The sequence below is a fragment of the Vicia villosa genome, linkage group LG4 (genome assembly GCF_029867415.1).
Source record: "Vicia villosa cultivar HV-30 ecotype Madison, WI linkage group LG4, Vvil1.0, whole genome shotgun sequence".
Lineage (NCBI taxonomy): Eukaryota > Viridiplantae > Streptophyta > Magnoliopsida > Fabales > Fabaceae > Vicia > Vicia villosa.
In genome coordinates this window covers 133598158-133670246 of record NC_081183.1, presented here as the reverse complement: position 1 = coordinate 133670246, position 72089 = coordinate 133598158, and the positions used below count along the sequence as shown (strand labels likewise).

Here is a 72089-nt window from a genome sequence, read left to right as displayed (position 1 = left end):
ATCTGGAACAGCCCTGCTGGGGGATAAGATTTCTCGAATCACTTCGTTTGGAGAGAAAAATCTTATCGAGGAATTTGCTGAGAAATGCATTTCTCTTGGGGATTTTCTTCTGATGCTGGTTTCGGGATGATGTCCAAATGATTGGGACATTACCTGAATGATGTTCCTGTTTTTCCTGGTAAACATCAATCATATTCAAATGCACATGTTCATTCAAAATTATCATTGGGACGTTTACGTATTCAAAACAGAAAAAAGTGAAAATGTTGATTTTGAGCCTAAGCTGCATTGATTTTTTGAAAAAGAGCCATGATAGGCGGATTAGTACAGGGAGATAACAATCCTAGTAGTAGGAAATTGTCATAAAGCTTTGAAAAATATTTATAAAGTGAAATAGCTATGTGAAAACAATCCAGTCAAGTTTCAATTCTGCTATTGCCAATCTGTCTTCGAGCATCTCATCCCTCACTTGTTGGAAGAAAGTAATTGGACTGATCGGTGTCTTTGATGTGTTGAATCTTGAAGGTGAATAGGCAGCTATATAGAACATAGTTGTACGCTTTATTCCCTAACTTTTGCCTAGGCTGCCTTTTCAGGTTTTCAGCCTACCGGGATAGTATTATTTAGTCTCTAATTTTTGCCTGGACCGCCCTTTCGGGTTTTCAATCCACCGAGACGCTTATTTTTTTGCCTAAGTTTCCCTTTCAGGTTTTCAACTTAGCGAGCTTTTCTTTTCAAGCGAAGTATTTTTTGACTATGTCCGCATTCACAGGGTGTGGGAAATCCTCGCCATCCATGGTGGTAAGCAACATGGCACCGCCGGAGAATATTTTCTTGATTACAAATGGTCCCTCATAAGTGGGAGTCCACTTGCCTCTGGGATCACCTTGTGGTAAGATGATGCGTTTGACAACCAAGCCGCCGGTTTGGTATGCCTGACTTTTGACTTTCTTGTTGAAGGCTTTGATCATACGCTTTTGGTACAACTGACCATGACAAATAGCTGCGAGCCTCTTCTCATCAATCAAGTTTATCTGGTCCAACCGGGTCTGAATCCAATCGTCTTCGTCTAGATCAGCTTCTTTCATAATCCTTAGGGAAGGAATCTGAATTTCAATTGGGAGAACTGCCTTCGTACCATAGACTAAGGAGAATGGAGTTGCCCCTGTTGAAGTACACGCAGATGTGCGATAACCATGAAGAGCAAAAGGTAACATCTCATGCCAGTCTTTGTAGGTTACTGTCATCTTTTGTATGATTTTCTTGATGTTTTTATTGGCAGCTTCCACTGCGCCATTCATCTTTGGTCGATATGGAGAAGAATTATGATGTTTGATCTTGAACTGTGTGCAAAGTTCAGTAATCATTCTGTTGTTTAGATTTGTGCCATTGTCTGTGATGATCCGTTCAGGGATGCCATACCGACAAATGAGATTGTGCTTGATAAACCGGGCCACAACATTCTTGGTGACAGAAGCAAATGAAGCTGCTTCTACCTATTTTGTGAAGTAGTCAATGGCAACCAGGATAAAACGATGTCCGTTGGAGGCAGTGGGCTTGATTTCTCCAATCATATCAATACCCCACATTGCAAAAGGCCAAGGAGCTGTCAGGACGTTTAACGGGATTGGAGGTACATGTACCTTGTCTGCATATATCTGACATTTGTGACAGGTTCGGGAATGATGATGACAGTCCGTCTCCATGGTAGACCAGTAATAACCTGCTCTGAGGATCTTTTTAGCCATTGTATGTCCACTTGAATGAGTACCAAAGGCACCATCGTATATGTCTTCCATAATCTGTTCTGCTTCCTTCTTGTTTACACAATGAAGTAAAGTCGAGCCATGGTTGCGTTTGTATAGGGTTCCATTACTTAGAAAGAATTTGGCGGCAAACCTCCTTAGAAACTTTCTGTCGTTGATGGACGCCCCTTCAGGGTACTCTTGAGTTTCGAGATATCTTTTTACTTCATGGAACCATGGTTTTTCTCCCGTTCCTTCGGCATTGATCTCATTGCAGTAGGATGGTTCATCTTGTCTGTAAATGGTGATCGTCGGCGCCTCATTGTCCCACCTGACTTTGAACATGGATGACATGGTAGCCAAGGCATCAGCTAGTTGATTTTCCTCGCGTGGGATGTGTTCAAAAGTGATTTCTTCGAAATAAGGAATCAGACTCAGCACATATTCTTGGTAAGGAATTAGATTCGGGTGCTTCGTGTCCCATTCCTCTTTGACTTGGTAAATTACCAAGGCCGAGTCTCCGTAGACCTTCAGGAACTTGAATTTTAGATCGATTGCAGCTTTGAGACCCAGAATACATGCTTCGTACTCGGCTATATTGTTAGTGCAGTTGAAGCATAATCTGGCAGTGAATGGTGTATAACCTCCTGCAGGAGAAATGATCACAGCTCCGACGCCATTGCCAAGTGCGTTAGAAGCTCCGTCAAAAACCATAGTCCACCGGGATCCTGGCTCGGGTCCTTCTTCTGGTCCTGGTTGTTTGTAGTCATTGACTAGCATAATGTCCTCGTCTGGGAAGTCAAAGTTCAATGCTTGATAATCATCCACTGCTTGATGAGCCAGATGATCAGCTACCACACTTCCTTTGATTGCTTTTTGTGAAGTGTATTGAATGTCATATTCTGTTAGGATCATTTTCCATCTTGCCATTCTTCCAGAGAGAGCAGGTTTTTCGAACACGTACTTGATAGGATCCATTTTGGAGATTAGAAAAGTGGTGTGATTTAGCATATACTGTCTTAGTCGGCGAGCCGCCCATGCTAAGGCACAACAAGTTTTTTCGAGTAGTGAGTATCTTGTTTCACAATCGGTAAACTTTTTGCTAAGATAGTAGATTGCATGCTCCTTTCGGCCGGACTCGTCATGTTGCCCCAGTACACACCCCATTGAATCTTCTAACACAGTTAGGTACATTATCAGAGGTCTTTCTTCCACAGGTGGTAACAAGATTGGCGGTTTTTGGAGATACTCTTTGATTTTGTCAAAGGCTAACTGGCATTTGTCATTCCACCTTTCCACTTGATCTTTCTTCAACAGTTTGAAGATCGGCACACAAGTAGTAGTCATGTGGGCAATAAATCGGGCGATGTAATTCAGACGTCCCAAGAATCCTCTGACTTGTTTCTCGGTACGGGGTATAGGCATTTCTTGAATGGCTTTGACCTTGGCCGGATCAACCTCAATACCTTTGCTACTGACGATGAAACCTAAGAGTTTGCCGGATCTTGCTCCAAAGGTACACTTATTTGGATTCAGTCGCAACCTGTATTTCTTGAGTCTGTCAAACAGCTTGTGTAGATGACCCAGATGTTCTTCTTCGGTGTTGGACTTTGCAATCATATCATCGACATACACCTCTATCTCCTGATGAATCATATCATGAAATAGAGCTATCATTGCATGTTGATAGGTTGCTCCTGCGTTCTTTAAACCAAAGGGCATTACTTTGTAACAAAAGGTTCCCCAGGGTGTTGTGAAGGTTGTTTTTTCCATGTCTTCGGGTGCCATCTTGATTTGATTGTACCCTGAGAATCCATCCATAAAGGAGAATACCTTGCATTGTGCGGTATTATCAACCAGTGCATCGATGTGAGGTAAAGGGAAATCATCTTTGGGGCTTGCCCGGTTTAGATCTCTGTAGTCTACACACATTCTGACTTTCCCGTCTTTTTTAGGTACGGGCACGATGTTAGCTATCCAAGGAGGATAACTTACAACTTTCAGGAAGCCGGCATTGAATTGCTTTTCAACCTCGTCTTTGATCTTTTTTGACACATCAGGCCTACTCCTTCGTAGTTTCTGCTTGACTGGAGTGCTACCTTCTTTGATTGGCAGGCGATGAACCACAATGTCCGTGTCAAGGCCTGGCATATCTTCATAGGACCAGGCGAATATCTCGATGTAGTCTTGCAACATTTGAATCAGTCTTTACTTGACACTGTGTTCTAAATCAGCCCCTATTTTGACTTCTTTCTTTTCTTCGTTGCTGCCCAAGTTGATAACCTCAATTGGTTCCTCATGAGGCTGTATAGCCTTCTCTTCTTGTTCTAGCAGCCTTACAAGTTCTCTTGGTACTTCACAATCTTCCTCACTTTCGTCCTCAGTTTGGTAGATCGGATTTTCAAAGTCATGACGGGCAATAGCAGAATCGTTATCGACTGGATCCAACGTGAATGTGAATCTGCATTTTATTTATGTGAGTGTGTGTAAGAAAACATAGCTATTTGAAAAGAAAAGAAAGAAAAAGGATCACAAAATTTGAATATGCAAACGTCCCATGATTTTATTGAATGCACATGCTCATGATATGATAAACCCTTATAAAAGGACCAGTGTGCTTCGGGCAAGGCACACGGCTTTCAAGCTCATGGTTTGATAGTACAGGAACCATTTTTATATTTGCACAATATACACAAAGAAAACAGGAAATTGCATTTACTCCTGATCGAAGGAGATCACATCCTCAGTTTTCCAGTTGTTCAATCCATTGTTGTGAGCAGGGAGTATCCAGCTGTTCCAGTTGCAGTTGTCTTCTTCATCTCCCACAGCATTGATTTCATTGGTGGGGAAATGAGTCGGTGATCTTTCAGGATAAGTAGGATGATCTGTTGGATATGAGGATCCAGGTTGAGGTACCTCTGTTGGCTGAGCGAGATACTCGATAAGGCCATCCCATCAAATCGGGATGATGTCTTTGAGGGAGACTTGTGCAGTCTGCTGAGTATTGTACTGTGACAGAAAGTAACCCTCGTTATTTGTTGTTTCCTTGGTGTTTTCAGGAGTAAAATTATCATCATAATGTTCATCCCATCCAGTTGGGACAATGTCTTCCATGGCGATTTGTGAGCTCAGAGGAGCGGAATATTTCACCATAAAGTCATATTTGCCACTTGGCTCTCCTAGCGTGTCCCAAACTTCTTTAGGTGGATTTTGATATTGCTGAGTGCTGGGACTTGTGAGACTTTTGTCATTTTCAAATTGATCACCCCATCCAGTTGGGGTAATATCTTCCATAGCAATAAAAGAATTCTGAGGTGCGGTATATTGATAATTATATCCGCCGCTTGGATCTCCCAAAGTATCCCACATTCCCATGGAAATGGGTGGAATTTCATCTGGATATGGCTGAATGATATGGTTCAAGAACACTCCATCGTCTTCAATGGCGTTTACTCCTTGGCTGATGAAATGTGACATTAATCCTCCAGAACAAGGACTTTGATCATTCTTTTGATTTCCACTATCATAGCCCAGGCCTAGCTTGTCGGACTTGTAAGGTATATCGAGGAGCTGTCCCCATACTGTGCAATCACCTTTTTCGATCACAGCTTTGGCATCTTTGAGAGAAGCCATAGTTGTAGTTGGAGTAGCAGAAATATGCTTGGTAGTAGAGACATCTGGAGAGACCACCTCAAAAGATTGGCAGGGAGTTTCGATGAATTCGTCATCCAACTCGACATATTTGGAATTGCTCAGGTGACTAACCACATATTCCTCTTCGCCATAAACTGTGACAATCTTTCCTTTTACTGGATATTTCAACTTCTGATGCAGGGTAGAAGTTAACGCATTTGCCCGATGTATCCAAGGGCGTCCTAGTAAACAGGAATATGCTGGGTGAATTTCCATTACGTAAAAGGTAGAATCAAAGATCTGAGAGCCCACTCTGATTGGGAGATTCACCTTTCCGTACACTGTTCTTATTGACCCATCGAAGGCTCTTACCACAACATCGCTTGGTTGTAACACAACTCCTTCGAAGTCAAGCTTTTCCAGTACTGTTTTTGGTAACACGTTCAAAGAAGAACCGTTATCTACCAGCACATGAGATAGAGTGGTGCCATTACATTCAATGGAGATATGTAGGGCTTTATTGTGATTCTTTCCAGCAGGGGTTAGATCAACATCAGAGAAACCGAGGCCATTGGTCACTGTTAGATTGGCAACACAATTTTCAAATTGATCGACTGAAATCTCTTGAGGCACTTGCGCAGCTTTGAGGAACTTCATCAGAGCTTTGGCATGAGCTTCTGAATACTTTAACAGAGACAGCATTGAAATTTTTGAAGCAGTGTGCCCCAGTTGTTCAACAATATTGTAATCACTCTTGCAGATGATTTTTAATATTTCCTCCATTTCTTGCTTCGATGGATCTTCAACAAAGACCTCCACCGGTATTTGAACTGGCTCAACTTGTGGCTTTTTGCCTCGAGCGTCGATATCTTGATTAGGAACTGGGACCTGGACTGGACCAGTAGCAACATTTGGAGAAATTTCTAGTGAAAAGATCCTTCCACTTCTCGTGATCTTGCTGGTACCCACAATATTATCCACAGTTGGAGCAGTTAACTTCGTGGCCTCTTCAGTCGAGGTACCCTGCTTAACTCCATGGACATAAACATTAGTGTCGTAACCCCACGGGACAGATTTGTCTGAGGAGTATGGAAATGGAGTTGGACTATCAATGATTACTGATGCCACTTTGAGTGTAGCGGAAATTTTGAAAGGAGCCTTGGCAGAGATTTTGAATGGTAAGCTGGAGATCACTGAGACATCCTCTATTCTCATCCCGTTTGCAAAGACTTCGCATAAAACATCCATAGAAGGGAGCCTCTCAAACATAATGATACGGCGATCCATCCATTTTTGAATTCCCATTCTCAGATTTTCACAACCATTGGGCAGGTATGAGCAATAAAAGCAATCAGGGTCACAACCTGGAAAGTAACCAGCTTGGATTAGCTTTCCTTTGACTTCGAGGAGCGGAGTTGACAATTCGGTCACATCATAGATGTAAACAGTGTCTAGGATAGCGTTGACAGTTTTGTCATGCTTTGGCATGGGTGCTGTGATGACATTTGGAGTTTCTGGAGGATCAAACTCAATTTCCCCAGCATCTATCATGTCTTGTATTTTATTTTTCAGGGCCCAACAGTGATCTGCGTCATGTCCTGGACAGTTTGAGTGATACGCACACGCTGCATCGGGGCGATAACTCGGAGAGGAAGTGTTGACATTCTTTGGAGGATCTTTTAATGTGATCAGATCTGCTTTTAGCAAATGCTGCAACGCCTGAGAGATTGGCATATTGATTCTGGTGAAATTTCTTCTTGGCGCATCTGGTTGACGCGTATATTTTGGCTGTTGATCTTTTTGAGGTGCAGATGCGGAGATCAGAACTGCCCCCACAGATTGGTGCTGCTCACTTTTGCGACCTTTCAGACTGTGCATTGTGTTGACCTCGATTCTCCCACTGATGGGCCTTTTTGTAGTACCAGAGGAAGAGCCTATTTGAATTTTTCCATTTTGAATGCCGCTTTCGACATGTTCCCCAGTTAATATCAGGTCAGTGAAACCTGATGATGAGCTTCCCAGCAAATGACTATAGAAAGGGCCAGTTAAAGTGCCCATGAACATGTCGACCAGCTCGCGATCAGATAAGGGTGGTTGAACCCTTCCAGCCATATCTCTCCATTTTTGTGCATATCCTTTGAAACTTTCTTTTGGTGCCATGGACATGCCCCTTAGTTGAGTACGGGTTGGTGCAAGATCAGCATTGTATTGATACTGTTTGTAAAAAGCAGCATCTAAATCTTCCCAGGTATATACTTTGGTACTTTCCAGCTGGTAGTACCATTCGAGTTGTGTACCCGACAGACTTTCTTGGAAGAAGTGAATCCACAATTTGTTATCTGTTGTGTGAGGTTGTATCTTCCTTACATTGGACCTCAGATGTAGTTTTGGGCAAGAAACTCCATCATATTTCGCAAAGATAGGAACTTTGAACTTTGGAGGGATAACGACATCTGAGATGAGTCCCAGATCATTGAAATCTAAGCCAGATATTTTTTGTATCTCCATAGCTTTCATGCGTTCTTCCAACTGCTGATACTTGTCATCATCCTGTTTGTCTCCAGAATGATAATCTTCTTCATTAGAAGAGAGAGAGGGTTTGGCAGAACCCTGGTTGCTGTGATTGTCTCCTTGTTCACCATCACCGACTATTTCAGGGATCGGTGGCTTTTTGAACTTTTTGGCTAGGATTTTGATCTTTCTTTTCAGTTGGCTCAAGCCTACAGATCCTTTGGGCTTCTTTTTCTTCTTGATCATCAGGGCTTTCAGTTCTTGTTGCCCCTTTGCCAGTTTCAGAATTGCCACTTGAACTTGGGCGTTTTGTGCTTCAAGATTCTTGATGCTTGTTTCAGATTCCATCTCTTCTGACTGAAATAAACAGCGAGGAGATGAGAAATCCGTCATGTGAACCTGTTATGCAATGTATATGAATGAAATGTATATGCAATGAATGAAATGTATATGCAATGAATGAAATGTATATGCAATGTTTTCAAGGATCTTAGAGTTTAGATTTGTTAAAACAAAAGAAAAACAAACATTTGTTAGTCAAACAATTTATTATTATTTTTTCTTCTTTTTTTTTCTTTTTTGCCTCATTCGGGCTTACAAAACAGAAATAAATAAAGAAAATGAAGGATCCCTCAGGTCTCCCATGGACGCTTTCTCTTTGCACCCAGGAATGTGTTGATCTGCTGCTCTTCTTGGAGTAGTCCGGTGAGCTCCAATAATCTTCTCTCATAGTCTTGACAGTGTGCTTTGAAGGTATCTCTTTCCTCTTTTAGTTGAACCCAAGATTTTTGCAACTCTTCCAGGTCAGTTGGCATATCCGGATGTAGAATAACTTGAGGTTCGTCTCCTTCGGCTTCCGGCTCAATAGTCACAGGTAGAATAGCGGGATATGGCATGATGAGTTTCTGAGCATGAGCCCGAACCCATCTGAGGTAAGGTTCCATAGGAATAGAATTCCATTGTCCCAAAGTTTTGCTTTCTATTCTATAGACACTTCCCCACGCATGTATGAACCTTCGTCGATGTCTGTGGGAATCATCCTCGTAATCAAACACAATGCCACAGATAATCATGTCATGAGGACCGTTGCTCCGTGCATATCCGAATTAGCGTAAAGCTAAAGAGGGATTGTAAGTGATGCCCCCTTTGATGCCAAGTAGTGGCACATTAGGGTACTCTCCACAATGATCAATGATAGTAATGTCTCTTTGAAAGAAGTTGTTCCACCGGATATCTGAATGAGACAAAGACATAATCCTGCGAGACCATTGCATTCCTTGTTCATTTCTTAACACTGATCGGGGAAGATGAAATGTAAACCACCTAGCCAGCAGTGGTATACAGCACATGAGAGTTCCTCGTTTCTTCATGGTACGAGTGTGTAGAGAATGTAGAATGTCTCCCAGCAATGTTGGTACCGGGTTACGGGTTAGGAAAAGGTTGATGACGTGCACACTTATGAATTGGTCGGGATTAGGGAATAAAACCAACCCATAGATCAAAAGAGCCACAACCTCCTCAAAAGCTGGGTAACTTTTGTTTTCTAGTAGTAATCGAGCCTTTTCCATTAAGAACTTAGCAAACAAACCCTTAACTCCACTCTTTGTTTCCCAATTGGACTCGATTTCTGACTTTCGCAAATGTAAAGCAGCAGCAATGGTTTCAGGTTTTGGAATCCTTTCTAAACCATTGAAAGGTAATTGATTTCGAACAGGTAATCCAATTAGTTCAGAGAACTCTTCCAAAGTGGGTACTAATTGGTAATCAGAAAAGGTGAAGCAATGATGTCCGGGATCAAAGAACTGGAACAGGACCCGTATCATGTCTTCTTCAAATTTTGAGGTAACCAAATGGAGTAGGTGACCGTGCTTTTCGGTGAATTGAACATTCCTGGGGAATTCTGATACTAAGTTTTTCAGTTCAGATGGCACCGTTGAGATATTGATTCAGATGTAATCTCTGGTGGCGGGAGCCATTACCTGCAATAACAAAACAAAGGTAAACTCTTTGATCCTTGAAATGATTAGTGAAAAAATGATATGCTTATGGTGCTTATGATGTTATGATGTCAAACATGTGGCACGCACAAACAAATCAAACAAAAGCCTTAGGTTTAAAGGCTTGCATGAAGTCCATAGGTGATACCCTCCCCACTGAAGTTGAGTTGGTTAAAACCTGTCCTAGAATAGTATTCGGGTTCTATGATCCTTGGAGGTAACATCTCAATACGGCGCTCGGACGGCCGATCAAAATATTCCTCGAGGATAACTAACTTCGATCAACTTCAAAGCTAGCCACTTAATAGGCCACAAGTCAAGTTCAACTAAAAGGTTCTAAGACAAATTAGTGTTTAATGACATTTCGGAAGCCTAATATACTCCTTGATCGTTTTCAAGGGACATTAGTATAAACCAAAGTATCGCACTAACGGTGACTACCAGATCAACCGTATCGGTACATGCCGTACAGTTTCCTTGGTCTATTGTCACATACTTAAGGTATCTCGAGATTCGGGTTAGAATCTTTCACACAAGCAAAATACCCAAACAACCTTATGAAAAATAGAGCAATCAAGTCAAACAATTGAAAACATCGGAATGATCTATTCTCTAAAGGTAACCCCTTTTGAAAACATTTTGTTTTTAGAAAGTATCCCCAGCAGAGTCGCCAGTTCTGTCATGCACTCGGTTTTTTGCCATACCTCTCGTGGAGAGATACGCGAACTGACTCTTTTTTGTTTCTGCTTTTGTATTTTTGAAAATCAGAGAGTCGCCACCGACCTTTTATTTTATCCAATTAAGGAAAGGTTTATAAAAGAAACAGAAAAAAGACCTTTAAGAAATTCTGGGTAAGGGGGTAGGTTATACAAAGGGAATGTGTTAGCACCCTTTGTATCCATGGTTATCCATGGGCTCTTTAATTTGCTTAGCTCACTTGTTTTCAATTACTTTTCGATTGCCTTGAAATGCTCGTATGTGGTTCCAAATACCTTTGTAAATTGACTTTGTAATGATCCTTGTGCGGATGTATACAAAGTGTTTTTATCTTTCAAAAGATGTTTTTGAAAAAAGAACGTTAACTTCGTAATGATCCTTGTTTGGATATATACAAAGTATTGTCTTTTTGAAAGTTTTATTTTGAAAAACAATGATATATGAGAGATTTGTTTGTTTTGATTTGAGCAAGCAAATTAGGAGGTCTACCCTGAGTTATATGTAAGTATCAGATATGCCTAAGAGGGGGGGTGAATTAGGTACTTTATAAGTTTTTCGGTTTTATGGTGTAAAGTGATTATTTTTCTGGTTTATGGTGATGTTACTAAAAGATGTAAAGTGCAGAAAAATAAATGACACAAGGATATATCCTGGTTCCCCTCACAAACCGAGAGTACTCCAGTCCCCTTACGCAGTAAGAGATTTCAATATAGTTGGTATCTTGTACAAGTCTAACCAAACACCAAGAACAATCCTCTTGGATTTTACTAAGTACACTAAGAGAACAATCCTCTCTTAATGACTATCTTGTTTCCAACAATCCTGGAAAACAAGCACTATACTTATTTTTAACAATCCTAAAAATAAGTAATATACCCACACAATCTTAATTCCAACAATCCTGGAAAATAAGATGTTGATACAATATAGTGAATTTTGATAGAAATAAGTTTAATGAACTAAGTCCAATTATGTAGGACTTCTTCTCTTTCCAATATAAAAAATTCAGTATTATAAACTTTCTAAGTGCTCAATGATGCTTTTTAGAATGATATGAAAGTTTATCAAAAAAACATCTAACTCTGGAAAAAAAAAATTATTTGAAAGTAATACAGAGAGTTTGAATAATTTGAATGGAAGAGGTAACCGAAACAATTAATTTTGAAATCAATTTATAGAGGATAAAAAAATCTTGATAAAGCATGGCAATGGTTGGATAATAATTCTGAAAAGGAGTAAGTTTAAAATAAGGAGATGTCACGAAAAGGGGTCAATGACGGAGTGGATTCGTTACGGTATTTTTTTTTAAAAAACAATAGTGTCATTCGATTGCGCAGACCCTGCAATCGATTGCAAGGATTAAAAAGTGAACTTTTTTGAATTGATGCATCCGAATGCATGTTCCATTCAATCGATTGCATATGTTTAAACTTCGTTTTCAAAAGGACCTTTCAATCGATTGCATGGTAATTGCATCACATGCAAATATATTAAAAAAAAATATAAATAAAATAAAAATCATACACATGATTTGAACCCAAGACCTTTTAGTTCCTTAATATTTACCTTTTAACCAATTGAACTAACTCATTATTTGTTTAAAGTATGCATGATCAAAATTGAGCACTATTAGATTGTATATGATAAAGTTAAAGTTTTCTTATACCTTGATTGATGATCATAGTGCTAAGTCACTTTTCCTTCTTCTTTGATAATATGACTTGAGCTAATATTTTGTCTTCATCAAAATATGTTTATGGAATCTTGATTTTACATTATAAGGTCTTTATCCTATTTCCTTTAAAAATCTATCCTTTCACCGGATATAAACAAAAGTTCGATTTTGCGTTTGAAATAATAGAATTTGATTTTGATTTTGAAAAGAATGAGAAAGGGATTACCCTAAGAGGTGCAAGTGTGATTGTGTTTGGATTCAGATATTTTATCTTTGAAGTTAGCGATCTAACGATTCAATTTTATCTTTGGCATACACGCAGTTTATATGTGCTGGAATTTAAAATGCGGAAAGTAAATCTACGCTATTACATCGATTGTGCACGAAATGTAAACTACGCTATTTACATGAATTTGACAACCTATACATTTATCTAGGAATTTAAATTGCAAGAAAATAAAAGAATTTTTTTTGGTTTTTTATGATTGTTTTTAATTATAATTAATGCATGATTAATTACATTAAAATGAGGAAAAAAGATGAAAATAAATTTCAAACCTAAAAATTAAGTTCAAAATATGTTCAAAATGCTTGTTAATTAATTTTAAAACAAAACTAATTTTTTTGGGATTTTTGAAATTGATTTGAAATTTATTAAGTTAATTAACACATAATTATATAAATAATTACACAAATAATTAAAACTTAAAGAGAAAATTATTCTAAATATGTACAAAATTAGCCTATGATATATAAACAATATTTAATATAAAGAACAAATTTTTTATGATTTTTGATTGGTTGAAAATAATTAAAAGATAAATATATGCATATTATCTAATTAGTTATACAAAATATTTAAATTATGAAGAAAAATAAAATATTTTTATATCAGAAAATAAAATATTATTTTAGAAACTTAAAAATATTTTTTGTGTATTTTTTGGATATTTAAAACTATTTTTAATTAATTTTATAAAGAAATTAAAATAAAAATAGAAAATATAAAAAGATATGATCATGTGTGGTAATTAAATGAGGTCCATGACATGAGGCTCATTCTGATGCGTTGGATTCATTTTTAGTGGAGATCAATGGCCCAGATACGTGGATACATGGTTCACGTGATTAGAGGTGCCACATGTGAACATGCTGAATTCAAACATTCCAAGTGGGGTCCACGCTGGTTGACCAGCGAATGGGAAGAGGAGAATATGCCTCGCGTGCGGTCAAAGATTCAACCTCACTATTCATCATCTTCTTCCTTTTACCTGCAGAATTTCTTGCAGACTTACCTGCGGATTTTCCTGCGGATTTTGCTTTCAATTCTTCAACCTTTTGAATGACCTACAAAATGAAAATGGAAAAGAACAAAGGCCACCCAGATTACCTAAATGGACCCTTCTGAACATGATAGCGTCGTTAGTTTTTTCATTTGGAGCTTCTATCATGGAGAACGAAAGCTTCACATGTTTGAAGCTCAAAAATGGTGGAGCTTCAAAACCACGTTAAAGCTTGCATGTGATCACTCAAACCTACTCTATATCATGCCATGAGTCCATGCAAATGGTTAGATTTCATTTTAGTTAAGCATGCATACGAAAACGAAAGCTATGAGTGTATGTTCATGTAAAGCTTTATTGCATATTATGACTCTCATGGGACCAAACAAAAAGCTTATTCTTACTCTATATTACTTTAGGAGATGATTGGAAGTGTTTATTTGTATTGATAATGATTGGAATATGGAAAACGAAAATTTACAAAGTTATGAATTTTTTTTGAGAATTTTGTGAAGTTTCTTGCTCCCTCCTTTGCTATTTTCGTGTGTTTTTGTGTCTCCTCTATTTGATGGAGTATGCTAGCCTTTATATAAGCCATGGAGTGCTTTGTCTTGGTCGTGGGAGGCCCATTATATCATGGTAAACATGTTTGAACTATAAAAACTTGGCCCCATTTGGAAAAAATACATTTTTGAGCAATGTTGGTTTTATGCATTTTCCCAAAATTTAGCCAACTACAACAAGGTGTAAATCCCTCAATTTTTGTCATATGAAGGAGATCTTGCACTTTTTGGAAACCTCAAAGAGTCCTCTAACCAATGTCTTTGGTCTCATATCAAAATGATTTTCCATGCTCCTTGTGTGTCCTTTTGAAAAAAGTGACTTTTTGTTGACTTTGAAAATGACCTGTAATGTCTTGGTTCATATTTTTCAAATGGTGAATCTAATTTCCATGGGACCAATTGCATTTGAAATATAATTGAATTTCCTTCAAAATGAGCTTTGGTTTGAATTTTTTGGATGAAGGATGAGAGAGTTATGACCAGTCAAAGTTCAGTTGACTTTTTAGGAGAAAACCCTAATTTTGAATCTTAGGGTTTTGTTGATTTTCGATCTTTCCTTGATGAATTATGATCATCCAATGATCAAATGATGAATCCTTTGACCAAATATGGATGTTGACAAAAAATTTCATTTTTGACTGTCTGTTGACTTTTTGGTCAAACGGGTCGTCTGTTGACTGTTTGAGCTGCTGACGGTGCGTCTGAGTGAATTGAAGTTTGAAAATTTGTATGATGGTACTTTGAGATGTATGGAGGTCCATGAAATCCATTTGAGGTCTCAAAAACTTGTTTCTCCTGAAAAAACAATAAACCCTAATTAGGGACTGTTTGTGTAGGAGACAGTTAAGCGTACCTGATTTTTGTGCAGTGCTGAGTCTCTGCTAATCATGTGATATTCAGAAGACTTCTAGGACAAAAATCTTGGAATTTTGAAATGCAAAAGTTTGATTTGATTGATGGTACAAAACACAGAGAATTGTACTGTCAGCAGTTTGACTGTCAACTGACTATTCAGGCATGTAACAGCTAGAGTGAAAAATCAACAGTCAAAGTTAATTTTCTTTTTGTTGTTTTTGTTTTATGTGAAAGATGAAAGTTTATTTACATGACTTGTTAAAAAACACAGACATAATAAATAATTAATATTTACTGTACGCGAGCAAAATTACCGATAATAACCCTGAAAATCATTTAATGCACAGAAAAATAAATATTTGACTAGCAGAAAACACACAAAATATTATCTGAATAATTAAGCAACAATATGACAAATAGTACAACATTTAATACTGACAGTACAAACATTACATACTATAATGAACAGTACGACGAATAAACGGTACATTTAAGAAAATAAGAGATACGGCAAACTTTAAGAATGCCGATTAATAACCCATGCTATGACCAACAGAAAATAGATGATCGGGAGTGTAACCATCGCAGGTCCACATTTTTCAGGACTATGCAGACAGAAGAAGGACATGATCACCGTAGCAATGGTGATGACCATAAGAAAACATGTTTCCATCCGCTTCGCCATTTTGCCGGGGAGGAAGAGAGAATGGATATGAAGTAGAAATTTGAGAAATGATTTAGAATTTGATGTGAGATTTTATGAAAAAAATGAGAGGTATTTATAGAATGAAAAGAAGGATAGAGACGTTGGGGAATGAAGTGATTCCGTACAAAAGGAAAATTTGAGTGGAAGTAAGATTTGAAAGAAAGTGTATGATAGTGTTGGGAAAAAGAGAGATGTGTAGAATAAAGTTAAGATTTGATTTTTGAAAAAGAGATTTGAAAAGAGATTTTGAAAATAATGGAATATAGTACAAAAGTTAGTGGGAAACAAAAATTAATAATAATTTACTTGTTACCAGTACAGTCTGAATCCCGGACTCTGCGCCTATAAAAGATTTAACTCTGTACCAATTGCGTCAGTACTACTTATCTGTAAATAAATATCAAATAAATAGCGTGTGTGAAGTAATAAACAGTAACTGGCGTTTGCGTAAGAATAAATTCAACAGCAAGCCAAAATACTGTATAAGAAAAAATTCTAAAAATCAAGTATTCATAAATCAGGATGTGAAAATCCAAGATTATATGAAACTCTTAATTTTTAGATTGAAGTTTTCTTGAAAAAAGATGCGGGCAAATTTTGGGGTATAACAGGTGGACTGGAGTAGTTTAGTTAACAACGAACCGGGATAAAAATCATTGTGCAAATAGTTTTTATCTTACTAGTTTTTAAAGCTACACTTATTCAACCCCCCCCCCCCTTTTCTAAGTGTTTTTCTATCCTTCAGAAACTTGGACAAATATGAAAATGGTAAGGAGGTTGACGTCAAAAGGTATAGAGGTATGATTGGATTTCTCTTATATCTTACTACATCTAGGCCTGACATTGTGTTTAGTGTATGCATGTACGCTCAATATCAATCCGCTCCTAATGAATCACATTTAAAATTTTTTAAGCACATCCTTAGACACCTTCATGGTACTTCTAAGTATGGGCTTTGGTATCCCAAAGGATGCGATTGTAGTTTAGTTGGTTACTCCGATTCCAATTTTGTCAGTTGCAAATCAGATAGGAAACACACTAGTGGAAGTTGCCACATATTTCCAATTTTTTTAGTTAGTTGGCATATCAAGAAGCAAGTATTCGTTGACTTGTCAATTGTTGAGGCAGAATACGTCGTAGCAGGTAGTTGTTATGCTCAAATTTTGTGGCTTAAAAAACAATTACTTGATTTTGACATTAAACTTCAACATATTCCCATAATGTGCAATATTACTAGTGCTATTAACCTAACTAAAAATCATGTGCTACACTCTCGTACTAAACATATTGAGATATGTCAGCATTTTCTACGCGATCATGTTGAAAAAGGGGATGTTGTTTTTGAGCATGTTGATAGCAAAAACCACTTGCCGATATTTTCACAAAACCTCTAGCGACAGAACCATTTTTCAAAATTCGCTGGGAATTGGGTATTCTTGATATCTCAAATTTTGCCTAAATAGTTTGATGCATGCACTCTCTTTATAATTGTTTTAACCTTCGTTCGGAAATTCTTGTTCATGTGAGTGCATCCTCCGTTTCTCATTTTATGAGGTAATATCGTTTCACTTATATCTTTGTTTATAAGTTCTTATTTTTTTTTTGCGTTGCTTATCTATGTATCTTGTAATATGATTGTGTGTTTTCTTTTCCAAAAGTATGCGATATATTTGAGGTGTAATGCAATCCCAATAATGTTCACTTCCAAAAAATTTATTGATAACCTATGAGTGTTTTCAATCCATATGTTTATAGTGACTTCTTGTTTTAATCATTTAAATTTCATCATCATTTATATTTTATGCCATGAATTATTTGCATTTGAGATATCTTATAATATTATGCTTAGACATGTTATTTATCTCTCTTGCATTTTTGTGCATTATTGGTTATTTATGTTTATACATTTGTCACTTAACATCATTCTATGTGAGTGCTCTTTTTGTTGATTGATTTATATTTGCAACGCCTATGAGTGGTATATATGTGAATATGTGTTTTACTTGATGTTTTTCACGTTTTGTGACCCTTTTCTCTTTGTGATGTTGTCAAAGGGGGATAAGTTATGCAAGAACAAATAACATTTTCTAGTTTTGCAAATACTAATAGGGGATGCAAATATTAAGGGGGAGACATGATCAAAGACTAAAAATATGATCAGAGACTACAAATACATCGTACGTTTTGTCATCATCAAACAAGGGGAGGTAGTGAGTGCAATATCCGCTCTTAGATATTTTGAATGATGTCAAAACTAGGAAATATATAGCATTTGTACATTGGACCTTATCTCTCTATGTCTAGGTTGCATTTTCATCTTAGAACACTTTTAGATCTAGTCCAAAGCATTTGAACAAGTTTAAAATGTCAAACATATGCATTTTTGTGAAAACCATGTTCGGAATCGACTCGCGAGTGGTAGGAGTCGACTCCCTCCGAAGTATATTGAAAATAAAACTTTATGTCAAAAACAAGTCGACATATAGGGGCAAAGGAGTCGACACAAAACACTAAGGAGTCGACTCCCTCGAGCTGTGGGTTGACTCCCACTGAAATCTATTTTTCATTTTTAATCTCTGTTCAAGTTGAGTCAAATCCCAAGCATTTGGAATCGATACATAACACGAAGAGTCGACTCCCACGTGTTATGAGTCGACTCCTACTGAAGCAAATTTTCTCATAACCTTTTTTCCACTTGGAGTTGATTCCCGGACAGTATGGGTTGGCTCCCTCGCCTTGTGGGTTGATTCCCACAATTCAAAATGTCAAATTTTGTAATTTTCCAACCCTATTTTTTTATCTCATTGTTTTATGTAACATCCATTTTATTTTATTTAATCGTCGAGTATATTTTGGTTTGATTTAAAATCCGTTTAGGGTACTTGCATGATAGAACCTTAGTTAAGGGCATTGGAGAATATTTTACGTGCGTTATTAGTAGTGAAATTGATAATAATAGCACAAGGTTATTATTATTATTATTATTATTACTATTATTATTATACTATTACTATTATGTTTTTATTATTATTATTATTATTAATATTAGTATTATTATGATTACTAGTATTATTATATAATTAGTATTATTTTCTAATAATTAAAATTAGATTTTTAAGGAGTAATGGGCTTAGTGGAGAACTATAAGGAGAAGAATAGGTTAACTGGACTTGGTAGATATAAAAAGAGGAGAGTTTTCACGTAATAATATTTTAGGGTGATCAAGGACTAAAGGTGAACGGCTGCTAGGGATATTCGGGAGAGAACCAATTCGCAAGAATTTTCAAACGATTCCAAGGTAAGGGGGAGAATCTATTTAAATATGGGTGTATTATCATGAGAGGATAGTGAGGGTACCCTTCCCTCGTATAGATTTCGTATTGTTAAATTCTGTTTGGGTGATTGAATTATAATGATATGGTTTGTATAAGTATGTCGTTGTTGTTGCTGTTACAATTATCTGATGGGATGGCAGTGATTTAATTGATAAATTTTGGCTAAACATCGTTGTGTATTAAATTATTGGTCTGTTAATCGATAGGAGTAAGATCGTAGTACGAAAATTGGCGAATCAGAGGAGAAAGGGACGACCGGCGGGGAGGGGCATGTGACGACCGTCACATGGAGCAGTGTGCCGACCGGCACACATATTGTGGGGGAGGGAAATATGACGTTCGTCATGTGTATGTGAGTGTGTTGGATTAATGTGAGTGGCAATTGTATATGTGTGTGTAGAATAATATTATTTTAGTAACATATAATGATTCCTCTAGAATTCCATTTTAGTAAATTAATAGTTAGTAAAATAATTGAATTAATTTGATTGAATATATCCTACGAAATCCTTTAGGTAATATATATTAGTTTGATTAATTTAATTGGACTAATATATGTTAGATTAATAGGTAGTATATATATATATATATATATATATATATATATATATATATATATATATATATATATATATATATATATATATATATATATATATATATATATATATATATTAGTTTAACTAAGTTAGAGATTGTACCAATATAGTAGAATAAAATAGTAATTGGTGGAATTATTGGTGAATTAATTGGATAGTGGTTAATTTAAAATTAGTGATATATTTGGTGAATTGTATATATGTGTGATTATCTGTCTGAACAGGTGTGGTAATACCAGTGGATATTGCGGTAAGTCTGAGACTTACACTTGATCAGGAGGATCATATTGGTGTGAACATGTCGTGTACATGTGAATCATATGCATATTGTTGTCATGCATTCATGGTGTTATTGGTGTAAATAGGTCATTGCTCAGGAGGAGTGTATGTGACCAGTGGTGTAGATATATCATTGCCTAGGAGGGGGTGTATGTGATTTATCTGGTTCGATTGATTGAACCTTGGTGATTGGTACCACATGCATTGTGTCATTATTGAGTAACATTGCATCTTAATTATTCATTTGGATTGGTGTGGTTGTGTGGTTACTACTCTTAACATGATTATTTCACCGTTAAATTATTGAATGTGGTTCTCACCCGTTGTTGTTGTTACACCTGTACTTCCTTGGAAGTACAGATAATTCAGGTACTTGAGTGTGCACGGAGTGCGTGTTGCTTGATCGAGTCTTAGGAGTCGCTCTGATACGTAACACGGGATTTTGGGAGTTTTATTTGTTATTTATTTGATCATTTGGTTACGTATCATTTGTTAATTGGAGATTTGTTGAACCACGAATTAATGTGGATATTTTTTTTGGTGTTCAGGCATATCGCCAAGTTGAGATAAAATAATTAATTTTCCGCTGTTTGTTTTATCAATACAAAAAGTTATTTTGGTTTGCTTTTAATGTGACATTCCACTTTATGGTGAAAAACTCTGATTATTTTCTTATTATTGCGTAATTTTATTTAAATGGAAATAGTGGGGTGATACAATTGGTATCAGAGCAGGTCGGTTCCACCGGCCAGGTGGAGTAGTAGATTCAGTCCCTAGAATAGGAGTAGACTTGTGTATTCATCTAACTGTGTTTCGGACTGTCAAACAGTATGACAGGGAGGAATGATGTTGCTCTTGCTGCTGCTATGCAAGCTATGGCGTAGACAGTAGAGAACATTACTCAAGACGTTGGGAATGCACAATTCCGCGACTTGGAACAGTTTCGGAGCAACAAGCCGCCTACGTATGAGGGAGGTATCCTAGATCCTGAGGCTGCACAGAAATGGCTGAAAGCTATTGAAAAGATCTTCAGGACCATGGGGTGCAGTGATGCTCAGAAGGTAACTTTTGGTACTCATATGCTGGAAGGAGAGGCTGAAGCATGGTGGGACAACAGTCGTCAGAGGTTGGAAACTGAAGGTACGGGTATTACTTGGGTGGTGTTTCGGGCTGAGTTTCTGGAGAAGTATTTTCCATAAGACATTCGTAGTGCAAAGGGGGTCGAATTTTTGGAGCTGAAACAGGGTAGCCTGACTGTTGCCGAGTATGCTGCACGGTTTGAAGATTTAGTACAGTATTGTGCACATTACCATACTGAAGAGGCTATGACCTCAAAGTGTTTGAAGTTTGAGAACGGGTTGCGTCCCGAGATCAAACAGGGTATCACTTGTCAGAATATAAGAAATTATCCAGAATTGGTGAGCAGAAGTAGAATCTATGACAATGATAACAGAGCTAGGATCGCTCACTACAAGGGTGTGAATGAGCGAAAGGGTAAGCAGAGGTTTGGACGTACACTGTAGAGTGCTCCAGCTGACAAGGGAAAACATAAAGTTGTTGTAAGAAAGAAGCCAAGTGGGGGAGGGGAAATTCCCAATCCTACGAAGTGCTTTAGATGTGGGGGTACAGGTCACCGTGCTAATGATTGTACAGTTGAGGCGAAGAAATGCTTTAAGTGCGGAAGATCAGGACATGTTATAGCCGATTGCAGATCCACTATGCCTACCTGTTATAGCTGTGGAGAAAAGGGTCATATTAGCACTCACTATGAGAAGCCGAAGAAATCGCAGGCTGGTGGAAAGGTGTTTGCATTGGTGGGAACCCAATCCACCAGTGGTGATCGTTCGATCAAAGGTACTTGTTTTATTAATGGTGTTCTGTTGATTGCTATTATTGACACGGGTGAAACCCACTCGTTTATTTCTATGGATTGTGTGACGAGGTTAGGAATAATTCCATCTACTTTGGATTAGAAGATGAAGATTTAAACTCCGTCTATTGGTTCTGTAGTTACTTCTTTAGTCTGTTTGAATTGTCCCTTAACTATCTTTGATAGGGATGGACTGGTTAGAGTCCAATCGTGTGTACATTGACTACTTTAGGAAGAGGTTGATGTTCCTTACTCCTGAAGAGGAAGCATTGGCTAATTCCTTATCTACCAAGGAGATGAGGACCTTGCTGGAGAGTGAAGCTAAGATGTTTGTTGTGTTTGCTTCACTGTCGGTTGGGAGCAAAATAGCAATCGAAGAGCTACCGGTGGTAAATGAATTTCTTGAAGTGTTTCCTGATGATATTATTGAGTTACCTCCAGAGAGGGAAGTTGAATTTAATATTGATCTTGTTCCTGGTACTAGACCTATTTCTATGGCGCCGTACAGGATGTCTGCATCGGAGTTGGCAGAGTTGAAGGCTCAGATAGGTGAACTGCTTGATAAGAAATTTATTAGGTCGAGTGTGTCGCCATGGGGGGCTCCAGTGTTATTGGTGAAGAAGAAGGATGGTAGTATGCGTTTGTGTATTGATTACCGTCAATTGAATAAAGTGACCATTAAGAATAAGTATCCGCTTCCTAGGATTGATGACTTAATGGATCAGCTTGATGGTGCCCGTGTATTTAGTAAAATTGATTTGAGGTCGGGTTACCATCAGATTAGAGTGAAGGAGAGGGATATTCAGAAAGCTGCCTTTAGGACTCGTTACAGACATTACGAATATGCAGTAATGCCTTTCGGAGTGTCTAATGCGCCAGGTGTGTTTATGGAGTATATGAACCGTATTTTCCATTCTTACCTGAATAAGTTTATTGTGGTATTCATCAATGACATATTGATTTATTCTAAGTCGGAAGAGGATCATACGGAGCACTTGAGAATCGCGTTGCAGGTGTTGAAGGATAATAAATTGTTTGCAAAATTCTCGAAGTGTGAGTTTTGGCTGGAGACTGTGAGTTTCCTAGGACATGTTATTTCGGGTGATGGTATAGCAGTGGATCCATCTAAGATAAGTGCAGTACTTCAGTGGGAACCTCCGAAGACAGTAACAAAGATTAGAAGCTTTTTAGGTTTGGCAGGTTATTACCGAGGATTTATTGAAGGGTTTTCTAATTTGGCGTTGCCGTTGACTCAGTTGACTAGGAAGGATTAATCTTTTGTTTTCGAGGATTTGAAAAAGAAATTGACTTCAGCCCCAGTGTTAGTGTTGCCAAGTCCGAGAGAACCGTTTGTGGTATACTGTGATGCGTCTAAGATGGGCTTAGGCGGGGTGTTAATGCAAGATGGCAAAGTAGTGGCTTATGCTTCACGACAATTAAGGGTGCATGAGAGGAATTATCCTACTCATGACCTTGAACTAGATGCAGTTGTTTTTGTATTAAAGATATGGAGGCATTATTTGTATGGGTCGAGGTTCGAAGTGTTTAGCGATCACAAGAAATTGAAGTATTTGTTTGACCAGAAAGAATTGAATATGAGGCAAAGAAGGTGGTTAGAGTTCTTGAAGGACTATGATTTTAACTTGAGTTACCATCCAGAGAAGGCTAATGTTGTAGCAGATGCTCTGAGTCGAAAGACAATTCATATGTCGGCGTTAATGGTAAGGGAGATGGAACTTATTGAACAGTTTAGAGACTTGAGTATGATCTGCGAGACGACACCTAATAGCATTAGATAGGGTATGTTGAAGATAAAGAATGATTTCTTAGACATAATTAAGGAAAATCAAAGGCTTGATGTGAAGTTAGTGGATTTGATGCCTACAGGAGGAGGTGATCCCGAGGGTGATTTTAAAGTTGATGATAATGGTGTGTTGAGATTATGGGGCAGAATTTGTGTGCCGGATAATGTCGAACTGAAGAAGGCAATATTGGAAGAAAGTCACCGCAGTAACATAAGTATTCATCCGGGAGCGACGAAAATGTATCAAGACTTGAAGAAGTTGTTTTGGTGGTTTGGTATGAAGAGAGATATAGCTCAGTTTATGTATGCTTGTTTGACATGTCAGAAGTCGAAAGCAGAACATCAGAAACCGTCGGGGTTAATGCAACCGTTGGAAATTCCGAAATGGAAATGGGATAGCATTGCCATGGACTTTGTTACTAGTTTACCAAATATGGCAAGAGGATTTGATGCAATCTGGGTAGTTGTGGAATGGCTTACGAAATCCGCACATTTTATACCGATCAATATGAGTTTTTTCCATTGACGAAGCTGGCAGAGATTTATATCAGAATAGTTGTGAATTTGCTTGGAGTTCCGTCAAGCATAGTGTCAGAGAGAGATCCAAGGTTTACTTCGGAATTTTGGAGAAGTTTGCAGGAGGCTTTGGTTTCAAAGTTGAAACTGAGTTCAGCTTATCATCCGCAGACGGACGGTCAGTCAGAGAGAACTATCCAACCGTTAGAAGACTTGTTGAGGACTTGTGTGTTGGAAAAAGGTGGTGCGTGGGATACTCATTTGCCATTGGTTGAGTTCACGTACAAAAATAGTTAACATTCTTGTATCGGGATGACACCTTTTGAAGCTTTGTATGGTAGGAGGTGTAGGACACCTTTGTGTTGGTATGAGACTGGTGAAAGTGCTGTGCTTGGACCAGAAATTGTATAACAGACTACGGAAGCAGTTCAGATGATTCGTGAAAAGATGACAGCGTCTCAGAGTAGACAGAAGAGTTACCATGATAATTGGAGAAAGAATTTAGAATTCAGTGAGGGTGACCATGTGTTCTTGAGGGTCAACCCGATGACAGGTGTTGGACGCGCATTGAAATCGAAGAAGTTGGATCCTAAGTTCATTGGACCGTATCATATCTTGCAGAGAGTTGGTACCGTGGCGTACAGGTTGGCGTTACCGCTAGAACTTTCGAACCTGCATGACGTGTTTCATGTGTCGCAACTTCGGAAGTATGTGTCTGATCCATCTCATGTTATTTAGAGGGATGCGGTGCAGATTAGAGACAACCTTACAGTAGAAGCGATGCCGATAAGGATCGAGGATCGCAAAATGAAGAAACTCAGAGGAAAGGAGATTCCATTGGTGAAAGTAGCTTGGAGAGGAGCCGCTGGAGGAAGTGTAACCTGGGAGTTGGAAAGCAAGATGCGAGGGTCGTATACAAAATTGTTTCTATCAGGTATATTTTCGAGGACGAAAATAAATTAAGTGGGGGAGAGTTGTAACACCCATTTTATTTTATTTAATCATCGAGCATATTTTTGTTTGATTTAAAATCTGTTTAGGATACTTGCATGGTAGAACATTAGTTAAGGGCATTGGGGAATATTTTACGTATGTTATTAGTAGTGAAATTGATAATAATAGCATAAGGTTATTATTATTATTATTATTATTACTATTATTGTTATTATTATACTATTACTATTATGCTATTATTATTATTAATATTAGTATTATTATGATTACTAGTATTATTATATAATTAGTATTATTTTCTAATAATTAAAATTAGATTTTTAAGGAGTAATGGGCTTAGTGGAGAATTATAAGGAGAAAAATAGGTTAAGTGGACTTGGTAGATATAAAAAGAGGAGAGTTTTCACGTAATAACATTTTAGGGTGATCAAGGACTAAAGGTGAACGGCTGCTAGGGATATTCGGCAGAGAACCAATTCGCAGGAATTTCCAAACGATTCCAAGGTAAGGGAAAGAATCTATTTCAATATGGGTGTATTATCATGAGAGGGTAGTGAGGGTACCCTTCCCTCATATAGATTTCGTATTGTTAAATACTGTTTGGGTGATTGAATTATAATGATATGGTTTGTATAAGTATGTCGTTGTTGCTGTTACAATTATCTGATGGGATGGGAGTTATTTAATTGATAAAATGTGGCTAAACATCGCTGTGTATTAAATTATTGGTCTGTTAATCAATAGGAGTAAGATCGTAGTACAGAAACTTGCGAATCAGAGGAGAAAGGAACGACCGGCGGGGAGGGGCATGTGACGACTGTCACATGGAGCAGTGTGCCGACCGACACACATATTGTGGGGGAGGGAAACATGACGTTCGTCATGTGTATGTGAGTGTGTTGGATTAATGTGGATGGAAATTATATATGTGTGTGTAGAATAATATCATTTTAGTAACATATAATGATTCTTCTAGAATTTCATTTTAGTAAATTAATAGTTTTGTAAAATAATTGAATTAATTGGATTGAATATATCCTACTAAATCCTTTAGGTAATGTATATTAGTTTGATTAGTTTAATTGGACTAATATATGTTAGATTAATAGGTAATATATATATATATATATATATATATATATATATATATATATATTGGTTTAACTAAGTTAGAGAATGTACCAATATAGTAGAATAAAATAGTAATTGGTGGAATTATTGGTGAATTAATTGGATAGTGGTTAATTTTGAATTAGTGATATATTTGGTGAATTGTATATATGTGTGATTTTCTGTCTAAACAGGTGTGGTAATACCAGTGGGTATTGCGGTAAGTCTGAGACTTACACTTGATCAGGAGGATCGTATTGGTGTGAACATGTCGTGTACATGTGAATCATATGCATATTGTTGTCATGCATTCATGGTGTTATTGGTGGAAATAGGTCATTGCTCAAGAGGAGTGTATGTGACCAGTGGTGTAGATATATCATTGCCTAGGAGGGGTGTATGTGATTTATCTGGTTCGATTGAATGAACCTTGGTGATTGGTACCACATGCATTGTGTCATTATTGAGTAACATTGCATCTTAATTATTCATTTGGATTGGTGTGGTTGTGTGATTACTACTCTTAACATGATTATTTCACCGTTAAATTATTGAATGTAGTTCTCACCCTTTGTTGTTGTTGTTACGTCTGTACTTCCTTGGAAGTACACATAATTCAGGTACTTGAGTTTGCACGGAGTGCTCGTTGCCTGATCGAGTCTTAGGAGTCGCTCTGATACGTAACACAGGATTTTGGGAGTTTTATTTGTTATTTCTTTGATCATTTGGTTACGTATCATTTGTTAATTGGAGATTTGTTGAACCACGAATTAATGTGGATATTTATTTGGTGTTTAGGCATATCGCCAAGTTGAGATAAAACAATTAATTTTCCGCTGTTTGTTTTATCAATACAAAAAGTTGTTATGGTTTTCTTTTAATGTGACATTCCACTTTATGGTGAAAAACTCTGATTATTTTCTTATTATTGCGTAATTTTATTTAAATGGGAATAGTGGGGTGTTACATTTTACACGCTCACACACACACACACACACACACACACACACACACACACACACACACACACACACACACATATATATATATGTAGTTATTCATTCATTTTTTCTAAGTGATTGAAACAAAATATATACAAAGATTTTCATCATCTTCACCCTCTCTCATTGCATTCATACAACAACTACACATAATCATTTTTTTGTGTGATCAAGAGATAGTTTGATAAACTACACTTAGGATTATGTAATCAAATTGGTTTGAAATTTATTTATTGGTTTCAAGATAAATCCTTTTGGGGCTTTCTTCCAAGATCAAAGATTGATTTAGGAATTTTTCACATGATTGCGCAATTTGGATTCAGCTGAGTGGGAGCTTTGAAAAATAGGGGTTTCTCTCAAAGGAGTAACGGTAACTGGAGGATCACTTTGGTAATCTTGAGTCACGATAAGTTCCCAATTTAAATTCAGCCGAGTGAAAGCTTCAAAGAAAAGGGTTCTATCAAAGGAGTAACGGTAACTGGAGGATTGAATTGGAAGTATCAAGTTACTTGATCAAGCTCAAGATTGATGAAAGAGAAAAAGATATGATCAAGATCAATCATAGGGTTTAAAGGGTTGGACTGATACTTTTGTAAAGGTTAAGTTTTCATTATCTAAATTCCTTTGGATTTAGGGGCAGACATACCTAAAAAAAATCTTCGTCTCTCTCTCTCTCTCTCTCTCTCTCTCTCTCTCTCTCTCTCTCTCTCTCTCTCTCTCTCTCTCTCTCTCTCTCTCTCTCTCTCTCTCTCTCTCTCTCTTATGTTTAATTGCAAATTTTGAAAATGTTGATTGTGAAATCAACACATAGATAATTTCTTCTTCTAATACTTAAAATTATTTTTGTTGAGTTGATAGCGATCTATGTGTTGTAATTGGTTTCTCATATAAACAAAATCGAACAAAAATCTGATTTGAATAGGTTACACACCAAGTGTTCGACAAATTGTTGAAGTAGATTTTTGTTTGATATTTCATTGGAAATTAATTACTATAGTGTGATTTATATTCAAACATAGTTGCTGAAAATATATTGATTGTTTTTCTCATTTAACGTATTTGTTCCATCAGTTAACGCATATCCGTTCTTTTCGATAATGACTCGGCATAGACGATTGTCGATCCGAGATTGTTTCCATAGGCCATAGTTAAACATTTTTCAAAATAAAATTTTTATAAGAAAATTTTATTTGCAATCTATTCACCCATTCTATATCGTAGCCTATCGTCTAACAAAATCATTTAGCTTTACCAATTTGCTCACAGTCTTCGTCGGTGGCAGTCAACCCTTGATCACACCGATTTCTTGAGCGATGAACTATATGAAGATTTGAGAAGAACTCTACCTTTTTCACATCCATCCACACAATTACTACCAAGTTCACCTGGAGAGAAGAACCTCCTTCTTTTCAAATAAATTTGTCATTACTAATGACAACAACCTCAATCTTGAAAGTTTATTGAAAATCTTTACCAAACCTTTAAGAACAATTAGTTGTAAGACAACATATCTCTTAATAATACCAAATATCTACAATCAAGATCTGAAATCAAATTAGAGGTTGAACATGAAAGAATTATTGTTTGCAAGAGTATTTGAGTTTCAAAAATAAGAGGGTGCTGATTTCATAAAATCACAATGTAGATTATGAAATTTCTATTTGAAAAATGATGACAAAATGAATCTATATGTGCTTGAGGTTAAGCATAAAAATGGATGGAAAAAGTTAGTAAGATTCGAGTATAGAACATTATATTATTTGAGTCAAATGAGCAAGTGAGGTGGAATAAGAAAACTTAAAGAATTTGACCCATTTATCATGTGATTTGAATCAAGTATAAATACTGATTCGAGTCGAAAGGCCCGTGATTCGATTCAAGTGTAAAGTCAGATTCGTGGAAATTTAAACAGAGCCAAGTTGAGAAATGTGAAAACTTGACTGATTCGAGTCAGGTGTAAAGTCTAATTCGAATCAAATAAAGCAGAGGTGACCTAGATCTGTCTTATTCGAATTAGGTGCAACTTGTGATTCGAGTCACCAATCTGACTGATTTGAATCAAGCTAAAACACAGATTCGAGTCAGAGAAGTTGAAAAAGTTTATTTTGCCTATGTTCACTTTGATTCGAGATAGGATATGTACATGGTTTGAATCATGCACACAAAATCTCAATTTTTCATGGTTTTGAAAATACAATGAGATTTTTTGTTTCACCTAACTCTAACTAATAACATATGTGGTTCTTGTTCCACAGACTCACGCAATTAACTCAAATCGTACTATAAAAAATGCCGCATTTGAAAGCAATGAAAGATAGGACAAGTACTGCGCATACGATTATCAAAACCAATACATACTCATCGCAATCGAAATGAAAAGCAAACAAGAGAGTGATGTTGCATGACGAAACCTTGTAGGAGGTACCGTGCATGCTGACGTCATGCTAAACTACCGATAGTATACACGTTCTTGAGTTAACATGACGCCAATGAAATGAAATGTTGCACACTAACAAAATACGGCAAGTTGCTAACGCAAATAACTCATTGTGAACAACTTGAAATATGAATAAGGAAATAAGGTAGCGTATTGTATCATAACGAGAGGATAACATTACATGTCGAAAATTAGAGGGACAATAAGCGCAATCCTAACTTAAATAGCATAGGAACAACAAGTTTTTAGGTCACACACTGACGAAAAAGCAAACATGTTGTTAACGCGAAGTGTTCATCACAAACATATCGAAAAGTACAAAACACTCGCAATAAAAATTGAACATCACAATATAATAAAAATATTATTTTCAACACTCCTCCATCGTTACAAGATCGAAAACACTCCTACGCATATGCTGTAATTACGCGCTCAATACACACTCAAGTGTGAAACTGAGTTCATACTTGCGAAGTTGTAACGTGAGAGATATTGAATCAAACTCTAGTATGGTCGAAGGGTAGCTTCTTGGTTCGACCGGATTAAGCATGAAGTCGAAGGTTGTTTACATACTTGTGTCGAAGATGCTAGGGTTGTTAGCATGTTAAATTAGGTTTTAGTGTTTAAACCCTAATTTGTTAAGTTAGCTTGTTTATTAAGTTGGCTTGTGTAATATGCCTTGTGGAAAAAACCCATTAGTTAGTATGTTAGGTTTTATTATAAATAGCATACTAGTCTCTCATCATTACACACAGCAAATCCTAATTTAGGATGAGAGAGGTTATTTGTTATTCTTGTAAACTTGCAATCTTGTTTTCTAAGAGAAAGTAAGAGAATAGCAGTTATAACCAATTCTTGTGTTCTTCTTCTTCCTTGTCCTTTATTCATCCCTAGTTTTATACTTTGTTCTTGGCATTGAATTCACAACATAACGCAATGAAGATTTCATTCAACAACTAGGGTTGTTCATGGTATGGTTTATTAAGAAAACCAAACCGAACCAAACCATAATAAAAATTTACTCGAACTGAATCGAACCATTTTAATTTATTCATAACTGAACCAAACCATAATCATTGGTTTGGTATACTGTTTCAAAATTTCAAACCATACTGAACCATTAGAAGTTAATTTCCCAAACATAACCATTTATTCAAGAAACCGAACCATTAAACTATTTTTAATTTTAAAAAAATTAAAACTTGTTTTTAATATTTTTTATTTTCAGTTTTGAATTGGTTCAGTTAAAGTTTTGGTTTAGTTCGATTACAATTTCGATTCGGTGTTAGAACTGTTTGTAAAATATGGTTTGGTTCACTAACCACATATAATGGTTCTGTTATTTTAACTTCAGTACGATTTAGTTCGGCGTTACAGTTCAGTTCATGGTATTTTTAACCGCCCTAGCGGCAACACTATACAATACAAATATTATTACAAAACTAACATCCGACACAATCCACACAAGATTGAATACAAAATCAAAATCGAAAAACAAATACCGAGAAAAAATGTTTAGCAACCGAGTATTGTTGGTACTGTTGCGTTTGATGTTGTTTCGGGACTTGGAGAATAACTCTTCACCATCATGATGAAATAAGATTTGCACCATATTTCCACACATAGTCATTGTCAAACTTTTATGGAAGTATATGTATGTGTTCACGGTTTTGAATGATGTTTTTTGGCTAGAGATTTGCATTGCAACGACGGAAACGGAAGGGTGATGGTGGCTGATGTGAGTTTTGTTGCGATTTGTGTGGTTGAGAAAAGAAAACGGAGTTTGGTGGTTTAAGTTGTCACAGATTTGTAATGGTGGTATATGGAGAAGAAATGGTGGTTTAATAAGGTATTTTAGTATGGTTAAATGAGATCTGTTTAAGTTTGGCCATAGGGGCCGAAAATTGATCGGAGTTGAGGAAGCAGAAATATGCTGATTAAGATTGGAAACAAAATATGCTGATTAGAATTAAATAAAAAATCAGGAAAAAAGGGAACCGACACGAATAACAATAAGAGACGCGCTGGATCGAAAAAAATAAAATGGACATGTAAAAAATGATCTACGCGCGATGAAGTTCAGGAAAATTGTCCGGAAAAAGTAAAAATATAATTAAAAATATCTGAATGAACATACTCTGAACGGTAAAAATGCGACCACACACGAAATGATGCATCCATCTGAATCTCTAAGACCTGATGCAATGGAATGAATGATGCTTTGAGACTAAGCAACCAAGCCTTTTGACTTCTTAATCATCATATGAGTGAATGAATGCCATGAAGACCACATAAAATGTCAGATTCCTGAATTTTCATTTAAACCCTGATAATGCCTTTGATTGATTGAATGCATGATCAAATGAAATGATCATGCTATGCAGGTGAAAAACTCAGTTAAAATTTAGGGTATGACAAGTCGGTGAAAATATGATTTGCTACAAATTAGTGTTACTGAAAACAGAAAATATATAGAAAATTAAATTAAACAGAATTCTCTTTCTATTTACTACAGCATTTTTCCTCTTTAACAACGATTGAAAAGTGTAGCCAGAAATGTGATAAACGTTGCCTAAAACAATAGGGCACGTTTTCCAGCCGTCTCCTGTGCGAGCGTTGCCTATTATTTTAGGGGACGTTTATTTTCACTTTTAGGCCACAATTTTATTAAACGTCGCCTAAAATACAGGAAAAGGGACGTTTTTGCTTACTATTTGAGGCAACGATTCTAAGGTGTTGCAACAAAGTGCAACATCGGTAAAACGTTCCCTAAAAGTGATCAAGTGAGCTCACTCTAAGGGGACGATTTTCAAATGTTGTCATATTTACTAACAATTACAAATTGTTCCCTAAAAATGAAATGGATAAAATACTTGGTAAATAACTGTATAAATTACAAAGTTCAAGTTTTACCATATTTTTCATGAGATAAGCAATTCAAATAATAATTACCCAAAACATATATTACATGTACCACAAAAAATTTGTTAATAAAATCTTCAAGCGTTAACTCAAATACATAAAATGTCTAATACTACAAGTTTAACACTTATAAATCTAAGTCTAGCAAAATGACAAAATAGATAGTTTTTTTTTAAGTTCAATGCTTAAGTAGAAGCTTAAAACAACAAAATCCAACTCATTTAAATTTGTCCAACTCGTTGTCATCTACATCATCCTCTTCTTCATCACTTAAATCGTCATCTTGAAGGTCATCACCTATGTCGTCATCACTTATGTCGTCTTCTTGAAATTCATCACTTATTTCATCCTCATCATTTAAGTCGTCCTCATGAATTTCATCACTTGCGCCGTTGTCCTCATCATCATCTTCAGTGATACTTTGCCGCTTAAGAGAATGAAAAAACTTGTTAAAACGTTTAACTTCTCTATAAATTTTATAGATGCCTTGCCACATAAATGTAATAATATATCTCAAACAAGTAGAATAATTGGTTGAAAATTTTGAAATTCAGAATTGAAAAGAGGAACTCAATGCCAATGAAATGCAACCAAGACCAAATTCAATAAAGGTTTCATTAAGATGACAATATATAGCAAACTGAACATTAAGACAGAATCATCATTATTGAATGATCTAAATAATCATTTTTGATTAGGCATAGTTTAAACCAACAAAAATCTTGTTTAGTCAAAAGAAAAATTTACCACTCTTGAATGTAATAGATTAAATTACCTTTAGAATACATGGAGCATGAGCCGATGTAGATGAATGCATTTGTGGGCCACTCTCTTTTGGATCACTATTAGCATCTCCATGGGATAATCCTAACAAATCTTCTATTGACTCCATATTAATTTGAGGATTGCAATGTTGCATTAATGTCTTAAAAGCATTTTGTAATCTACCAATCTTATCTTCAAAATCGTTCCTCAATGTAGAGACCTCTTCATTGTGTGCTTTTTTCAAAGCATTGATCTCCGACTTTCGCTTTAAGGAAGTTTTAGTTATGTTTCTCCCATAACAACATACCCTTCCAGGACGCTCCTTTCCAAAAACGGCTTCAAAAGCCTCTGTATCACTTTCCTCATTTCCAGCCATTTCTTGAAGTTGGGACTAGCAAAGATTTAAATGGTTTCAATGACAGGGGTTTTGTCAAAATGTCAGCAAGCTAACTTTTAGTGTCAACGTATTAAAAAATAACACCACCTTTTTCAACAAGATCTTTAAGAAAATGGTGTTGGACCTCATTGTGTTTAGTTTGTGAATGAAATACCTGACTCTTAGTGAGGCTTGTCGCACTAGTACTATCACACTTAATCAAAATGTAGCTAAGTTTTAAATTAGAATCTAGCAATTTTGCTTTAGCCATAAGATTTATGCTCAACAACTACCAGTGGGTACGTATTCAACCTTGGCGGTAGAAAGAGCAATGCTATGCTGCTTCTTACTGTTCCAAGAAACTAATCAGGTTCCAAATAAGTGACATGTACCACTAGTGTTTTTCCTATTCGACTTGCACCCTGCAAATTTAGAATTAGAAAAACCTACTAATCTATATACGCTACCTTTACGATACCTAGGACCATGTTGGGAGGTTCCGTTAAGATGACTTAAAATTCTTTTTATGATCTTAAAGTGTGATTTCTTATGCGACGCTTGATATCTAGCACACATATGCACATACTAAACATGATATATGGCCTACCCGTTAAATAGAGTAAGAATCTAATTATACCTCTATAGCTGGTGATCTCAAAATCCACTATATTCTCGTCTTTGTTAATAAGCACGTTTAAAGCCATCAGTGTTGAGATACTTCTTGAATCTTTTATATTAAACTTCTTGAGAAGTTCTAAGTAGTATTTAGTTTGACTTACAAAAGTTCCTTCTTCGGCTTGCTTGATTTCCAATTCTAAGACATATGTGAGCTCCCTATAAGAGACATTTTGAACTTACCCTACATTAAACTTGCAAACTCTCAACAAAGAGATTCATTAAAACCAAACATAATATCATCTACAAATATTTGAACTAAAAGAATATGCTTTACTTTGCGTCTAATAAAGAAAGTGGTGTCTACTTTACCATGATTGAATCCTTGTTTGATTAAAAATTCACCCAATCGCTCATACCAAGCTCTTGGAGCTTGTCCAGGAGGTTGAGACACATAGACTTATTTGTTTATATACATGTTAAGAAAAGTATATTTAACATCCATTTGATAAAGCTTAAAATCTAGGCAGCAAGTGAATGCCAAAAGGAGTCTAATAACTTCTAGACGAGCTACAAGAGCATAAGTTTCCTCGTAGTCTATTCATTCAGCTTGACTATACACTTTTCCCACTAATCTTGCTTTATTAATGGTAATTGCGCCATTTTCACCCATCTTGTTCCTAAACATTCATCTAGTGCCAATGACAGTTTTATCAACAAGATGCGGAACAAGGTCCCAAACATCATTACCTTTAAATTGGATAAGTTTTTCTTGCATAACAAATAATTATACCTCATTAAGTAAGGCATCAAATATCAATTTAAATTCAATATGAGAAATGAAAGCAGAGAAACTAAAATAAAACATCATAGAAACTAAAATTACAATATATATATATATATATATATATATATATATATATATATATATATATATATATTGAATATTATTAAATGTGATTAGATATCTTTTAAAATGTGTTATTAAAAACGTTTGAATATTATTATTATTTTTTAGACTAAATTTATTTCATTGAATAATTGAAATGAATTTATACAGAAATAAAAAGTAAATGGGAAAGAAGCTGCGCTGGGCAGCTACTATATATTGGATGACAAAATCAATTTTTTTAAAAACTATATTTATAAACTAAAAAATTAATTGAATGATGTTATTTATGTCATAGCAACGTCTCTTCGGACATTTTAAGAAGGAAAGTTTAAATAAAAAATCATACAAACTAAAATTATACATTATTTTATAAAAAATATTAAACTATACAATATTAAACATTATTAAAATTTTAAATTATGTGTTTGAATATTACTTTAAAAAATTAAATATTTAAATTAATTTTTGTTTAAATATTCTTTTTAAAAATATTTCAAAAGTCATTACTATGACAAAAAAGAGAAACACATTTGCAATTGATAAGTGACACTGAAAAATGTAAAAATTTACTGTCAATAAATTTAAAATATGTGAGCTTAATCAACTCGTGACTCACTGAACCATTAAGTCATCAAAAAATGTTAGGGTTTCAACCCTTTTGATCCCCAATTTTTTTTAAAAAATTACAATTAAATAAAATTTTAATTAAAAAAAATATTTTAAAAATTAAATTTATTTTATAATTTTATCATCTTAATTAAAGTTTGACCTAACACAATAAATAAAACCAATTATAAAATTAGATATGCTACTATATAATTTATTTTTTAAATTTATGTCTAATCAATATAATATTTTACGGTTATATCAAATAACTTATTTTCTTAGCTATACTTCAAAGTAGCAAATAGTCTCTAATATTTTTCTGAAGCGATTAATATTTTCCAACTCCACATGTTGTTCAAGGTACAACTACATATTTTTCTGAAGCGATTAATTTTAATGTATTTTTTATTTGTTAGTTTTATGAGAATAGAAATGAATTATAGAGCTTCTAAGATTTTTATTTTATGCACGTCGTTTTATATTAAAATTTGACCGGACTTGGAGGAGAGAAAAATAAGAGAGAAAGAAAACATGAATAGTAGAATGAAGAATTTTGTGACTCCAAATAAAATTTCTTTAAAAATATTATCCAAATTCATGTCGCATGCGAAGAAAAATATTCCCAACGACCAGATATTAGTCATCATCTTCACCTATTGGCTATCTAAATTCTAAATAATACAACTCCGGTTCCTATAAATACTAGACATATCTTCACTCACAAATCACACAATTAAGCAATCAACTTCTTAATTCTTCATCTAGCTAGCATTATAAATCATCATGGGTGTTTTTAATTTTGATGATGAAACCACTTCTATTGTAGCACCTGCTATACTTCACAAAGCTCTTGTTACAGATGCTGACACTCTTACTCCAAAGGTTATTGATGCCATCAAAAGTATTGAAATTGTTGAAGGAAATGGCGGTGCCGGAACCATCAAAAAAGTCACTTTCGTTGAAGGTCAGTCTTTATGCTTAAATATATACCTGTTACTTGAATATATATATATATATATATATATATATATATATATATATATATATATATATATATATGCTCTCAATATATAAAGTTTTAATTGCAAATTTCATTGTTTTTTATTTCCTTCATGTTGCTTAAAAGAAATTCCATAATTATTATGTGCAGATGGTGAAACCAAGCATGTGTTGCACAAAATTGAGTTAGCGGATGCTGCTAACTTGGCTTACAACTACAGCATTGTTGGAGGTGCTGGGCTTCCAGACACAATTGAAAAGATCTCTTTCGAGGCTAAATTGTCTGCAGGACCAAATGGAGGATCCATTGCAAAGCTGAGTGTGAAATACTTCACAAAAGGTGATGCTGCTCCTAGTGAAGAGCAACTCAAGAAGGACAAAGCTAAGGGTGATGGTCTTTTCAAGGCCCTTGAGGGTTACATTTTGGCTAATCCTGATTACAAGTAAAATATATAATCATCAAGTGCTTGCTTTATACATTATTTGTTGTTATACTATACATTGTGTGTTTTATTTTATCCTTTTGCTTTTGTTTGTAAAAGTGTGAGATTGTAATTCGTATGTCTACGTTTCCTTCAATACATCATAATAATACTTCATCTATTGTTGTTTACTTGTTTTATTTATATTGCTTTTGTAGTGTTTTTTTTTATATTGCTTTTGTAGTGCTGAGAGTTACAATAGGTTATTTTTTCGATAACCATAATATAGTCCTTCTTCAAGACAACAAAAAAAAATGATATGAAGTGTTTATTCTATCATCTAGGTCGCTTGCATATATTGAAATCTGACAATCCAACAAGCCTCTCTTCCTCTCCTTTATCATACATTAAATCCAAAGTTAGATATTCCTTTTCAGGATATGAATTTTTATGCAATCAAATAAACATAGTATTGTCAAGAACAAACCAAAATTATGAGAAAGATTGAGTTTTTTGAACAAACACAATAAACCATATTAGGTTTTTACAGAAGAGAGAGAAGAGAGGAGAAAAAAGTCAGAATTGATTATAACTCTTTTACTATTCACTTACTTAATAAGGGTTCAAAAATTACAAGTGAATAACAATAACTAACCTCTCTAAATAATCTGAGAGAACTAGTCTAGTTATATACTACTAAGCTAACTTAAACTACAAGCTAATTTAAACAATTGGGCTGAACAAACAGGCCCAACTCGTTATCCTAACAAACCTAGCGTTTCGACTACTTCATACTTGAGCGTACTTCGACTACAGCATGCAGGACTTCGACATCAGCATGTAAATATACTTTGATAGCATGCTTAATCTATATCGATCCAAGAAGCTAACACGGTCGAGACTAGAGTTCAAACCAAAATCTCACAAATCTTCATCCTGGAACAAGGTCTTTCTTGAAACTCTGAACTCGTTCTTTCCCAAGGGGATAGTAGTCCGTACACCTACTGACTCCCATGGAGAGGTGGATATGAAAGCGCTTCTAGAAAAGGATGTCCGAAAGGAATGTTTGCTTGAAGAAGGTAACTCAGCTGGTATTGTGAAGAAGTTTGGAAATAACTTGTCAAAGAAGAGAGCCAGGGGAAGAGTTAACCATCATCAACGTCAGCATGTCATCCTTGTGCCCAATTCAGTTCATGATTATTGGCGGAGTACTCGTCAACGAGCTCCTCCACCGATCGAGCAAAATCAACCTCAAAAGGGGAATTTTGGTCCTATCCCCATGACTTACACAGAATTGTACCCTGCTTTGATTCGTAAGAATTTGGTTCAGATAAGGTCGCCGCCTCCTATTCCCGAGAAACTCCCTTGGTGGTACAAAGTCGACGCTACTTGTGCTTTTCATCAGAATGCTCCTGGATATGGCTTAGAGGATTGCTGGCCTCTCAAAAATGAAGTTCAAAGATTAATCCATGTTGGTATTTTGAATTTCCAAGATGTTGGTTTTGATGTTCAAGCGAATTCTTTTCCAAAACATGATTGAATCACTATTGATGGTAGCCTGAAGTTCGAAAGATGTTTCCTTCAGCACAAACCCAGATGGAGAGAGTTTTTCTCAGTTTTTAGTATTCTTATTGATTTCCATTTGTAATATTTCTTGTTTTTCAATGCATTGTTTGCATGTAGAAACTTGTTTATTTTTGAATGTTAATGCTAATACAATGATAATGTTTGTCTTGAAGTAATTCATTCGTTACTCATGTTTATTTTTTTTTATGCATTATGATACCAATTGCTTTTGCCAAACTCTTGCTTATGCAAAGATTGGAGGGAGGATGATGATCTGAAAACGCAAAATTTCTGGTTGTATGCTCTTGAATAAAACCCTGCTGATGATGTACAGGCATTGTTTCAAATTCCCAAACACCGGAGATATAAGGAAGATAAGCCCTTGTTAACCCCTTTGAGCCTTGAAGTAGGAGTTTCTTTTCTGAACGAAAAACCCTAATTTTTAACCTGGGGCAGGGTAGTGTTCAGTTGATTTGACCAAGTGTTCATATTTCAAAAAGGATTGTGCATCCAAGGGTCGAATACGTCATATCCACATCAAAGGATGGATCATGGGAAACCACAATGGTTATTCCCCGCGCATCAAATGGCTGGAAAATGTGAAACCACAATGGTTATTCCCCGCGTATCAAAAGGCTAGAAAATGTGAAACCACAATGGTTATCCTCCATCCGCCAAAGAGTGAGGCAGTCACAACCCTCTCAACAAGTCAAGACAAAGTCAATGTCACACGATTTGTTCAAATCAAAAGAATAAAAAGGAAAGAAAAAAGAAAGAAGAAAAAAGCTCGCTAAGTCAAAAACTTGAAAACAAGTGACTTAGGCAAAAGTTAGAGCATCCCGCTGGATGACCAATTCAAAAGAATCAGTCCAGGAAAAAGTTAGGGAAATAAATAAATAAAAAAAGAGAAAAGAGTGAAAAGTGAAAAGAAAGGACTACAAAGCAAAAGTCCTAAAAAATGAACAAATCTGTGTGAATACAAAAACAAAGACAAAAAGAGGTGACTGCTACTCCCAAGAAAGTTTCATTGGATCTTTAATGGCACAAAATCCTTTTGAGAGATGAATACTCATGTTGAGTTGACTGAACATAGGACTGGAGAACATCACGAAGTCGAGGTGGGCTAAATAAACTTTGAGCCTAAAAATCTTTTTTTTCTGAAAACCGTGAACCAGGCCACGTTACAACCCTCAAAAGTCCTAATTGAAGCAGGGTTTATTTCGAGAGCATACTTAAACAGGGAAGCGTTCCTGACTCCTACCGGTTATGCTGAAACTTGTGTTGGTATCATATGCATACAAAAATCAATGTCATCTCCTACCCAGTGATTCATTCACAAGGTTTTGCGACATCTTTTTGAAACTTCAAGACTTACATAATTGTTGCATTTTCATTATCATTCTCAGAATAAACATTTTTCTGCCTGTAAACAATTGTTTGACATCCAGGAAGTTTACATCTGATCATCAGTAGAAAACTAAAACATTGCCAGGGGCATGTTGTTTTCCCAGTATAATGCTTTTGCAAGTTTGATTACCATCATGGGGCAAAGCTTGAAGACTTTGTCGAGTAAAAGAATGTGCCAAGTTTAGTCAATCTGGGGCAGCTACGTCGAGATTTGACAAATCTCTCCAAAAATCTGTTGATCTGGGGCAGATTATTCCAAGTCTTCATGATGCCAAGGATCTCTATGAACCTTTTTGAGGTAGTTTCCTTTCATAGACCATGTAGTCTGGGGCAAGTTGTGAATCAGAGATTACCTTGATCACCTCATTAGCTTGAAGTACAAAGGTTGTTTCCGTGGTTAGTCCAGAGTATGTCACTCTCTACCAAGGAGTTTCGAGACAACGGTTGACTGTTGGGTTTTCTTTCTCACCTTGTGTTGAGTTTTGAACTAAAATCCCCCACATGTTAACTTGTTTGCTTTGATGTTAACTTCTTATTTCCTCTGCAAGTTCGGAATGGTGATTTTCTCCAAAGAAATTTTCTCTGATTCCCCATAATAGAGCTTGATGTGTTGTCCAATCTTTTTGATAAGAAGAAGATTATCTGTAAATTCCTCGCAGAGATTGATAATCCCCACTGAGTTTGTTCCTCGTGGAAGAATTTTGCTTCGGTGTTCCTCCTCAGCTTATTTGTCAGGATGGAATTAATCCCCAGTTGAGTTTATTCCTCAAGGGGCAAAGCTTTGTTTGACCGTTTCTATCCAGTTTGTTCTTAGAGTTGAACTTTGGTCTCTTACAATACAATTTTGAACCTCTCTAGGCTGTGAAACCTAGATTGAGAAGGCATTTATTTTGCACCTCTTGAGGATTCTGCTTTCCTCAATAATGGAGAATTCGTTTGTGATATCAGATATTGAAAGATTTATTTTCCAGCAGTGATGTTATTGCACTCCCATGGAATTTGTGCTTGAAAGCAAGGGGCAGGTTTTGACTTTGAGCAACTTATGTTATCCCCATCATGTTTTGGTTGACAATAAATGGAAGCCTCTTTATTTGAGAAAGTTTGTATGTCTTCACGCACCAATCTTATCTTCAAAGCAAGTGATAATCTCTCAGCTTTAAGAACTTCTTGATTCCAGATGGAAGAAGCTATGAAAATGGTAAGTCCCTTCATCAGAAGTGACAGTTTGCATCCAAATGGAAGAAGCTCAGCAAATGGTAAGTCCCTTTAGTAGAAGTGACAGTTTGCATCCAAATGGAAGAAGCTCAGCAAATGGTAAGTCGCTTCAGTGTAAGTGACAGTTTGCATCCAGTTCCTTTTCTCAAGCCATGTCCTTGATTAAAGAAGAAGTTGATCCCTATTCTCAGCGGCAACTCATTGTTATCAGCATCTTATCGTCAACCATTGAGGCGGTAATTCAATTTTCTTCTACCTTCAACTATTGAGTTGGTAGTCTATCGTCAACCATTGAGGCGGTAAATCAATTTCCTTCTACCTTCAACTATTGAGTTGGTAGTTTATCGTCAACCATTGAGGCGGTAATTCAATTTTCTTCTACCTTCAACTATCGAGTTGGTAGTTTATCGTCAACCATTGAGGCGGTAATTCAATTTTCTTCTACCTTCAACTATTGAGTTGGTAGCTTATCGTCAACTATTGAGACGGTGATTCGATTTTCTTCTACCTTCAACTATTGAGTTGGTAGCTTATCGTCAACTATTGAGGCGGTAATTCAATTTGCTTCTACCTTCAACTATTGAGTTGGTAGCTTATCGTCAACTATTGAGGCGGTGATTCAATTCTCTTCTACCTTCTGTAACACCCCTCTAATAACCCGCGGCAATAGAATAAATATTAATCAGAGTTAACATGCAAGAGGTGTCACAATTCATAAATAAAGAAAATACACGTTCGGTACATGTCATGCATTCACTGAAAACATCTGTAATTATAACTCAATAAACAAACCATGTCTACACAGCGGAATTAAAATCATCAAGTCAACATCCATCATTAATGTATCAGACTTAAACAACAAAAACAAATAGAGTTATAATCGAACTCTCAAAACAACGCGTTCCCAGTGTTACATCTACCAGAGCATGACACCGACACAATACTAAAAACCGACTTATGAGCTAATCCTCACCAAGTCGCGCCGCTATCCTCAATCTGAAAATGACAACAAGTAAGGGTGAGTCTCATCACAGTTAACCAATGTTATTGCATCATAAATAATAACATATCATAGTGATATCATTCACCAACTGTTTCCTATTCAGACAAATCATCATTCACACATCCACAGATAAACAGACAAGTCATCTTAAAACATACACCATCATGTTATAAACAAATCATGCACATGTATGAAACTGACACTATGCATGTGGTACCAAACATCACCAGTGGACATCATCCACCGACCGATCTATCATCATCCAGATACGGCCCTGCCAGCACATATTCCACACAATGGGAATCCTGCCCTTCACTGCATCCTCTCATCTTTAGGATACAGCCCTCATACTATGACTATGAATGCATGCAACATATATATAACATACCATCATCATCATCACACAATGAGTAGCCTCGTCTATACTCATATATCATCATTCATCATCATCATCATCATCAACAAGTATGTTCATATATATATAAATTAGATTGCATCATTCAAATAATCATATAATAATAAATCATACAGATATACCAGCTCGAAAGTTACACGCCATTAACCTTCCAAAAATCACAAAACAGCAAAATCTGTCAATCACGCTGGCCATACGCGTACCATACGCGTACCAACAGGGCCAAAACTTCACAAAACACGCCCCATACGCGTATCATACGCGTACAGGCAGAAGCACAACTTCAGACAAAACATACACACCATACGCGTATCATACGCGTATGGACAGAACCATATTTCCACACAAAACAACGTCATACGCGTATCATACGCGTATCAGCAGAAGGGCACATTCTGATGCACCATGGGGAGCGTACCATACGCGTACCACACCCCCCATACGCGTATCATATGTGTACCATACGTGAATGGACAGCAGTTCACAGAAACCTGCAACTTACCATTCATCTTCCTCGCGATTTCACCTGCACAGTCTGCGATTTGGGTCTAAAAACCAGAAAATTCATCTCATAACAGCATACGAATTCACCCAGAACTACAGTATATGATCCAATAATCAATTTCGTTCATCATATTCTAGATCTACTCAGTTATTAGGGATTTATCAGTCCAGAATTTCAATCCAAAAGATGAACACAACACAGAACATGGAAACCATTGATCAAAACAATACTACCAATCTATACTATTACCTATAACACGATAATAGAGATTAAATGGAGAGTCTCCCCTTACCTTAGACAATTGTTCTTGATCCTTGATCTTTCCCTCAACAGTTCTCCTTCACGTTCCTTGTTCCAAACCTCTGTTCTTTCACGTTCTTTCTTCCTTCCCAAATCTCAATTGTTTTATGAAAAATAATAATAATTTAGTAAAAAGGATTACAAAATCACTCCCCCTTCTTTTACTATTCCCTCATATGGCCCAAATGCCATAAACCATTATTTCCATTATTTTCCACAAAATTCTTAATAATTCTAATTATTAATTCAATGTTCCAATTAAATTAATATTAAAATTATACGGGTGTTACAACTCTCCCCACTAGAAGAGTTTTCGTCCTCGAAAACATACCTCAGGTAAAAAGTTCTGGATAAGAGTCCTTCATCTGACTCTCTAGCTCCCAGGTAACATTGCCTTCAGTTGGTCCTCCCCAAGCTACTCTGACCAAAGCTATTTCCTTGCCTCGCAATTGCTTCAGTCTTCTATCTTCAATCCTCACAGGTAAAGTCTCAACCGTCAAGTTATCTTTCACCTGTACATCATCTACTTGGATCACATGGGACGGATCCGAAATGTATTTCCTCAACTGAGACACATGAAACACATCATGCAAATTTGCAAGCATCGGCGGTAGAGCGATACGATAAGCCACTTCCCCCACTCTTTCAGAAATTTGAAATGGTCCAATAAAACGCGGAGTCAACTTCTTTGACTTCAATGCTCGACCAATCCCCGTCATAGGAGTAACTCTCATAAACACATGATCTCCCTCTTGAAACTCAAGTGTTTTCCTCCTTTTGTCGTGATAACTCTTCTGACGACTCTGAGAAGCCTTCATCTTCTCCTGAATCATTTTAATCTTCTCTGTAGTCTGTTGTACAATTTCTGGACCAATCACAACACTCTCACCAGATTCGTACCAACACAACGGCGTCCTACACCTCCTACCATACAAAGCCTCAAACGGAACCATACCGATACTCGAATGATAACTGTTGTTGTAGGTAAACTCAATCAAAGGCAGATAACTATCCCAAGTACCTCCTTTTTCCAACACACAAGCCCGCAACAAATCCTCTAATGACTGAATTGTCCTCTCAGTCTGTCCATCAGTCTGCGGATGATAAGCAGAACTCAATCTTAGCTTAGTACCCAAAGCTTTCTGCAAACCTTCCCAGAACTTAGACGTAAACCGCGGATCTCTGTCTGACATGATACTTGAAGGAATACCATGCAGACTCACTATCTTCTCAATATACAATTGAGCCAGCTTCTCCATCGGATAATCCATACTCACTGGTATAAAATGTGCAGACTTCGTCAACCTGTCTACCACGACCCAGATAGCTTCACAATTTCTGACAGTTCTCGGCAAACCCGACACAAAATCCATTGAGATGTTGTCCCACTTCCACTCAGGAATAAACATCGGTCGCATCAACCCAGACGGTTTCTGATGCTCAATCTTTGACTTCTGGCAAGTCAAACAAGAATACACAAACTCAGCAATTTCCTTCTTCATTCCCGGCCACCAAAACAACTTTTTCAAGTCATGGTACATCTTGGTAGCACCAGGATGAATACTCAATCCACTACGGTGTCCTTCTTCCAAAATACGCTTTCGGAGTTCATCAAAATCAGGAACACAAACTCGGTCACCAAACCTCAGTATACCATTCTCGTCGACTCTGAATTCACTACTCTTGCCTTGATTAATCAAAGTCAACTTATCAATCAATTCAACATCAGCTTTCTGACCTTCTCTGATTTCTTCAAGGATACCACTAGTCAGCTTCAGCATACCCAATTTGACACTAGTAGGAGAACCTTCACATACTAAACTCAAGTCTCTGAATTGTTCAATCAAATCCAATTCCTTCACCATTAGCATAGACATATGCAAAGTCTTCCTACTCAAAGCGTCAGCAACCACGTTTGCCTTACCCGGATGGTAATTCAAACCAAAATCATAATCCTTCAGAAATTCTAACCACCTTCTCTGCCTCATGTTCAACTCTTTCTGATCAAAGAGGTACTTCAGGCTCTTATGATCACTGAACACTTCAAATCTTGAGCCATACAAATAGTGTCGCCACAACTTCAAAACAAAAACCACAGCTGCCAACTCTAAATCATGAGTCGGATAATTCCTTTCATGCACTTTGAGTTGTCTCGATGCATAAGCGACCACCTGTTGATTCTGCATCAATACACCACCTAAACCCATCAGTGACGCATCACAATAAACCACAAATGATTCTGTCGGATTCGGCAAAATCAAAATAGGGGCACTAGTCAACCTCCTCTTCAGCTCTTGGAATCCTTCTTCACACTTTGCATCCCAAATAAAAGCTTGTCCCTTCCTGGTTAATTTAGTTAACGGTAATGCTAACTTTGAAAACCCTTCAATGAATTTTCTGTAGTAACCTGCGAGACCAAGAAAACTACGAATCTCTGACACTGACTTCGGAGCTTCCCACTGAGACACAGCTTCTATCTTTGTAGGATCAACAGCAATACCATTCTTAGAAATCACATGTCCAAGAAAACTGACTTCTTCCAACCAGAATTCACACTTCGACAGTTTGGCAAAAAGTTTCTTCTCTTTCAACAGCTCCAACATAGTTCTGAGATGTTCCGCATGTTCTTTCTCACTCTTAGAATATATCAGGATATCATCTATAAATAGCACCACAAACTTATCGAGATACGGATGAAAAATCCTGTTCATATATTCCATAAAAACACCAGGTGCATTAGTAACTCCAAACGGCATTACAGAATACTCATAATGTCCATACCTCGTTCTAAAGGCAGTCTTCTGAATATCGTCGTCTTTCCCAAATCTCAATTGTTTTATGAAAAATAATAATAATTTAGTAAAAAGGATTACAAAATCACTCCCCCTTCTTTTACTATTCCCTCATATGGCCCCAATGCCATAAACCATTATTTCCATTATTTTCCACAAAATTCTTAATAATTCTAATTATTAATTCAATGTTCCAATTAAATTAATATTAAAATTATACGGGTGTTACACCTTCAACTATTGAGTTGGTAGCTTATCGTCAACTATTGAGGCGGTGATTCGATTTTCTTCTACCTTCAACTATTGAGTTGGTAGCTTATCGTCAACTATTGAGGCGGTGATTTGATTTTCTTCTACCTTCAACTATTGAGTTGGTAGTTTATCTTCAACCATTGAGGCGGTAATTCAATTTGGTTCTACCTTCGACTATTGAGTTGGTAGCTTATTGTCAATTATTAGGCGGTGATTTGATCTTTCTCTACCTTCAACTATTGAGTTGGTAGCTCACCTTCAGTGGAACGTTGATGTATTTTGTTATATCTTCATCGTCAGTGGTACGTCGATGCATTTCTATTAATACCTTCAGTGGCATGTTGGTAGCTCACCTTCAGTGGAACGTTGGTGTATTTTGTTCATCGTCAGTGGTACGTCGATGTATTTCTCTCTAATACCTTCAGAGGAACGTTGGTGTATTTTGTTCATCGTCAGTGGTACGTCGATGCATATCTTTTCATATCATCAGTGGAACGATGGTGTGTTTTCTGTTAATGGAAGATCGGCATTCTGATTCTCAAGTGAAAGAGGATGCATATTTTCTCATCCCCAGTGAAAGAGGATGCCTCCTTTTCTCACCCCTGGTGAAAGGTGATGCTTTAACCTCTCTGGTGCGAAATGTTTTCCCCAGGGAAGTTTCTTTTCCCACCAAAGTTTCGTCTCTCCAACAAAGTCTTGTCTTCCCCAGTGGAGTTCTGCCCGCAAGACATTTGTTTCCCCAGTGGAGTTCCTTTTCCTCCCCGGTGTTGCCGTGTTTTATCCTTATCATATGCATTCATTAAACATTGCATAGCATCTTAGGTTCAAAAATTGTGTTTTATATATTTAAGTCTCTTCGATTTCGTCAAAACGAAGATTTCCAATTATCGTATCTCCGAATCGAAGAAACTTAAATAGGGGCATCTGTCATACCCCAATTTTTGACCCTAAGATCATACATCACTTGCATTCAATCATTAATCTAGAGCATCATTGTGAGGCTCTATCTTTGATACTGTGATCATCTCTGAGGGGAATCATCAAGCACTTTTAGCTTTTTATTTGTTTAATATTAACCAAAATCCAAAAATATGCATTTTGTCTCTTTTGTTTATATTTTACAGGTAAATGATCGGGCAAAAATCAAAACAGTGCAAGGAAGCAAATTTTTGAAAATTTGAAGAAGGAAATCGATTTACCTAAGAAGGAAATCGATTTCCCTGGGGCGAAAATTCAAAAAAATAGAGAGGGAAGTGTGACATCATTTTGGCACCTTTTTTCTTTGATCATTTTTTTATTTTACCAATTTTCCACCTCATGAAAATTAATTCCCTTCATTTTACCATTTAAATACCATTTTACCATTTAAATACCATTTAAACACCAATTAAACATAAGCTAATTATCAAATGCAAAAAGACCAAATTGCCACTACTCTTGCTCCAATTCTATAAATAGAGACCTCTACTCTCTCATTTCTCAAGCTTGGAGAGCCAACAAACCCCTTGCAATTTCTCTCCTCATCCTTACCAAATTCACCAAAGCTCTTTTTCTTTCATAAAGTTTGTGAGTCACATCTTGAACCTTACAAACTTTGAGCTAAACCACCATCCATTTCACTCTTTTTTCTTCAATTGTTGAGAGATCAAGATTTGTGTTGGTGATTCTTGAAGTAGATCTAAGTTTTGTTCAAGATTTGGTAATTTTCTTCATCTTTATTCATCCATCATAGTGTGATTCTTTTGTGCTTGTGTCTGATGCATCTTTGATTCTATATTGGTCCTATTTGATGGTGAATTGATGGAAAATTCGTGCTCCAATTGATATGTGATCATAAGGTGTTTGTATGTTTGCTTAAGTCAAGTTTTATGCTTCCTAATGCTGATCTGCATAGAGGAAATCGATTTCCTCCTTAGGGAAATGGATTTCCATTCCGTTTCTGCGCCAGATTTGAAAACCTGCACTAAGGAAATCGATTTCCTCCTTAGGCAAATCGATTTCCCCTGGGACAGAATGTGTTTTTTGCCTTTTTTATGCTTGTTTTGGCTTCCTTCTTCCTCCACTTCATTAATATCATTGGATCTAGGATGTTGATAGGTTTGAAATGACCTAATCCATAATATTAGATGAATGATATTAATGATAGTGTGAGTTGATTATCTTTTTATGCATTTTATTTTTCTTCTTCCATTTCATTAATATCATTGGATCTAGGATGTTGATAGGTTTGAAATGACCAAATCCATAATATTAGATGAATGATATTAATGATAGTGTGAGTTGATTATCTTTTATGATTTTATTCTTCTTCTCCTTTTTTTCTTCTTTTGATCGATGAAAGTCTTAACACCTTGAGAATTCTTATGGATTCTTGGTAAAGACTAGATCACTTCCCTATTTTCTTTTCGTGTGGTATTGCTTTCGGAGAGTGATCTACATATCACTTCTCTCGCATGCATTAGCACATAAAGTTTTGACCGACCTCGTTGTAGGGTGATTTCTACATAAATCATATGGCGATCTGATTAACATAGCGCAATATTTCGTGTCCCGAATAAAAAACATCAAATATGGAAGAGAATTGTATGCGGTTGATTTACGACTTATGGAGGTTTATCGTGTAGTCGCTATGATTTTATCAAGCTTCTGATAAATTTCCATTGAATTTAAATCCGAGAACATCCTTCACTCACCATCGATCTTCCTTACTAACTTTGATAACATACTTGACAAGTTTCAAGATGGTTATCTTTAACATCTAACAACTAACTTTAATTTCCGCAATTTATTATATTTCTCTTTATATTTCTCGCTTTACCGCTTTATTTTATCATTTCATCATATTTACATTCTGCTATTTTTCCTTTGTCCATTTGGACGTTTATATTTCCGCTATTTTCTCTTTGTCCATTTGGACACTATGTTTATGTTTCCGCTATTTTCTTTTTGTCCACTTGGACCATACTTTACTTTTATGCTAAAACATTAATAAACAACAAAAATCTAAAAAACACTTAAGGCTCTCTTTTGGACTATTGGTTACTATCCCGAGCATTATAGAGATTCGGACTTATGGACTTAGTACCTCTGGACCCTTATTCTATTGTTACTCTGTCGTTATTCTGTCTGTCTGGCATTGGATTGTTGTCTGTTTGTGCATGCAGGTATTTCCTTGAAAGCTCTTGATGGTTAATTCCAAGGCATTGATATAAGGATTTTACCCGAAAACAGCCGTTACTATGCCCGATTTTCGTCAGAATTTTAATGTGCTTAATGCAAAGTGGTGCTAAAGATAATAAATTCATCTGGATCCCCAAGTGATAATTTTGGTTTAGTATTGATATTCCAAAGGATGGGAAATCTACCTTGACTCACAATGTCAAGTGTTGGCTTCTTACTTCGGTTAGACCGTTCTTTTCCTTAGCTTTTATTTTACGCAATAGGATAGCCTCTTCATCTCCTCCCCTTCTTTAATTTTCAAAATCTTCTCCCTTTTTCCAAAATCTTCTTATGTTTGCAACCTTTTCAAAACCTTTCTCTAAAAAATATCTTTTGCCTTCAATGGCCTTTTTCTTCAAAAGTTTAGACACGACTAATTATTGAAACGAGTGGCGATACCCCACGATTTTGAAATTGATTGATATAAAGAGATCTTTTCCGCGTGAGAGAGCTAGTGGCATACTCGTCAATTTCTATCCGAGTTGGAGCCCTTCTTTCATTTATGAAGCAAAGAACTCGTTTGTTCTCATGCTCAAAATCCATGGCTGAGTATTTCTCTCCGACGACGATAAAGTTTTTATTCATTTTAAAAACGTTTTCCCTTTTAAGCGGAACTACATTAGCTCTGACTTCTCCATTGCACCGAGGAGGTATGTAGGCACAAGGCTTAAGGTCTTGCCGAGCTTATTTTAAAAATAAAACAAACCGTTTTTTAGCACACACGACACAGATTTTCAAAAAGGTTCCTGTGGAGTACCACAGATATGAGGGGTGCTTAAAACCTTCCCCTTGTATAAACAACACCCGTACCTAAGATCTCTTCTTTTTGTTTAAAAAAACAAACTTTGGGTTTTATTCGTTCTTTTCCCTTTTCCTTTGGAAACAATAAAGCGCGGTAGCGACTTTCACTGAAATATTGAGTAGAGTCAATTCCATGGCTTCGGTCTCAGATTTTCCCCGCTACAAGATCATATCAGCATCATTATCTTCTGTCGAAACCTTCAGCACTTGGACTTCTCCACGCTCAATTATTTTTCTAACTAAATGCAACCCACATCGATGTATTTGGTTTCCTCGTGATAGGGTGAATTATTCGATAGGTGTATTGCACTTTGGATGTCACATCTAAAAGTGATTGCTCAACTTTGAAGTTTCAGCTCCTTACCAAAACCTTAAGTCACAATGCTTCGTTCATAGCTTTAATGAGGGCAATATATTCCAATTCAGTGGTTGATAAGGAAACAACCTTTTGAAGTGTCTCTTTCCAACTGATTGTTGTGTCAAACATAGTGAAAACATATCTATAAATAGATTTTCTAGAATCCTTACGACATGTAAAATCAGATTCGACAATTTCTTTGATTTCTACTTTACTATCATTACCACAAGCTCCACCATAAATCAGGATTCTATTTAGAGACATATTGATGTACCTTAGTGTCCACTTTAATGCTTGATAGTGTGCCTTCTCAGGATTAGTCATATACATGCTTACAAGGCTCACTTCGTAGGCTATTTCTGTCCTTATATAGACCATATTATACATCAAAGAACCTACTAAACTAGCATATGGAATTTTATTCATACAAACTATTTCAACTTTAGTACTCAGACTTTGAGTTGTACTTAGCTTGAATTGAGGATTTTAAGGTGACACATCAGTTATTGAATTCAACATATCAAACTTGTCAGAAATCTTCCACTGGTATGTCTCTTGAGATAAGCATAACCTCGACTGCTTTCTATATCTTGGTATGTCAATCCCAAGGATTCTGGTGGCAGTACGAAGATCCTTCATCTTAAACTAATGTTTGATTTCAGCATTTACCCTCTATACTACTTCGACATTGTCGCTTGCTATGAGGATATCATCCACATAAAAAAAATATAATTACAAGTGCTTTGCAGGTCAAAATCTAAAGTAAACACAATGGTCGAACTGATTTCTATGGAAACCTATGTGTTTTATGAACTTGTGGAATATCTTATTCCATTGTCAAGGAGATTGTTTCAAGCCATACAAAGAGCTATTCAGTTTGCACACATAATCCTCCTTGCCTTTTTATTCATACCCTCTAGGTTGCTTCATGAGGTTTATTTCACCTAGATCACCATACAAGAAAGAAGTCTTCACATCCATTTGTTTTAGTTCTAGGTCAAACTTTACAACCATAGCAACCAACACTCGAATGGACTTGTGAATCACGATAGGAGAGAACACATCATTAAAGTTGACTCCTTATTTTTGAATGAACCCCTTAACGACCAATCTTGCCTTGTATCTTTTTGACATCACACCTTTGATTCCTTCCTTCACCTTGAAGATGCACTTACAACTGACTAATATGGCCCCTATGGGTCTCTTAATCAGCTCACAACTGTTATCATTAAGATATTTAGTCTCATCATCCATGGCTTTCATCCATTCAGTCTTGTTTTGACTTCTGATAACTTCTTTATAGTCTCTATGTTCTTCATCAAGAATATGACTTGTTGAGATTAAGGCATAAGCTATGAGATCTCCATAACCAAGTCTTTGAGGTGGCTTAAAGACTCTTCCCGACATGTCTCTTGCCAATAAATATTCATCAACAGTTTCCTCAGTTTCTTCAACATCTTGTGCTTATTTCTCGACTTCATCTGGATTTTGCATTTTAGCATAACTATGCTCTACCTCAACAAAAATTTCTTCCTGTTCTAGTTCTTCTTCAGATATCTCAGCATTTCGACCAACAGTATTAGCTTTCTTAAAAGCAATTTTAGCCTCATTGAAAACTACATCACGGCTTGTGATACCCCATGAACATGCATCTCAGAGTTCTAGGTTCAACCTTGTCTTGTCTAATATGAGAGTATGCTATGCAGCTAAATACTCTAAGTTTGTCGAGATCTGGTGGGTGACCGACTTAAGTTCTTCAAGTGTCTTTATCCCCAAGGCAGTCGGGGGACATTTATTTAACAAGTAAGTTGCAGTCACATCAGCCTTAGCCTAAAACACCTTCTTCAATCCAACACTAACCAACATGCATCTAACCCTTTCATGGATTATTCGATTGAACCTCTCAGCCAGGCCATTTTGCTAAGGATTTCCCACAGTAGTCTTGTGCCTTGCAATACCCGACATATTAAAATAATTGTCAAACGCTTCATTTCAGAACTCAAAGCCATCATCGATTCTCAGCCTCTTGACCTTTCTGCCATTTTGATTTTCGACCAGAGTCTTCAAAATTTTGAAGTTATCAAAAGTTTCATCCTTAGTCTTCTGAATGAATACCCACAGTTTTCGTGAATAATCATCAACTATTGATAGAATATAATAAATGGATACCCCCAAAGATCTTCACGAATATAATAAATGAATACCCCAAAATATCTGCATGAATATAATAAATGGATCCATGTGTTCTTTGTTTACATTTGTTAAACTTCACCCTACAGGATTTCCCAAATACACAAAGTTCGTAAAACTCCATCTTTTCGACCTTGTCTCCACGTAGCATATTTTGTTTCGACAATTCGACCAGGTTTTTTTCACTGACATGGCCAAGTCTCTTGTTCTATCACTTAGTCTTCAACACAGGTTTTGTGGATGATACATCTCCTGACAATCCTAATTGTTGTGGCTTCTCAAAGCAAACCTAGTTTAAAATAACGGTCACGGCCGCATTGCGACTACGTAAAAAATTTCGCAATCAAAGACAAACATCGAGGAAAAATGTTTAGAAACCGAATATTGCTGCTACTGTTGCGTTTGATGTTGTTTCGGGACTTGGAGAATAACTCTTCACCATCATCATAGCTGAAATAAGATTTGCACCATATTTCCATACATAGTCATTGTCAAACTTTTATGGAAGTAGATGTATGTGTTCACGGTTTTGAATGATGTTTTTTGGCTAGAGATTTGCATTGCAACGACGGAAACGGAAGGGTGATGGTGGCTGATGTGAGTTTTGCTGCGATTTATGTGGTTGAGAAAACAAATCAGAGATTGGTGGTTCAAGTTGTCACAGATTTGTAATGCTAGTATATGGAGAAGAAATGATGGTTTAATAAGGTATTCTAGTATGGTTTGGTGAGATATGTTTGAGTTTGGCCATGGAGGCCAGAAAATGATCGGAGTTGAGGAAGCGAAAATATGCCGATTAAAATTGGAAACAAAATATGGTCATTAGAATTAAATAAAAAAATCAGAAAAAGGGAACCGAAACAAATAACAATCAGGCACGCGCTTGATCGAAAAAATAAAATGGACATGTAAAAAATGATCGACGCGCGATGAAGTTCATGAAAAATGTCCGAAATTATAAAAAAATACAATTAAAAATATCTTAATGAACATACCCTGATTGGTAAAAACACGACCACATGCGAAGTTGAAAAATAAAACGAGCACACCAAAATGACCTACGCGCAGTAGTTTAAAAAAATAGTCAAGTAAAGATCAAAACTCGAAATATTTCATTCGCTTATCTCATGCGCGATGGCAAATCGCTTGGGCCAATCAATCTGTAGAACCAAAATTTTATTCTAATGACCTTAGGTCGATTTCAAACGATGCATGAGGCAATGGAAATGCAAGAAATGCAAAAAAATCCATATTTGATTTTAAACTGGGTGAGAGTTGACCAAATGTTAACTTTGACTGAACTAACGCGCAGATGACTACCCAATGATGCAAATGAATTATGAATAGAGAACCAGATGCAAAGTAGTCAAACTCTTGGACTCTTTACTTTTAATTCTCAAACATAAATGGCAGTCAAAATCTACAAAGAAACAAGTGAAATTAGTACTCTTGACTATTCATCCATCTGAATCTCTAAGACCTGATGCAATGGAATGAATGATGCTTTGAGACTAAGAAACCATGCCTTTTGACTTCTTAATCATCATATGATTGAATGAATGCCATCAACACCACATAAAATGTCAGATTCTTGAATTTTCATCTAAACCCTGATGAATGCCTTTGATTGATTGAATGCATGATCAAATGAAATGATCATGCTATGTAGGTGAAAAACTCAGGGTAAAATTTAGGGTATGACAAGTCGGTGAAAATATGATTTGCTACAAATTAGTGTTAGTGAAAACAGAATATATATAGAAAATAAAATTAAACAGAATTCTCATCTATAATATAAGAAAATTTAGGGTATGACAAGGCTCTTGAGGCTTACTGTGTGGCTAATCCTAATTACAACTAAACTATATAATCATCAAGTGCTTGCTTTATACATTGTTTGTTGTTATACTATACATTGTGTGTTTTATTTTATCCTTTTGCTTTTGTTGTGTAAAAGTGTGAGATTGTAATTCGTATGTCTATGTTTCCTTCAATACATCCTAATAATACTTCATCTATTTTTGTTTACTTGTTTTATTTATATTGCTTTTGTAGTGTTTTTATTTATATTGCTTTTGTAATGTTTGAGAGTTATAATAGGTTGTTTTTTCGATAACCATAATATAGTCCTTGTTCAAGACAAAATAAATGATATGAAGTGTTTATTCTATCATCTAGGTCGCTTGCATATATTGAAATCTGACAATCCATCACGCCTCTCTTCCTCTCCATTTATGTCTTACTTGATGTCAACTCTTAAGAAATACCTCATCCTTTCAAGATCAATCATGGTAAACTTCTTGCTTGAATTCATTTAACATGATTTGATCCTCTCTGATAAAAATCAACTCATATACATATGTGCTTGCAATTATGGTCATATCTTTACCTTTATGTTTAACAAACAAAATTTGTTCATGAGGGCATTTCACAAAGCTTTGTTGACAGAAATATGATTTTATCTTGCTATACCTTGTCCTCGATGCTTGTTTGAGCTCATACAACGATTGGTATAGTTTGTACACCATCTCCTTGTTGCATTTTGGTAGCCTAATTATTGTAACAGAGTGTCGTCAAGAACAAACCAAAACTATGAGAAAGATTGAGTTTCTTGAAAAAACACAAGAAACCCTAATAGGTTGTCACAAATGAGAGAGAAGAAAGAAAAAGAAAACCAGGATTAGTTATAATTATTTTACTATTCACTTACTTAATAAGGGTTCAAAAATTACAAGTGAATAACAACAACCAACCTCACTAAACAACCTGAGAGAACTAGTCTAATTATATACTACTAAGCAAACTTAAGCTACAAGCTAATTTAAACAATTGGGCTGAACAAACATGCCTAATTCGTTATGCTAACAAACCTAGCATTTCAACTACACCATACTTGAATATACTTCGATTACAGCCTGCAAAACTTCGACATCAGTATATGAATACACTTTGACAGCATGCTTAATCTATGTCGATCCAATAAGTTAACATTTCCGAGACTATAGTTCGATCCAAAATCTCACAAATCTCCACCTTGGAACAAACTGTACAACATCAAGGGAACAAACTTGCTTTCTTCATCCAGTTTTATCAACTGCATATATGATAACACTAAAATGTATCGCATATTCGGCTTGATTTACATGAATTATGTCCTATTTTATTTTAATTAAGATCCTCTTTATTCGTATTATGCCGGTATTTTCTATGGTTTTAGGTTTTTACTATTTACATGGCGTGTATGAAGAAAGTCTCAAAAATGGAGAAGAATCGAGCTTAAAACCACCAAAAAGGAAGAAATGAAGAAAATAATATATATATATATATATATATATATATATGAACAAAATGTGAAGTAGTCACATTTTGTGACGTTAGGCACAAAAATTGCCGTTCGACAATATTGCCATGAAATGCAAGACGCCCGTCTCGGCCCCACGTCTCAACTTCAATCCATATCCGCAAGAAAAGACGCCCGTCTCCTATCCTTGAGGCGTAAATTGAGACCCGCGTCTCAATGACCTATTCTCTTGGTACGATCAGTCAATTTAGTTGCTATATTTTAGGGAGTAAGGCCACGATTCAGAAATGGAAGTTAGGAACCAAACACTATATAAAGAAGGGAATACTTGTGTGAATAGGGGTTGGACCATGCTATAGTATCAGCCACAATTTCTCATTCATTATTATTCTTTTCATTCCAGCATTTGTTTCTATTTTTCGTTCATCTTTTCTCACAACAATTTCTACATCAGAAATTGTTGTGAACCTTTAACAGGTATAATCTTACGTTAGATTTGGATTTTAATTTCCTTGTTTAATTTACGCCGAATAATTTCTGAAGAACGATCCAACCAACCTGTGGTGGAAGTTCAAGTACTCCAAGATTCAAGATTTTATTTCAGATTTATATTATTCAGGTTTCTTATTTATTGCTTTAATTATATTCCTTTGCATGATATATTGTATGCCAATTAATATGCCTAAACTTATGAACCGAATCTATTTATGAATGTTTAACCATATTAATATGTTTGGCTAATTTATTTTGATATCGGTATGTAAAGTACTTTAACCGTAGGGATCCGAAATAAATTGGCTTAAATATGTTTTATTAAAAATCACTCGTTTCTGGTTTTGTGTCTAATTTAATTTGCTAAAGTTCTAAAATCAATAGAGCGAGAGTTTGAGATTTTAGAACTGATTAAAGTTAAAATCAACAGAGCGAGAGTTTGAGATATTTAACCAGATAGTAGACACAGAACATTAGTTTTAAGGACAGCGAGAGCGTATTAAAACTAATTAGAATTTATTTATTTTCAAAAAGTGTTTTTAAACCCGACGCAGGACAGCGAGAGCGTACGTTAGGGAATACAAGCATGATCCGAGTCAACAGAGCGAGAGTTTGAGACTAGGAGATTTAAGTAAATAACCTCTTCATGAAATAGGCATTTTATCAATTATGATGTTTTCAAAAAGCGTTTCTAAATCTGGTGGGACGGCGAGAGCGTACATTATGAGTTAGGATCGTAGTCTCAATCTATAGAGCGAGAGTTTGAGAGGAGGCCTTTTAAATGACATATTTAATAAAGATTTTTGATTTAATAAGAACCCGCCCAATTAAACTTCGGATCACCTAAGTTAGACGAGTTACATACCGATATCCGCACATTTATATTTTATCTAGATTTAAGATTTTAGTTTTCCCTTATAAACAAATTCAAATAACATTAGTCTTAGCTTTACATAGTAACTTTAGATAACGGTAGATCGATTTATAGTCCCTGTGGATTTAATATCTTTTAAAACTACACGACACGACTGTGCACTTGCAGTTTCTCGACTAATAGACACGTAAAGTCGCGATCAATATAGTGAAAAAACTTATAGCTTGTTAATGTCTTGGTGATCATATCAGCATCATTATCTTCAGTCGAAACCTTCTGCACTTGGACTTCTCCATGCTCAATTATTTCTCTAACAAAATGCAACCTCACATCAATGTGTTTGTGAATTATTTTGACATGTGTATTTCACTTTGGGTGTCATATCTAATAGTGATTGCTCGGCCTTGAAGTTTAGCTCCATAGAAAACCTTCTAGTCACAATGCTTCTTTCACAACTTCAGTGAGGGAAATATATTCCACTTTCATGGTTGATAAGACAACAACCTTTGGAAGTGTCATTTTTCAACTAAATTTCATGCCAAACATAGTGAAAACATATCCAGAAATAATTTTTTTGGAATCCTTACAACATATGTAATCAGACTCAACAAATTCTTCGATTTCTACTTTACTATTATCACCACAGGCTCCACCATAAATCAGGATTCTGTTTAGAGACCCAATTTTTTACATTAAAATCTACTTCAATACTTAACAGTGTGTCTTCCCAAGATTAGTCATATACCTTCTTACAATGCTCACTCCGTAGGCTATGTCTGACCTCATATAGACCATAATATACATCAAAGAACCTACTAAATTAGCATATGAAATTTTATTCATACAAACTCTTTCAACTTTAGTATTCGGACTTTAAGTCGTACTCAGCTTGAATTGAGGATTGGTTGTTGACACATCAAGCATTGAATTCAGCATACCGAACTTGTCGAGAATCTTCCGGAGGTATGTCTCTTGAGATAAGCATAATCTCGACTGCTTTCTATTTTGTTGTATGTCAATCCCAACGATTCTAGTGGCAGTACCAAGATCCTTCACGTGGAACTCATGTCTAAGCTCACTATTTACCCTATATATTTCTTCGACATTGTCTCTTTCTATAAGGATGTCATCCACATAAAGAAACATAATTACAAGTGAACTTCCAGGTCAAAATCTGAAGTAAACACAATGGCCAAACTAACTTCTAGTGAAACCTATCTGTTTTATGATTTTTTTGAATCTCTTATTCCATTGTCAAGGAGATTGTTTTAGGCCATATAAAAGACCTATTCAGTTTACACACATAATCCTCCCTGCCTTTTTCTTCATACCCTTTGGTTTGCTTCATGAGGATTGTTTCATATAGATCACCATACAAGAAAGCAGTTTTCACATTCATCTGTTCAAGTTCTAGGTCGAACTTCGCAACCATAGCTACCACCATTTGAATGGACTTGTGAATCACAATAGCATAGATCACATCATTAAAGTTGACTCCTTATTTCTGAGTGAACCCCCTAACGACCAATCTTGCCTTGTATTTTTTTGACATCACTCCTTTGATTCCTTCCTTCGCCTAGAAGATCCATTTGCAACTGACTAATATGGCCCATATTGGTCTCTTGATCCAATCCCAAGTGTTGTTATCATTAAGAGATTTCATCTCATCATTTATGGCTTTTAGCCATTCAGTATTGTTTTAACTCCTAATAACTTCTTTATAGTCTCTAGGTTCTTCATCTAGAATCAAACTTACAGAGATTAAGGCATAAGCCATCAGATCTGCATAACCATGTCTTTGAGGTGGCTTAGTATCTCTTTCCGACTTGTCTCTTGCTAGTATATAGTCATCAACAGTTTCCTCAGTTTCTTCAATATCTTGTGCTTATTCCTCAACTTCACCTGGTTTTTTCATTTTAGCATCACTATGCTCTACCTTAACAAGAATCTCTTCATGTCCTAGTTCTTCTTCAAAGATCTCAGCATTTCAACCAACATCATCAGCTTTCTTAAAAGTCATTTTAACCTCATTGACTTGGTTCTAAGCACCACATTCTATAGGATTTTAGTTCCTCGGGATACCCCATGAACATGCATCTCAGAGTTCTAGTTTCGACCTTGTCTTGCCTAATATGAGCATACGCTACGCAATAAAATACTATAAGTTTGTCGAGATCTGGTGGGAGACCCGAACAAAATTCTTTAGGTGTCTTCATTTCCAAGGAAGTCGAGGGATACCTATTTATCAGGTACGTTGAAGTCACATCAGCCTTAGCCTAAAAGACGTTCTTCAATCCAACACAAACCAACATGTATCTAAATCTTTCAAGGATTGTTCAATTGAACCTCTCAACCATGCCATTTTGCTTAGGAGTACCCACAGTAGTCTTGTGCCTTGAATAGTAGACATATTAAAATAATTATCAAACTCTTCATTGTAGAACTCAAGGTCATTGTCGGTTCTCAGCCTCTTAACCTTTCTTCCAGTTTGATTTTTGACAAGAGTATTCTAACTTTTGAAGTTATCAAAAGTTTCATCTTTAGTCTTCTAAATGAACACCCACAGTTTTCGTGAATAATCTTCAACTATGGATAGAAAATACCTTGCACTTGAATGTGAAGGACACTTTGTAGATCCCAAAAGATCTGCATAAATATAATAAATGGATTCATGTGCTCTTTGTTTACATTTGTTAAACTTCACCCTACATAATTTACCAAATACACAAAGTTCACAAAAATCAAGCTTTTTGACCTTGTCATCATATATCATATTTTGTTTTGACAATTCGACCATGCCTCTTTCACTTACATGACCAAGTCTCTTGTTTTATAACTCAGTTTTCAACACAGGTTTTGTGGATGCTACATCTATTGACAATCTTAATTGTCGTGGCTTCTCAAAGCGTGCCTAGTTTTAAATGAAGGTCAAAGCCGCATTGCGACTATGTAAAAGCTTTCACAATTTTAGTCAATATAGGTGTTGCAACGTTGATTGCGATTGTCGCGGTTTGAATTAATAGTATTGGTATTGACACCTTTTGTTACCGTTATTGTAATATTGTTGTTTGTGGTGTCTTATTATAACTAAGATTGTATATGTAGGAGTATCAACTAGAAAATGGATGGGCATGTGGATATTATTGTCGCACGCAGAAACGGGACGCCTGGTCCTTCACGTGAAATTTGGAAGGAGGAGGCAGCCTTAGAAGGGATTTTTCCTATGTAACACGAACTTTTTATTCTATCCTACAATGAGGTGGGGAAAAAGATCTCAATAAACCCTTTGAGTGTTGGTTAGGTGTGGGGATATCACCTAGGAGATATTCTATGGATCGGGAGGTCGGTTATACAGAGGAAAGGTATTAGCACCCTAAGTATCTGTAGTACTCTACAAGATCCCTTTTGTCTTCTTTTCTTTTTTATCCATGGTTGTTTGTGTTTACTATTTATTGGGAAAGTTTCTCCTTTGTGATAGGAAAGAGAATGATTTGAAAGAAAACAGGGAAAATGACTGTTTTTGATTTTTTGTTTGCTCACAAAGATTCCCTATGAGTCTCATGCCTACATATCCGTAATGGAAGTCAGAGCTTTTTGTATTTTGGGGAACTAAAAGGGAAATGGATTGAAATTTTTGTGTCTTGTTCAAAGCCCAAGAATAAAGCTAAACGTGGATCTCTGTTTTAGAGGAAATAGACAAGTTTTCATCTTAACGGAGAGATATCTCTACTATTCCACCACAAACGTTTTTTGAAGGTGACGGAAAGAGGTTCTTTTCCTAATAATAGAGGGACCGTACTTGGGTGTTCAAGTATGCAAGTATTCATCTTATATGAAAGAACAATTTTTCAACCATCAGAGAAGGACAACAGCCTGGATTGAAATCAACAGAGCACGCCTCTTACATCATCTAAATGGGAAAATGTTTGTAATTTGAATGTCGTGTACTAGGGGAAATGTCTCTTCCATAAAGATGAATCATGTCTCATCTCTGAAGAGAAGATATGGATTTTTGAGTGTCTTGTACAAGGCCTAACATTGAGGCTTAAATGGAAATTTGAGACTGACTTTATTTGAGATGTCTCCACTGGGGATTATTTTGATTGATAGATTTTTATGTGTTCTGTATTAAGCCCAGAATTAAGGCTGACTCAGAGGAATGAAAGTTTCTGGGTGATGATTTATTTATGTCTTGTATGAAGCCCAAGATTGAGTATGACTTTTTGAGGAATAGACTTTGAATTATTTCTGTCTTGTATGAAGCCCAAGACTGAAGCTGACTTAGAGGGAATACTCTATTGAATGAAGACTATTTTTGTCTTGTATGAAGCCCAAGACTGAAGCTCACTCTTTTGGGGAGTGGGATACTTCTTGTATATAGCCCAAGATTAAAGCTCACTCAGGATGACAAATGAGTTTTGAAAGACTGTATTTTGAAAGACTGTATGACAGTTTGTTTTGGTGTCTTGTACAAAGCCCAAGATTTAGGTTGACTATACTGAGGAGAGAGACTGGGGAAAAGGTTCAAAGACTTGAATCCTTTTGACTATTGGAAGATGATATGGGTTAAAAATATTGTCCATGTCTCTCATTGCAATGTGGGTGACTCAATACAAAGGATTGAGAAATACTTGGTGTATTGGATGTCTAGGCTGAAGAATTGAACTTCTCACAGGGATTCGCTAAAGGTAGCTAAAGACTTGTCCTATGTTTATAAGAAACCTGATGGGTCCTTGTATACAAGCTCAAGAGGAAGTTGAGGAGAAACTTATAAGAAGCCTGTGGGTCCTTGTATTGTGAGCCCAAAAGGAGACTAATCGAGGGTTATCTAGGATCCTTGTTGTAGCACAAGAGAAAGCTATTTGGCTTGCCTAATTTGGCTCTAAGAAAAAGGGGTAAGAGGTTTTATTGGGAAATAATCCTCTTGGGTGGGTGTGCCCTATTTTTGATTTAAAGGTTTCAAGATGTTTCACGAGGAATAATTCATCTTGTGGCAAGAATCTAGGTTGTCTAGTTAGGAGAGGCTTCACTAGGAAGTAATCCTCAATCCCAGTCATAGTCCTAAATATATATATATATATATATATATATATATATATATATATATATATATATATATATATATATATATATATATATATATATATATATAGTTTATTTGTCTTAGGTTTTCTCTGACGGAGATCTAAGCAGTATATATACACAGTTTATATTTGACAAGTATATAACAAGTACAACAGGTATGACAAGTATATACGGTAAATATGATGACCGATATTATAAGTATAAAAAATATGACAATTATAACAAGCTATAGACAATAATTTAAATATGAATGTAAAGAGATGTTTTTGATGTTTTTTTAGATGTTTTATGAATGTTTTTTAGATGTTTTATGATTTTTGTTTTATAAAAGAAAAGAAAGTGTTGGGTCTTACACTCTAACTAAGGCCTAGAAGGTTTATTTACTGTATGAACAAAGGTGTTGGGTATTATAATGTAATAGGGGCCCAAGAATTTGTGATGAGAAAGAAAGGATGGGACTTATACTCAAGGAGAAGCCCATTGATTTGAATTGAAAATAGATGAGAAGTTTATTTGAAAACAGTTGAATGTTTTGAAAAAAAAGAAGAAGAGGAGTTTGGGAATTATAACTCAAAGAGAGGCCCAATGGTCTAAGATCATTTTCACTGGGAATAATGCTCCTCTTAGTACTAGAGTGTTTTGAAAAACAGATTCAAAATATTGATAGAAGAGAAGGTTTGGGACTTATAGCTCAAGGAGAGGCCCAATGGTCTAAGAGCAGTTTCACCGGGAATAATGCTCCTCTTAGTATCAGTGATTAAAAGAGGATGAGAAAGTTTTACAAAAAACAAGGTTTAAAAAAAATGAAAATATTTATAGAAAAATGTTTGGGGACTTACAAATCAAGGAGAAGCCCAATGAAATATTTACAAAGGATGGAGCTTATACTCAAGGAGATGCCCAATGATTGTTTGAAGGAAGTTTGATTTGAAAATATGAAAGTCTTTGTTGACTGAAAACCCTTCAAAGTGAGAATCGGATTCTGAGTTTGAGGTGTTACAAAAGTTGCATGATGATCTATATAACTCCTATGATGTTGTTAGAAGGTGCTTGAATGCTTCAATTTCTTGGAAACCTCCTGGATGGCTCTACTCAACCCCAAATGCATCAGCTCCAAGTTGAAGATATAGATGGTGATTATGATGCTACACAACTTCAATGATGACTTATATAACTTCTACGTCATCTGTATAGAGTGTAAGAATAGTCACTTTCAAGGGTTAATCCCATGTTTGAAGAATTCGATTCTTCACACCATGAAAACCTTGAAAAAAATGAGAAAGGAGGGAGAAGAGAGAAAGCAAGAAGTATGGTTGCTTTGATGTGATTTTGAATGAGAAAGAGCCCTCTATTTATAGGCTATTGAACTGAGATGGCCATGAGAGCAAAGAGTTATAGTTTGATCAACTTGGAGGAATATTCCATTTATGCAATGATGAACTTCTTTAGACATGGTTTGATTCTAATCCTTTACCTCCCATTTCTCTAACTTTCAGTTAGATTCTGATGTAATCAAGTTGCTAATTTGGAGATAAACTTGGTGATTCATCAATTGGTAATCATTTCAATTTTGTAACCAGTACTTTTCACATGGCACTTGAATTTCATGGTACTTTTATATTCCCTTGCAACTGATCCAAGACTTGTACCACTTGCTCTTAGGTGATGATAAGGTATTAACATGTGCATAATTGGTGCAAGACTTATGCAAAAATTGACCATGGGCAAAAGACTAGTTATGCATAAGACTAGTTCATGAAGCCTTCTTTGAAAGTCCATAACTTCTAGCTCAAGTTAGATCAAACCATGTTCTAAAGCTTTTTGGAAAGCTTAAGTGATGTACTTCAACTCTCTTGTTAAGGTCTTGGAATGATTCATCTTGGGTCTGGGGGAAAAAATTCTTGGAAGTTGGTGAAAAGTTGTTAAAAAGACTTAGAATATTTCTAAGTGTTTTTGGAAGGAACTTCATGAACCCGCATCTCTTAAATGGTTGATATTTTGAGAAAAAGTTAAATGTGTAAAATTTGTTCATTAGATCAAGATCTACAACTTTCATTTTGGAATATTTTTCAATTGCATACTTTAAATTGGAAGTTACTTGCCCATGAAGTTATGGCTAAAACACTTGAAAATACTTATAATTTTTAGGGTTAATGAACTTTTTCGTCCCTTTAAATATTGCAGATTTTGTTTTTAGTCCCTCCAAAATTTTCCTTTAAGAAATCGTCCCTTCAAAATTTTTCTTCCGAACTATTGGTCCCTAACGTCAAATTTCGTAGCTAATCGGTGGCTAAAGTCGTAGCTAATTTCTAGCAAATTTGACGTTAGGGACCAATAGTTTAGACGAAAATTTTTGAAGGGACGATTTCTTAAAGGAAAATTTTCGAGGGACTAAAAACGAAATCTGCAATATTTAGAGGGACCAAAAAGTTCATTAACCCTAATTTTTATAAGTCTTTGAATTTTCCAACTTTGACTTTTGTTGAATTTTTTTTCTTGATTGATTTTCTTGATTTTCCTTGATCAAATGCCTTCAATAATCATATGTGAATGATTTAGACCCTTGAAGACCCATAGTTGATCCAATTTCTCAAAAGTAAAAAATAATGTTTAAATAGTTGACTTTTTCAAGTGAATTGCACTCTCCTGAGTTTTAGATGAAACAAGCCCTCCTAACCAAATTAGTGGTATGAATGGCTTATGATGAAGTATTGGAGACCCTTGAACTATGATTTGAGCCATGGGATCTTGTCCTGGTCAAAAGTCAACTCCCAGGTGAATTAGGTCAAAAACCCTAATTATGGGCCAGATGAAATTGGGAGTTATTGAACTTGAATTGAAGTACATATTGCATTAGATATTGATGGAGGAATCATTTGAAGTTACTTGAGCTCTTTGGATCATGCTTTGAAGCCTTATGAGTCTTCCCAAGTGAAAGCTCTGATTTCAGTCCTTGACAAGCTCAAAACCCTAATCTGGCGCCTTTGATGAACTTGAGGCTTGATGTCTTTGAGATTAGAGATTATGTGTAAATGCATGAAGCATCTTGAGCCCTATGATTGTGTTGTGGGTCACCTCAGTCATTGATTGATTTTTTGCTTGAATTTCTCTGGTTGGTAACCCTAATTTGAGTTGGTGAACAAGTGACTGCTCTGGGTATTTACTTTTTAATTGATGGAGTGTATGAGATGTCATATGATGTGACATCTAAGGGGGTCAAAAACTAGGGTATGACAATTATGTCATGAAAAATATGTTTGACATTATTGATGTTTGTATTGTTAAAAGATTCAATAAGGCAGTACAACTTAATTTTTTTTCTATTACATATTTTGAATGAAAAACATGTAAGTTATTGTTTTAAACATGTGAATTTGTTACATGTTGAACTCGTAGATATTCACATACACTCATCATATTAAAAAGAGTTAATTGACTACTTCTGATAACTTTGGGCTCATTTTTTTTTGCAATTGGTTGAATTGCAAAATCTACAAGAACATCAAATCCAAATGGTTGAAGAGCAAATGAATCAAGAAATAGTGACAAAACGAAAGCGCGCACACACACATATATATATATATATATATATATATATATATATATATATATATATATATATATATATATATATATATATATATATATATATATATATATATATATGTGTGTTAATGAATGTTTTGTTGGTACTAGATACATGAAAAAAGTGATTTTTTTTACACATGGATACAATTTTTTTTATGTATAACTTGTTGGTACGAGATACATGAACATGATAGAATCTGTTTATTTTTTTTAATTTTTTTAGTTAATCGAATTTTTTAAAATATATAAAAATATTTGGTTTAATGAATTTTCAAAGAAATGTTAAAGTAAAATAGGGATATTTTACACCCGTTGTATCTTATATAGGGTGTAATTTACCGCTTTTTACACACCTTTTAAAACGGATGTAAATTCTTCATGCATATCTCACCCTTTAAATTAACACTCAATAATTACAAGTGTAATATGTCTAGAAAACAGATGTAAAACTCTCTTTCTGCACTAGTGTAAAACATAATAGCAAGCCAACAATTGAGAGATATGTCTCAATTAGTGGGCTATGTTTGAAATTGAGAAATATCATTTTGAGAAAGACAAATTAGAAAAAATGAGTGGCTTTTATGGAAGTGACGACTTTTAGGACATTTTAAGTTTGAATATTCAAATAAAAGTCATACAAACTAAATTCACAAATGATTTTAATATATGGTAAATTAAATAACATTAAATATTATTAAATGTGTTTGGAAGTTTCTTTTTTTAAATGTGTTATTAAAAGCCTTTGATTATTATAAAAAAAATAATATTTAAATAAAAAAATCATACCAACTAAAATTACAAACCATTTTTTCAAAATATATAAAACTATAGAAAATTAAACATTATTGAAAAATTAAATATCTATATATATTTAAATATTATTTTAAAAATTTTGAAATTTAAATGAATTTTTGGTCAAATATTCTTTTTAACATGTTCCAAGAGCAGGGTTTTAAAAATCAGACCGAATCGGCCGGTCGGATCGATCAGACCGAGAATCAGAGGGCTCACTAGTCTGGTCTGATTGTTGGACCAGGTATGCTATTGAACTGGTGTGAACCGGTCAAAATCGAATAAAACCGACTAACCAACAGTTTTAAAAAACCGGTGGTTCAAATTCATACTTTTTTTCGCACAAAACGACGCTGTTTTCATGATTTTTTAATAAAAAATATAATTAGACTGTATTGAAATCTTATTTGGAACAAATTTTCCCCTGTTTGTAATTAGATTTGGTTTAAAATTTATTTAAATTTATATTTTGTATTATTTTGTTGTGAATGATGATTATATTTAGAATTTGAATGTAGAAAACAAACATGTGAAATTATGATATTTTAAAATTGTAAAATTTTGAAGGTGTTGTGATATTTTTTAGAGACTAAGTCATCTGGTTCGATCGATTTAATAAATATATATTATTATAGAGACCGGTTTATTCAATCGAATTGTCGGATTTAATTCGATTTAGTCATGCGTTTCGACCAGTGACCTAATTATTCAACCAATGAACCAGTGACCCAGTACTCTCACCAATTTAATGACCGGTATGATTTTTGAAACACTGTCCAAGAGTCTTTATTATGACAAAAAAGAAAAATGAATCATATGACACTTAAAAATATAAAAAATTATTTTGTTAATAAATATAAAATATGTGGACCATTCCTAGCCTCTTAGGGATAAAAAAAGGTTGGTGTTTGAACCCTTTTGATCTCAAAACTTTATATTCAAAATTATATATATATATATATATATATATATATATATATATATATATATATATATATATATATATATATATATATATATATATATATATATATATATATATATATATATATATATATATATATATATTTCATAAATTTTTTGCTTTATTTTATCACATAGAGCCCAAACGATGTATTTTATCATATTTAGCGCGTAGCGAATAGTCTCTCTTAAGATTTTTCTTAGGCATTTAATATTTTCCAACTACACAACTATTGTCTACCTAAGTCAAATCTATAACAATCTACTTAAGAAATTTGTTATCCATCAACTTCCACACCATGTCGACCATCTTCATCTATTGGCCATCTAAATTCTAAGCAATACATGTTTAGTCCTATAAATACTAGACATAACTCCACTCATAAATCACACAGCTAGTCAAGCATCTTCTAAATTATTAATTTGTTATTTCTCATACTAGCTAGCATTATAAATCATGGGTGTTTTCACTTTTGATGATGAAAAAACTTCTGTTGTAGCACCTGCTATACTTCACAAAGCTCATGTTACAGATGCTAACACCCTTATCCCAAAGGTTATTGATGACATCAAAAGTATTGAAATTGTTGAAGGAAACGGCGGTGTTGGAACCATAAAAAAAATCACTTTTGTCGAAGGTCAGTAAATACTTATAAATATATATATATATATATATATATATATATATATATATATATATATATATATATATATATATATATATATATATATATATATATATATGTGTGTGTGTGTGTGTTGCTTGAAATTTTCATTCTTTTTTTTTTCATTTTATAAAAAAGAAACTCCATAATTATTATGTGCAGATGGTGAAACCAAACATGTGTTGCACAAAATAGAGTTAGCGGATGCTGCCAATTTGGCTTACAACTACAGCATAGTTGGAGGTGCTGGACTTCCAGACACAGTTGAGAAGATTACATTCGAAGCCAAATTGTCTGCAGGACCAAATGGAGGATCCATTGCAAAGCTGAGTGTGAAATACTTCACAAAAGGTGATGCTGCTCCAAGTGAAGAGCAACTTAAGAAGGACAAAGCTAAGGGTGATGGTCTTTTCAAGGCTGTCGAGGATTACTGTATTGCTCATCCTGATTACAACTAAACTATATATCTAGTGTGCTTAATTTCGGTGCGAATGTAATGTCTTTTTTTCCTTTTCCTTATGTTGCGGAAGTATGAGTGTGAGATTTTAAGTCTTGTTTCTACCTATCCAATAAATGATAATAATACTTCATCTATTTCTGTTTACTTGGTTTTTTATATAGTTGTTCTAATTTTCTTTAGCATACTTCTCATGATGAATGAAAATTTCATTTATGTCATGCTTGACTTCAACTCCTAACAAATACGACATTCTTCCAAGATCATTCATGGTGAACTTCTTCTTAATAGATTGCTTGAACTCATTAAATATGATTTGACCATTTCTTTTAAAAATCAAGTCATCTACATGTTAGAATAGCAGCCATTTCTTGTTTATATCAAAAGTTATTTCAAGGTCAAGAGTCAGAAATCTTTGTGTGGAAGTGTTATTCATAGAATTCAATTATCACTGCGTTTGCACAAATATTTCATCATTCTTGTCTTAGAAAAACATAAGCCATGCTCAATTCACACTACAATAAAAATGTGACATTACGATATAGAAAAGCAGACTCAAATGAAGCTCTAGAGAAGTTGGCACAAGCAATCACAAATTCTTTTCATTTAATTGAGATTAGTTAAATGACTACGTAAATAATAATCATAAAATAAAACAAACGTGAGTCCAACTTATGCCTTTTGGAGGAGGACAAGGAAGGAGACCTGGAGATCTTGTTAGAAGAAGGAGGAGAATGGAAAAATCAATGGTTTAAAGAAGTCAGAGAATGGAGAAAATTGGACGCGGAGTGCGGGAGAGTGGCGTGGATCTCCATCTTCGGCATCCCCTGCTTTGTAAGGAACGAGAGATTTATTGATTCAATCCTGGCTGACATTGGAAAAGTTGTAAATCCCCAAATCATCAACAATAAATCCAACAGATTGGATGTCCTAAACCTAATGATCTACACAGATTCTGATAGCAGGCCTACAAGAATTAGACTTAAACCCAAGTGGCTTAAAGGATTTATTACAGCATAACTATTTTAATTTATTGTTGATTTATGTTTTAATTGTTGGGCCAGGCCCATTTTCGGTACAACCCATTAGGGTTTAAACTATCCTTTGTATTTAAGGGCTGCTGCCCCTTTAAAATGAAGTAGAGAACTAACACAAGCTTTTCTTTCTTTTAAATTTTCTTAGCAAAAGTAGTTTTGTTTTTATCCTTTGAAGAACCCTAAATCTAAGATTTAATAGTTGTTGAATCCCTTTTTATCAGATTCATTGGAACAAATTAGAAATAGAGTAAAAGCTTGCATTGACGGAATCTGGTTTAACTTACTGATCATTGAGGATGCCTCTCTTCACTAAGAGGAGACGGAGGTTTCGTCACGAAGCTCGAGCTACTTTTCAGAAGAAGAGGATACGGCTTCTTCCCCAGGAATCCCTGAAAGAGACGATGAACCACCATAAGATTGCTTGGTCCTCAGCCCTAAAGTGTCCCGGGAACAGGAACGGCCACCGCGTGAAAGCTCCGGTTGCAAACCTAAATCGTCTTGGGAACTGAAGAGTAATCCTGGTGGTGATGTTGATGGGTCGTCAGAAGCCCAGAAGTTTGAAGAAGACAGATAAAAAAAGGAGAAGGATTTCAGTACAAGCATTAAATGTAAAGACTCATACGCGGACAACCTTAACACTTTTTCTGGAAAGGCAAACACCTCAGATCCTATTTCTATGAAAACTAGCAGCAGAGTATTTGAGATTTCAAAAGACACGCCTTTGAGGAGATATACTTTTGAAGGGATTGAACAAGTGGGGCCAGTAGGATTATTCATAATTGATAATTATTCTGATAATAAAAAAGAAAGTTTTGAAAGAGACTCTCTTGGTGGGGGCCACACGGAAGCGTTTGGTACTATAGAACCGGTCAAACTTCTCAATAGCAAAGAGAATTTTATAAACGACGTGGCAAGTGATGTAGGGCCCAACAGATTTAAATTGAAACATGAAAACAACAAGGAAAACACGGGCAGGGGCTACAAAGGATCAAAACTTTTTTCTATGTCCACCAATTACACCTCCTCTAACAATTCCAAAAAAAAAATTTTAGTATTCAGATGAAGAGAGTGAATTCCATTAGGAAGAAGAAAGGGGTAAGCAACAGGAAAATTCAAAAACTCTGTTTCGATGAACAGTTCCAAAAAGTGAAGAATTCGAAAAATACTAGAAAAAAGATTAGGGAGGTGCTGGACTCAGGGGAGAAAGTTCTTGAATTCTCTCATCCAATCCAGAGTAGGTTAGAACAAAGGATGGAATTTCAACAAAGTACAGAACTTCAAATCAATAACCAGATAAATCTTTTTGCCAAGTAGAATTATCTTTCAGGAGGTCTTCCTCTAACTTGTGAGTCCATTTCAAGTTCTGACATTAGGAATTGCAACAAAAGAGGAGCAAATAGTGTGAGCAACAATGCTTCAGAGGGGCTATGGAATTCTATGTCAAGGTTGGGGATCATTAATAATTCTGATGATTTTGATCCGATCAAAGGTTTGAAGGAAATGGAGTTGAGGGATCATAAAGGGGTGAAGGCGGCAAAGGGGACCCAAAATTGTGTATCCCCATGATAATTCTATCGTATAATTTTCGTGGTGGTGGGAATCGGGCTAAGTGTAAGAGAGTCGGA

The 72089-nt window shown here is 35.6% G+C and overlaps 4 protein-coding genes across 4 annotated transcripts; 3 read left to right on the top strand and 1 right to left on the bottom strand.

The window, feature by feature from the left end:
• The first annotated feature begins 20935 nt into the window (after positions 1 to 20935).
• LOC131597904 (uncharacterized) lies at positions 20936 to 23042 on the top strand. The gene is made up of 4 exons (XM_058870564.1): positions 20936 to 21038; positions 21099 to 21316; positions 21422 to 21752; positions 21955 to 23042. The coding sequence occupies exons 1-4, from the start codon at positions 20936 to 20938 to the stop codon at positions 23040 to 23042; spliced, it is 1740 nt and encodes a 579-aa protein (XP_058726547.1).
• Positions 23043 to 32729: 9687 nt separating this feature from the next.
• LOC131597903 (pheromone-processing carboxypeptidase KEX1-like) lies at positions 32730 to 33653 on the bottom strand. The gene is made up of 2 exons (XM_058870562.1): positions 33288 to 33653; positions 32730 to 32939 (listed from the first exon to the last, which is right to left on the bottom strand). The coding sequence occupies exons 1-2, from the start codon at positions 33651 to 33653 to the stop codon at positions 32730 to 32732; spliced, it is 576 nt and encodes a 191-aa protein (XP_058726545.1).
• A 2822-nt stretch (positions 33654 to 36475) lies between these two features.
• LOC131595245 (disease resistance response protein Pi49-like) lies at positions 36476 to 37378 on the top strand. The gene is made up of 2 exons (XM_058867548.1): positions 36476 to 36730; positions 36917 to 37378. The coding sequence occupies exons 1-2, from the start codon at positions 36550 to 36552 to the stop codon at positions 37210 to 37212; spliced, it is 477 nt and encodes a 158-aa protein (XP_058723531.1). The 5' UTR covers positions 36476 to 36549; the 3' UTR covers positions 37213 to 37378.
• Positions 37379 to 68611: 31233 nt separating this feature from the next.
• Positions 68612 to 69574, top strand: LOC131595244 (disease resistance response protein Pi49-like). The gene is made up of 2 exons (XM_058867547.1): positions 68612 to 68943; positions 69133 to 69574. Exons 1-2 carry the CDS (start codon positions 68763 to 68765, stop codon positions 69426 to 69428), a joined length of 477 nt encoding a protein of 158 aa, XP_058723530.1. The 5' UTR covers positions 68612 to 68762; the 3' UTR covers positions 69429 to 69574.
• The last annotated feature ends 2515 nt before the right edge of the window (positions 69575 to 72089 follow it).

Bases quoted from the DNA above. Each gene is read 5' to 3' on its own strand.
- LOC131597904 (XM_058870564.1), top strand. From the start codon at position 20,936: ATGGGGTGCAGTGATGCTCAGAAGGTAACTTTTGGTACTCATATGCTG. The intron at 21,039-21,098 runs GTACGGGTATTA...ATTTTCCATAAG, and splicing joins TCAGAGGTTGGAAACTGAAG to ACATTCGTAGTGCAAAGGGG. The intron at 21,753-21,954 runs GTACTTGTTTTA...TATCTTTGATAG, and splicing joins TGGTGATCGTTCGATCAAAG to GGATGGACTGGTTAGAGTCC.
- LOC131597903 (XM_058870562.1), bottom strand. From the start codon at position 33,653: ATGGCTGGAAATGAGGAAAGTGATACAGAGGCTTTTGAAGCCGTTTTT. The intron at 32,940-33,287 runs GTAATTTAATCT...CATTCTCTTAAG, and splicing joins ATGCTCCATGTATTCTAAAG to CGGCAAAGTATCACTGAAGA.
- LOC131595245 (XM_058867548.1), top strand. From the start codon at position 36,550: ATGGGTGTTTTTAATTTTGATGATGAAACCACTTCTATTGTAGCACCT. The intron at 36,731-36,916 runs GTCAGTCTTTAT...TATTATGTGCAG, and splicing joins AAAAGTCACTTTCGTTGAAG to ATGGTGAAACCAAGCATGTG.
- LOC131595244 (XM_058867547.1), top strand. From the start codon at position 68,763: ATGGGTGTTTTCACTTTTGATGATGAAAAAACTTCTGTTGTAGCACCT. The intron at 68,944-69,132 runs GTCAGTAAATAC...TATTATGTGCAG, and splicing joins AAAAATCACTTTTGTCGAAG to ATGGTGAAACCAAACATGTG.